The sequence below is a fragment of the Cornus florida genome, unplaced genomic scaffold (genome assembly GCF_030987335.1).
Source record: "Cornus florida cultivar Cherokee Brave unplaced genomic scaffold, ASM3098733v1 CherokeeBrave_3.0.0_Hap2_Chr08, whole genome shotgun sequence".
NCBI lineage: Eukaryota > Viridiplantae > Streptophyta > Magnoliopsida > Cornales > Cornaceae > Cornus > Cornus florida.
In genome coordinates, this window is record NW_026775578.1 from 19596566 (window position 1) to 19668654 (window position 72089).

Below are 72089 nucleotides of genomic sequence, written 5' to 3' on the forward strand. Positions count from 1 at the left end.
ACTTCATACCTCAATATCAAGGCCGGGCCCCTCTACCTTCTTGCCGGTTATTTGATCAAGGCGGTCTTCCTCTCCGGCGAAACGAAGTGTTAAACCAAGTTCTTAAGCCTCTCCAAGCTAGCTACACCTCCACAGCACTTTGTCAACTTCCAAAAGGGCTCTCCAAGAAATGAAGCTAGTCTTTTCACCTGTCCTTTTGGATCTCTTTCTTAAGCTTTCCTTCCAAAATTGTAAAACATGATCACAAAATATAGATTCTACAGTTGGACATGGGTTTGAGGATTGTCTCTGATCATAATTTCATCGTCAGTCCCCTTTGCCAGCATCCGGAAAATAAGTTAATGTAACCGAGCACCAACCAGGCCCCCCGGTTAGAGATTCTAGCCTCCGTGGAGGCTCCGAGCCTGACTGAATTGCACTCAGCTTTGAGTTCATAATATTTAATTTATACTTTTAGTCTAAAATAATTGCATCTTACTAGTTTCTACTATAACTTAATTAATTACAAAATAGTAATTGTGCAATCTTTAAATTTCATACTTTAATTCAGCCGAGCTCAAAGTCTACTTTAACCGCTATACATTTGGGGAGACCTTTTTTCCTTCAAAATACCCAGGGTGACAAATGGTCGGTTCGGTTGGATTTGAGCAAGATTAAATATGAACCGGTCAAATATGGATTGTGACTTATATTCAATCCACTTGAAATGATTAAATAAAGATTAGGTGAAAATGGGCCGAGTCAACCCGTCATGACCCGCTAATTCGTTTTAGAAAAAAAATATTATTATTTTGAATAATCTCATTATTATAGTTTTGTTTTGTTTTGTTTTTATTTTTATTTTTATGGATAAAAGCTTCGAGAATATGAATGAATATTTGTAAATTTTCTAATTTATTTTGAAAATTCATTAAATTTATATTATTTTATTTTGTGACTTGACGTGCATGAATGTAAGATATTATATTATATTAATATTATATATATATATATATATATATATATATATTATGAAATCATTTGTTAAGCTTTTTATAGAATAAATAATTAAATGAATAAATCAGATACTTTGAAATATAGATGTAAACATAAGTTTCTTTTGAGCCGTAGTAGTACATACAAAAGAAATTGGATTACAGTAATTTGAGTCAAATAGAGATTGTGAAATTGAGTCTCTTATATAATAGGTAAAATATGGGTCAAAATGGGTGATCCATATTCAACCCTCTATAAAAATTGGTTAAATATGAGTCACCTATTTTGACTCATATTTTAAAATAATTCACCTATATTCATTTTATAATAGGCGAATATAGACAAATTAGTAAGTCATGACCCATTTTACCACGACTAAATAGCAAGTTATCACATGTAGTTTAACACTACGATTCACTAAAGATAATCTGCAACTTATAAGATGACAATTTTAGTCCATGTATCAGTTTTGCTTAGACGAGACTGTCATTGACACATGTAAAATCATATTTCAAGAATTTCATAAAAACATAAAATACATATGCGTTGAGTTTGGGAGTATTAATTAGTTGAAATTTACAAATCCAATCTAAAGCTACACTCATTTTGTGCTCTAAAACATAGCAATCAATTAATATTGAAGAACTTATGCATCATTTGGTGTGTAGGAATGAAATGGAATGGAATGCTTATTTTAACTATTCATTTATTTGGTATGCAACTTAAAGTGGAAATGGCCATTCCATTGGAATAAAAATTCATTCTTGAGAATGAAAATCTATTCCACAACTAAGCCTATAGAATGGTCATTCTATTGTCAAGTAATTTATTTTAAAAAATTGACTTCCCAAAACACCCTCATATTCCAAGTCTAAAAACCACCATTATCTTCCACCACCACCACTTCCGCCTTTTACCACCACCACCGACTTTTACCATCGCCCACCACTTTCCACCACCACCACCTTTCACCACCGCTACCGCCATCGTTTGCCGCAACCACCACCGCCGTCTTTCACCACCGCTACCACCACCACTGTCATTGCCTTTCACCACCTTCCACCACCACAGTCGCCGCCATCACCTTTCACCACTGCTACCACCTTCCACTACCACCACTGCTACCGCCTTTCATTACCACCACCACCTTTCACCACCGCCACAGCCACAACCCTACACCATCGCCGCCTTCCACCACCGCCACCACCACTTTTCACTGCCACCGCCGTCTTTAACAACCACCAACGCCGCCGCCATCACCTTCCACCACCACCATCGCTTTCTACCTCCTTCCATCACCACCGCTACCACCACCTTCCACCACCGCTTTCCACCACCGCCACCACCACCTTTCACCATTGCCACCACCACCACCTTCCGCCACCGCCACCACATTTCGCCATTGCCCACCACTTTCCACCGCCGCCACCACCTTCCACTACCGCCACCACCACCTTCCACCACTACCACCACCTTCCATCACCACCACCACCACTTTTCACCACCACATTCCACCACCACTATAGTCACACCACTATCTCCTTCCACCACAACCACCATACTACTGCCACCGCCTTCCACCAACACCACTGCCAGCTTCCACCACCACTGCTACCACCAATTTTCACCATTGCCACCACCGTCGTCTTCCAACACCACCACCTACACTACTACTGCTTTCCACCATCCACCACCGCCACTGCTACCATTTATTTTTAAAAAATTATTAAAGAATATTATTTTGTTAATTTAATTTAATTTAATTTATTTGTTACTAAGAGGGATATTTTGGAGAATTCAATTAGAAATTTATTTCATTCTAAATTTTAAATTGGTCCAACCAAACACTAGAATGGTTATTATCATTCCATTCCTACACATTTCATATTTACAACCAAACAATAGAATGAGAATGACTATTCCATTCCATTCGCATTCTCATTCCATTCCATTCCCACTTGCATTTCATTCCATTCCTGTACACTAAACGTAACATTATAGACCAGACAAAGTTTCCACGAGTTTAGATTGAAGTAATCAGATTCAAGCAAAGCTCCAATTAGCCGCCCAATTCAGAAGTACAATACCCTTGTATCCGTAACTTTTACGGGCTGTTTGACAAGTGTTTTGTTTTGTTTTAGGCCTGCTACAGTATCTCCTTTGAAGCCCAAAATATGTTTGGTTGGGCTTGTTGTGTTTGAAACAGTAGCAAAACATTTTCAAATTTGGGCCCAAAATATGAAACACCATTTTGGTGTTTTTTGTTGCTTCGGTTTTATTTGGGATAAAAAGCACTGTAGCGGAAGAAGCAAATCCTTCATTTAACACTACAAGAAATTAGGTTTTTAGTGACGGCCAAATTTGTCCCTAAAAACCCTAAGATCGTCCCTAATAATCAAATCTGACCGTCCCTAATAGTTGTGTCACAAATGATTTTTAGGGACTGTAAAAATTTTCCGTCCCTAATAAAATCAACCTTTAAAGATTGAAGGTATATATGTAATAGTAATAGTATATATGTAATGTGCTAGATTGGCAATATCATAATTAAAGACCATGGTCGATCTCAACATCATTTATTCAAATATTTTCTATTGGGAGCAGCAACAATATTAGAGTTGATATTTGATCTCAACATCACTACTGTTATAAAGCTCTAAACTTCATACCTCAATATCAAGGCCGAGCCCCTCTACCTTCTTGCCGGTTATTTGATCAAGGCGGTCTTCCTCTCCGGCGAAAAGAAGTGTTAAACCAAGTTCTTAAGCCTCTCCAAGCTAGCTACACCTCCACAGCACTTTGTCAACTTCCAAAAGGGCTCTCCAAGAAATGAAGCTAGTCTTTTCACCTGTCCTTTTGGATCTCTTTCTTAAGCTTTCCTTCCAAAATTGTAAAACATGATCACAAAATATAGATTCTACAGTTGGACATGGGTTTGAGGATTGTCTCTGATCATAATTTCATCGTCAGTCCCCTTTGCCAGCATCCCGGAAAAAAAGTTAAATGTAACCGAGCACCAACAAGGCCCCCCGGTTAGAGATTCCAGCCTCCGTGGAGGCTCCGAGCCTGACTGAATTGCACTCAGCTTTGAGTTCATAATATTTAATTTCTATTTTTAGTCTAAAATAATTGCATCTTATTAGTGTCTGCTATAACTTAATTAATTACAAAATAGTAATTGTGCAATCTTTAAATTTCATACTTTAACTCAGCCGAGCTCAAAGTCTACTTTAACCGCTACGAATTTGGGAAGACCTTTTTGCCTTCAAAAGTGATAAATGGTTGGTTTGGGTTGAATTTGAGCAACATCAAATATAGACGGATCGAATATGAGTTGTGACTCATATTTAATCGGTCAAATAAAAATTAGGTAAAAATAGATCGGGTCAACCCGTCATGACCCGCTAATTCGTTTTAAGAAAAAAATATTATTATTTTAAATAATCTCATTATTATAGTTTATTTTTTATTTTTAATGGATAACAGCTTCTAAGAATATGAATGAATATTTGTAAATTTTCTAATTTATTTTGAAAATTCTTTAAACTTACATTATTTTATTTTGTGACTTGACATGCATGAATGTAAAATATTATATATATATATATTATGAAGTCATTTGTTAAGCTTTTTATAGAATAAATAATTAAATGAATAAATCAGGTTGTCCTACGTTGAAATACAGATATAAACATAGGTTTTTTTTGAACTGTAGTATTACATACACGAGGAGTTCATAATGCAAAAAGAATTTTAAAGAGAGAATTTTAGAAGAAAAGAGGTGAATTTGAATCAAATAGAAATTGTGAAATTGAGTCTCTTATATAATAGGTGAAATATGGATCAAAATGGGTGGCCCATATTCAACCCTTTATAAAAATTGGTTAATTATGAGTCACTTATTTTGATCCATATTTTAAAATAATTCACTTATATTCATTTTAAAATGGACGAATATAAACGAATTGGTAAGTCATGACCCATTTTACCACATGAGCAAGTAGCAAATTATCACATGTAGTGTAACACTATGATTCACTAAAGATAATCTGCAACTTATAAGATGGCAACTTTAGTCCATGTATCAGTTTTGCTTGGATGAGACTGTCATTGACACATGTAAAAACAGATTTCAAGAATTCCATAAAAACATAAAATACATATATGTTGAGTTTGGGAGCATTAATTAGTTGAAATTTACAAATTCAATCTAAAGCTACACTCATTTTGTGCTCTCAAATATAGCAATTAATTAAATATATAAGAACTTACAGACCAGACAAAGTTTCCACGAGTTTAGATTGAAGTAATCAGATTCAAGCAAAGCTCCAATTAGCCGTCCAATTCAAAAGTACAACACCCTCGCATCCGTAACTTTAGTTGAACATTTTATCAAACAGAACACAAACAATATAAGAACAGAACGTCATAGAAAAAAGAAAAAGAAAAAGAAAAAACCCATCAGACTAGCGTGTAAACTCATAAACATAAGATCGTGAAGGTTCGTATATTGTACATATTTGTGAATATAAACTCATACATGGTTTGTCTTAGACTCATGAACACTTTTATAAATCTAGACTTGTATAGGTTCATGAATTTAAATTCATAAACAGGTTCATGAATATAGATTTGTGTAAGTTTATGAACAAGTTAAAACAATTTTTAACACGAATTCAAATCGAACTCGAATAAATTTTGTTATTAAACAAGCTATTGAAGTCCGAACTCAAATTTTTGAATTTGTCACATTCCAAACCAAACCCACGAAGAAACGGGTGGAACAAATTTAAGCTTAACTACTCTTAGTTCATTTGCAGCCCCTCCTACAAAGTATTGTTACTCTAACTCTTAAAAAATAAGATTTTAGAGTAAGGACAAAGTATGTGTAAACAAACAAATATATGTAACTATGTTTATATATATAAGTCTAAAATAATGATTGTTTATTGTGTTACATTTATTACTAATATTTTTATATATATATAAAAATTGTGATGAACTAAATAAAAAATTAAGATTTATATAGGGTGTATAAATTTTGGACTAAATTAATCATGAAATATTCCCACCATATCATAGTAGTTCTATTTATAAGCGGTGTAATTACTTTGTCATTATAATTGTACTATTACCTTATACTTGGAAATTCTAAATTTTAATATTACATATTTATTAAAGATTTATGTTTTAATAATAAATATTTGTTAAATATGAATTTGATATTTTCACTATCAGTACCAATTAGCCTAAACCCTCAGCCATACGCACCTGACATATATGTATACAAACTAATGATATTAAATATACTTATCTAATCAACTCTTCCTGCAGGCAAATCATGCCTCCAGGATCAGAAAATAAAGTTATTACCTATAACGTCAACCGAATCAAATATATATCATAAATAAAGATCGATCATGAACTAATTGCCATGCCAAAAGAAATGCAATTCATCTCTCTGTGTATATAGTGATCAGAGATGCCTATAAATTGACCTTTCAGCAAACGCATACATATGATCCATCTCTTTGACTCTCATCCCCAAAAGCAAAACTATACAATCCGATCCTGTTCATGGCATCTCATCAATTATGGTTGATATAACGTATATATGGTTGGTGATATGGCATGAACAGCGATCAGTTTGTAAAAAAAAATTCTCCGTACATATATATTTGAGAATCGTCATTATTTGGTGTAATAGGAAAAGAGTAATGATATTCAGACAATACACTTTATTTGTAATCTTCTCTCTTTCTAAGATTCTGCAATGGTGATGAAAATGATGCAGCGAAATTCAAATCCGCGTCAAACTCAAATTACTGTAATCCAATTTGATTCATGGTAGCACAATTAATGTTTTATATTATATATGTGTAACTGAAAATATGCAATGAACAATGACGTGTTTGCAGGAAATTTTGGCGATGAAGATGATTTTCCAGATGAAGGATCTTACTGTGCTACTCAGCCTCTTCAAATAATACGTTACCAATTTCCATGGCCTCGTCTGTGTTTGGAACAAGCCTTAGAACATGTACTGCTTCAAATCATTGTATTTATACGATCAGTTGATTCAAATATATATCATTCAAATGCTTGCTCAATTAATTTCATAAAGAATAACTACCATTTTTTTTAATATAAATTATATAAAATTACACAAAATAACGTCTGTCCTTTCAGCCTCGGATTGGTATGATTAAAATGAAATTTCTCAAATAGAATGGAGGATCTTCAAAATTTCGTAAACAAATTCTATATTAAATGTACAATAATTAATCAGCTATCCCATTCAAATAACTTAATTATTCAGGGAAAAAAAATAATTAACTTCATTAATTTTCTCATCTATAATTGGATTATGAAGAATTTATCACTTGCCAACAAGACCTTGCCTAATTGATTTCCATGCACATAAAGCAATATAAAATAGAAAAGTTTAAACACAAAAATCATTTTATTTATAAAGAATTAGTACACAATATATAGCAGAACAGTACACACCTCACCTTAATTACAATTATACAACACATGAATCTTCAATCTTTACACACACTACACACCATAAGAATCACACACTTCCTACAAAATTGTTTCAGTAACTCCTTTGGGAGTCCAGACCTTACCTCTTCATCTATACACTTAGCCATAAATAATCTATACAAAAAACGGAACCACGTTTAAAGCACACAAGCTTCACACACCCGGCGCCCTCACTCCACAAGATCCGCAACCCAATCGATATCCGGATAATCCGAATCCGACTGGTCCCAACCCGAATCCTTCGGCCTCTCCTCCTCTTCCTCCCTTATTTTCAGACTCCTCAGGCGGCTCAGGAATTCACAACTCCAATCACTGCCACCAGTTGGAGGGTCAGCCACCGGAGCCGGAGGTGTCCCCACAGCCGAAGTTGACGCTCCTTCTCCACCCTCCAACCCGATTAAATTTGTGACGGGAACGGGTCGGACAACATAGTGAGACTTGTACTTAGTCTCACCCCGGAGCTCCTCCGGTGAGTGGGCGAAGAAGCAGACCTTCCGTTGGCAGAACTTGCCAGCATTGCACAGGCGCGTCCGGTACTTCCCCGGGTGCAGCCAGTACTCGAAAACTCCGTGTGCATATGGACACGCGTCCCCCTTCATGCACTCACCGTTCTTGAAGTCCGGGCAGGCGATGGCGGCGTAGTTGTACCTCCGTGGATCACGCCGCCGCGCCTTCTCCCCGTTGTGTGCAAAGGGGCAGAGTGTCCAGTCATGGCTTCGAGTTCTGGAGCAGGGCTTGATCTTGTAACAGTACATTCGGAAATCGTTCGTTTCATAGACGGATTCGTCGAATATACCCGTTAGCTGGGCCGGGAAGATGCCGGTGAATGGACCTTGCAGAGGGAGTTCACCAAACACACCTTGGCTAGAAAAGCTAAACATTTTGATTGGAAAGATTTAAAATTTCTTCAATCAACAGAAAATAATTAAGAAAGAATCTGCATGCAAATGCAGGCCTTCTAGGGTTTTGAATATATTGAAAAATATTCAGCTTTTTATGTGAAAAAAATGTTTATATTTACAGCAACTTTAATAGAGATTTAAGTGATTATGAATGCGGGAATGTTTTAAGATATACGGAAATAAACAACATAGAAATGTATCCAACACTAATTAATTAATTAATTAATTAATATTGCATGCATGCCGATATATATATATATATATATATATATATATATATATTTGTGAGGTGAGCTTGAAAATTATAGAAAAAGAGAGGTGACTGAGACTGAGATGATCAAGAGTGAAGAGAAGAAAGTCGCAGAAAGAAAGAAAGAGAAAATCAATTAATTTTATGAAACAGTAAAGAGCAGTCTATGAGAAGATGGTGTGTAACGGCCATGGGGAGGGTATGCTTATTTATAGTTTCATGAACTAACTCTACTTGAGTTAGAATCTAACCATGGTTAGTTACTTTTGAGGTCCTTCTTCATCTTAACAGTGACGGACGTTTGGTGGGTACAAAGAAGGCGCAGAGCTATGGTGGTCTGGTTAAAAAGGGAGCAATCACATACTCTGATCAGGTCCTAATTACTCTATGTCAGAAAGCTTTTATCCATTTTGAAAAATGGTTACTTATTACATACGGAACTTATGCTAAGAATGTTCGGACGGATGAATTTAGACAATTAATTTGGTTTCAGGACATTAATTAATATGGCATTTAATTAAAATTCTTTAATTCACTGTACATTGTTTATATTAGATGAGTTAGTGTAGATGACTCGTTCAGTGTTGCCTCCAATTAATTTGGAATAACATGTTTTGATTTTAACTTGAACCTTTTTAAAGTTCTATTTTATAACTTTTTTAAAGCTTAACAATGCATTAATTTTGTGGGTAGTTTCTATTTTGCGTAAACCTAAAAGGATTAGACTCAACCCACAATGGATTCCGTTTAACAATTTTTTTTGAACAGTGCTTAGATGCAAACCGATCTTTCTAACCGAAGCAATGAGCCGAGAGAGTTAATTTCATTGCATCTTGTGGATTTTAACTGCCTCGGCTAGTACTTTGGTTAGAAACAGTTTCATATACGAGTACACACAATTTTGGTTTATTTGAAGAGTAAATATAATTAAATCAATTTTTTAAAAATATAAACTGAATTACACCAGTAGAACTGGCTAATTGAACCAATTTAAACTTAAAAAAAAATGATTTAGATTAATTTATTGTTAAAGAATTAGTCTCATTTTAGTTGTCGAATTATTTAGTGGACCTCAAAAGCCTAAATAAATCGAAAACTAAAATGATACTAATTCTTTTAAGTTTTTTGATACAAGACGTTTGTAACTATATCCGAGTGTAAGGACTTCAAGAATTTCCGACTGCAGAGAAGCATTGCTCCCCACCCTGACGGACGTTAAATTCTAGGGTGTTCTAAACAAACGGCATCTCTTATCACCTAATGTAATCCCAACCCATGCCCTAAATTTGGGGGTAATTGCATGGTCTCCCACACGTGTAGGGAAAAAAAAGAAATAGGGCATAAATGATGACATAAGAGGTGAGGACCATTGCTTACACGTGTGGAGGGCGTGTGTCTGCAGCATGCAAAAGGGTATGGGTGAGTCACTTGGGTCTTTGGCCCATTAGAGAGAGAGAGAGAGAGAGAGAGAGATGGGCTAAAATTTAGCAAGCGTTTCAATTTGGGTTGGTGACAAAATGCCAAAGCTCCTAAAACAAACTTGTCTTCTACTACATGAAGTTGGTTTGGCACGTGTGACTTATTTACACAAAAGTTGAGAAGGTTGTCACGTGTGATTGTCTTATAAAAGTCGAGAAACACCCCAACAAACAAAATGGACTTATGTGCTAAAAGTTAACCTCCACCGACCCCTTCAATCAATACCCAAATGGGTTGGATTAGTATAGAATCCCTAGACATATTTACACACATAATATGCCTAGAGATTCTACACTAATCCAACCCATATATTGTTATGAATTGCAATTATGGAATAACAATGATAAATCCATTTGTCCTTGTAAATGGAAATCAAGTGTGTGCCAGCATGTAATCATTGTGATTTTATTGAAAGGGTCTGTGGAGGTTAACTTTTAGCTAGGGTGATAATTTGCGTTAGCGTATCGTGTTTGTGTTGATACGATTATGATACGAACACGATATGATTATTACATATATAATACGACACGACACGCGTAATCTATTTAATAAATAGATCAAAACTTAATATGATACGAAAAGACACGTTTAAGTCATTTTTAACATGAACATGACAGATATTTTTATTTTACACGTTTAGCTAAATGAATTATTTTATACACGAACACGACACGTTTAGTTAATCGGGTTATTCATGTCGTAATCGTGTTTATAGGGTCAAACACGAACACGACACGTTTGGTTAGTAGTTCAATCTGAACCAAAATCTTTTTATCTCGTGTTGTATTGTCAAATATTATCACCGCTGTTCGTGATGAATATGGTATATCGTTGTATAGAATAATTTTTCACGAGTTTATCAGGCATATTTGTAAATATAATGTATGTCCGATAATTTAATAATTAAGCACAATGTGTGGGGTTAGACACGTAATTTGCTTTTGGACTCAAATTTACATCCTCAAGTTTGTTAGCTAACCCTTTACCAATTTTTTTTTCCCCCAGAATTAACCCTTTACCATTTCACTAAATAATGAGTGTTCAGTTGTTTTTTAATCACGTAGAGAGAAAAAGGAAAAAGGAAAAAGGAAAAAGGGCAAAAATTAAATCTCATGACGTGGTAAAATAATAATCATAGTGTAGAATATTAAAGACACCATCTCAATAAAACTCGAGCAGAGCTAGATCAAGAATAAATTTGTCTTACCAGGCTAATAAGGCATGAGGTGATTGAATTTTGTGTACTTTGAACTTGAAAGAATCATTTAAAAAATGTTACATTTGGGAGTATCGAATCGGTGCCTTGAGTCCAATCAGTTTTTTGAAGTAGGATTCGCCATAATTATCGTAAATAGCAGCAATTTCTTCTTGAGTGCTTTTTTTGTCATCTTAATAGCATCATATGACACTAACATTCCTGTAAAAAAAAATCCATTTATTTTGTTAGTAAATCGATGTCTTTGTGACTTACCAAAAAAAATAGAAGAAGAAGACAAGTAAATTATTTCAATTGCCAACATAGAAGTAATAGCATTTCTAGCATTAAAGGGTGTTATTTGCCAACAAGTATTTGAAAGTAATTTTGGAGGAATTATTAATGCCCTAATATATGAAAGGAAAAAAATTAATGCCCTAATACATAAATTGTATATAAAAACAAGATTCACCTTCAAATTATTTTCATGGAAGATAACCACTTTATTCTAAATTAACTAATTCTTTTTTACATTCTTACCTATATTAAGAGTCGTCGAAAAAAATGAAAAGAGATTCGACTTTGCCTGCATCATTTGAAGGAAGGGCTTCGTTTTCCGATTGCTTTTTACCCTTGTTTTGATGAGCTCGAACAAGGTTGGGGGAAGAAAATTTTAGTCAAGTGGGACTAAAAAATAAGGTTACTAAGCGAGAGGTTAAGGGCGAAACGAGAGACTTGAAACTAGGGTTATTAAGCGAAAGTCTAAGGGCGAAATGAAAGGTTGAAGGCAAGAAATATTTATAAGCATGTGTAAGAATGACTCGAAAGACAATATTGCATATTTTTCGGTGGAAATCTTGTGATGTGGAAGAGAAAGAAGCAAACAGTTGTCGCATGGTCTGTCATGAAAAAAACCCCGAGAATGTTAGTGTAGGCTTGAAGATAAGGTTATTAAGAGATCCATGTGGAAGGCGAGCCAAGGGGTGGAATATAGGGTTTTAAGAGCCGATGTCTGAGGTGAAAGATTAGGTTTTAAGAGTTGATGTTTATGGAAGATAGGGTTTTAAGAGCAAATATCTTAGGTGGAAGATAGGATTTTAAGAGTTGATATTTGCTAGCTTGTCAGTTTATACAACCGCGTTTGAAGAGCTAACGTCCACTAGCGTGTCAGCTTTGCGCTACACAAGCACTCACGGTTTTCAAAACGCATTTAATTACATAAGAGATGGCATTTCCCTTATGAGCGTTAACAACTTCTTTCACATGTAATGTGGGGATATCACATGCACTCATTTTTGTCTCCCTATAGATTTAAATCCCTCAATCTTCTATTTTATAAAGTTATGTTATAATCTTAGATGTTTAACCTAATCTTTTAATTCATTGGCAAACGATTTTGAAAATTTTGGTGTTAAAGTGGTCACCTGTGTTGAATGGGCACGTGAACTGATTATTTTGACAAAAATAACCTTACTTATGCAGCAAATACCCTCAACTTCTCATTTGTAAAATCAATTTAGAGGGTGCAGTGGACATGCACATATATTTTGGTCAATACAACTAACCCATGTGTCGCACCTGACTACTTTAACACCAAAATTTTTAAGATTCATTTTAGGGGTAATTCACAACTTTTGGTAAATAATAGATGTTTGTTGCCCAAAAAATAGTAATGGAGGTATTTTACAAAATTTTAATAATATAGGGGGGTTTAATGTAATATGACCTAATTATTTTTAAACTCCATCCTAGTAGTTGTTGTTGTTGTCTTTATTTTTTAATTTTTATTTTTTTTAAACCTTGGCAAGAAAATCACACACCCACTACAACTATACCTTCTTTTGGACAATTGTAACGGGTGGCTGCTTACCCATTTACTCAAGAACTCAAGTTATTGGATAATGTTGCATACTCACCTATTTATACCCATGTCACTCGGGTGGGCGCTTGCCTATTTACTCAAAAACTCAAGTTGTTGGATAGTACTACATACTCACATATTTATACCCATGTCACTTCCTATCCGGATCCGATGTGGGACAAGTCTCCCCTTGTAACATTTTCCCACACCTGAACCCATGCGACGCCCTCGTTGTGGTCGAGCCATCCTGCCTACCTGGGGTGAAGACCCGGACGCCCTCCGAGCTGGGCGCTTGGCATGACACCGAATCAATGATTAGGTTTGACTTTGATACCAACTGTAACAGGTGGGTGCTTGCCCATTTATCCAAAAGTTCAAACTATTAAATAGTACTGCATACCCACCCATTTATATATATGTTATTTCCTATTCAGATCCGATGTGAGACAAGTCTACTCTTGTAACAACAATCCTTTCACCGAAGGAATGACTAATCACTAAACTCATATTTCTTTATATTTTGTTTATAGGTAGAATATTAGATCTTAATATTGGAAACAAAATAGAAAATCTCTATACCGTCTCCTTGGCTCTTCAGACCCAAATAAAAAAAGATTGCCAAATTTAAAGTAACGAAAGTTTTTGGGGGTGATCAACAAATTTATTTTATTTTAATAGCTATAAAATATACGTAATTATGAATTTCAAACTTCCTATTTGTTCCATCTAGTTGCTTGCTTTCCAAATTGTGAAAGTTATTTGTCGGGGGAAAAAGATTATACGACTAAACATTGTAAACCTATATAAATTAATACATGATCTTTATTTGGACAATATCCATAGAAAGGAAAGAAATAAAAAAGAAAAAAAGATTGATGATATAAATAATTTGGTTCATAAGATAATTGGAAATCCTCCAATTAATAAAGAATCTAAAAGCTAGATTGGGATTAATATCTGGATTAATCAATGTCCGAGAGAGAGCCCACTTATCAATGATTTATATATAGAACTCTGATAAAAAAAAGAAAAAGGAAAAAAAAAAAAAAGACTATAGGTCAATTGGTGGTCCAATTCCAAATATAAAACTTAATGTTCAAGTTTCGTTATAACATACTTACTATAAAAAAAGACCAAAATCTTATAATATCTTTTTTAGATTTATAAATAATCCACAAAGTTTCTAAAATAATTACTAAACCGTTTAGGTAGTTACCAAAAATGAACAAATCCTTGTCTGGTTAACCCAATAAGGGCACTTTTGGCATTACAAAAAATCCAAATTCTTCCAGTATATATATAAACATGCACATTGTCATTCAGACACATGTTTTGGTTCTTGATATTACATTACTTTCTTCTCCACCCCATAAATTAGTGTGTGTGTAAACACACACAGAGACATACATATATCTACATATATATATATATATATATATATATCTAGAGACAGATCGAGGGGGAGAGAGATGAGCAGAGAGACGATGATGGAGTCCGGTAGGAGGTGTTCACAGTGCGGTCACAATGGACATAATTCAAGAACATGCCAGGAAAAAGGCTACTCCGTGAAGCTTTTTGGTGTGAGTCTTCCAACAGCAAAACAAGACGATGAGTTGATAAGGAAGACCAAAAGCACTGGGAATTTGATTACATGCAACGCAGACCACAGTGCAGCCGAAGCAGGGTACTCCTCTGATTGCCTCATTCGTTCCCAGAAAGTCAAAGCAGCCCATCAAAGTTCAACTAAAAAAGGTGATTGATTATCATTCATTTAATTTAATTTTTTTAATGTAATTTTTTTTTTTTGTTTAATTTAATTTTTGTTTTTGTGTGTTTTTAAAGGGTTTCCATGGACAGAAGAGGAGCATCAAAGTTTTCTACTTGGACTAGAAAGACTTGGAAAAGGAGATTGGAAAGGGATTTCAAAAAGCTATGTACCAAGCAGGACCCCAACTCAGATTGCAAGCCATGCACAGAAGTACTTTTTGAGAATTTCTGCAACTGATGGGAAGAAGCGAAGGCTAAGCCTCTTTGATATGCCCTTCAAAGAACCAGTAATTAATTAACCCCTCTTTTTAAAATTAAGTTACTACATTCACACACTAACACACACACACACATATGTGTAGGTATCCTATATGTTTAACTAACACTTCAAATTTTACAGGATTATCCTCCTCCCGGGTCCACTTTTTTGCCCTCTACTACAATTCCTCAAATTTCACAACAGGTAAAACATACTTATGATACTAATATGGCCTCTGTTTTGTAAAAAACAGAACATTCTTTTTTCCTAGAAAAAGAAATTTTGTGGGTATGTTTAGGATCCAACCAAACAGACCCTTACTAATTGTTTGTTGTACAATATAGTGCCTTTCCAGCAACTTTCTCACCTGAAAAGCACTTCACAGTTTCAGGTTGCAAACCCCATGGAAGCATCCAAAATTTTACCCATGCCTGCAGCTTATGGAGTTACTGATTACATGGTGAGAAAATACCTGAATTCCCAGTCTTATTTCCTCTCTCTCTCTCTCTCTCTCTCTCTCTCTCTATATATATATATATATATATATATATGCTGATTTTCTCATGGTTTATACAGGTGGGAGCCCCAAAAAACATGTCATATGTTCCAACGAACAAGTTTTCGTACCAGGGTTATGTGTATTTCCCTACAAACAATGGTAATTGTGCACCTTATAAGCCTCAAATGGTGGCACAGCGTTTCCCAGGTGGACCATCTCAGACAGAAACTGGCACTTCGTCCACTAAATTCGATGGTCTCGAGCTGACCTTATGAGCAATTTGATTATCATCCAATTGCTTCTTAACTTTGGAAATTACATGTAACCAAGTAATTACATACCGTCTTTTAATTTGACATTTTCTTTTTTCTTTTTTATTTTTATTTTTATGTATTGACCAGCAGTAGATTATGAGAAAATTTGTGAAAAGTCTCTCTATGTGGGAAAAATTATAAATACGGCATATTAAAGCCCTGTTGTTGTAATTACTTCATGTGTCGAATGGATTCGTTTTTCTTTATTTTGTATTCTTTTTGACCAAGTAATGTTTTTTCCGATGGCTTGGAACGAATAACATATATTCACACCTCGTATGAGCCTCCAAAAAATTCTAGGGCAAAGTGACTGGCCCAATTCACCGGGCTTTTGCTCAACCTAAGCCCGGTAATGAAGGGGTCTAATCCAGACCATAAAGCAACCTCAGAGGAAGCCCACAATTATAGCAAAAATATTAGGTATCCAAAAAGGCCCAAAATTAAACCGATAGCAGGAACAATTTGCAGGCCACATTGCAGTCCAGTCCATCTAGGGCAGTCGTGGTCCATGAGGTAGGACCATTAACGAGTCCCACTTCGAGTCTTCGAAGCCTATATTTTGTCTTTGTACGTGTGTGTGTGTGTGTGTGTGTTTTCTTTATTTTATCTTCCCAAATAACTCACCGACTTAATCTTTTAATTTGGGTGTTGGCAGTTGGGGAGGTATATTAAGTGCCATTATTAATATGATTGTTATTGGTATCTTGCTCTCACCTACCCAAACGAGTTTCACTTATATTTCTCACACTATAATATCACAAGAGAATTGTTATATTGGATGATCAGTTCTTTTTAAGTGTTCAAATCAATAATAAACACATCAGGCGATAATAATATCGATTCGGAATTTTTATCAATTCCAAAATCAGATTGCAAAGTCAGCATGGTGTCACGGGCTTAGAGTTTCAGCACCACTCTAGCTGCTCCCGTGCGGCACCAAGACGCTGCTTTCACTCTCGCAAGTACTTGGTCAGCCTAACTCCCGTGCACACCTTAGCCAACACACTCCCCTCGTGCGCTTACTAGTGTTGTAGTTGCCCTTGCCCTCTCCTCACTTGGCTTGCACACTCACACACACTAAGGCACTTAAGTTGGCAAGGAAAGAACACTTCTATTACTTCAAAGAATGCTTTGTACAAGGCTAACACTCAAGCTCTCTACAAGGCTCTCAAGACTCACTCTAGGACTTGTTCCCTGCAAAATGAAGTCCTACCTCTATTTATAGGCATCCCCATCCCTAATGGACGGCTAGGATGCATTCTAACCAACGGTGGAGATTGATTATCTAGAATCTTCTCCCACCTTCTTCACACTTCCATACTTATCTACTAGTATCTACAACATTCTAGAATTCTCCATACTACTCCACACAACTCTGGAGAACTCTAGAACCTTCCACACACTTCTACACATTTCTACACATATCTAGAATCTTCCACATAACTCTAGACTATTCCGGAAGACTCTAGAAACTCCACTTGCCATGCAGTTGCCATGCAGCGTCCTCCTCAGCGTCTGCATGTCGCCTGCGTGGCACAACCTCCATAGGCGGGGCGTGACATTCTCCCCCACCCATTTCCGTGACGCCCTCGCCACGGTTTCTTCAACTGACCCAGCCTCTCGCAGGTCATCAGCACTTGCGCATATGTCCTTGGCCCAAACGTACGAGCGCCCTTCGGGAGATGTGAAGTCCTCACGAGCTCCATCATGTTGACTGCCACCTCTGGACTCTCCTTCCTGCCCACGAGCGGCACCATACATGCGGCCTTGCCTTCCTCGCCTCCAAGTATCATCAACGCACCAAGGCATGGTAGTGGCGCGGCGTTGTTCCTGTCCATGAACTCCAGCCCCAGCACCATGTCGTGGTCGTCCATCTCCGCAACTTGGAAGTCAGCCTTGCCCTTCCATCCTTGCATGCATAGCTCCACCTCCTTGCACACTCTACTCACGCTTGCCTCCTCGGAGTTGACGGCCTTGATCCAGCCCTCCGTCTTGCGCATCTCCATGCCAAGTCGTTGCGCCTCCTCCGGGGTAATGAAGTTGTGTGTAGCACCCGTGTCTACCAACGCTTGCACGGCTTTGCCACCAACCTGCGCATCCACATAGCGCACCCCAGCTACCTTCTTTGCCTTGCCCTTCTTCTTGGTGTCATGCGCCATGCTACTCAGCATCTGCATAGCCCCCATGCACCTATCTTCATCGCTGCCAGCATCGTCCACCCTGCCCTTGCCCTTATCCTTCACAAGGGCGCTCATGGTCTTCTTGTTGGGGCAGTGTCGCAATATGTGCGGCCCTTCGCACAAGTAGCACTTCGGCTCCCACTTGCCCTTATCGCGGCGCTCCCCTTTGCCACTAGCCTTAGACCTCTCTCCATGGTCCTTGCCTTTATCATGGCGTGGGCGTCTCTCCTCATCGCTGTGCTCATCATCACTTGACTTGGGCGAGCCCCTTTTCTTGAAACGACGGTCTCCCCCACCTTTACCGTGGTCCCTCCTGGGAGACGTGGCCCTCTTGTCATCGTGCCTAAAGTCTTCAAGGCGCTCCGCTATAGCCATTGCGGATGCCAAGTCTCTAGGCTCCCTCCTTCTCAGCTCTGTGGCTACCCAAGACTGCAACCCATCAATGAACAAGCATACGCGTTGCCGCTCCGGCATCTCTGGGATCTCCAGCATCAAGTTGGAGTACTCCTTCACATACTCCCTTATGCTGCCCTTCTGCTTCAAGCGCCTTAGGTTGATCATGGCCAGGTCCTCAACGCACTCAGGGTAGAACTGCCTCTTGAGCTGCCTCTTGAACTCCTCCCATGTGTCAACTGCTCTTGCGCCTCTACCAGTGAAGCGCTGCCTCCACCATAGAGCGGCGGTGTCTGTGAGGTACATAGTGCCTGTCTGCACCTTCTCCTCATCATCCTCGATCTCCATGCACTCGAAGTACCGCTCCATGTGCCAAAAGAAGTTGTCAATCTGGCGCGCATTCCTTGCCCCATCGTACTCCTTGGGCTCCGGCGCCTTCTTCTTCCTTGGCTTCACCACGACCTCGCGCGCCTGGGAGAACTCCTTCTTGCACTCGGCAATCTCCACGCGCAAGTCGTCTACCAAATCATGCAAGTCCCTTTCTTTCTCTTGCACCTTGTTGGCGATGCCATCAATCAGCTCGTAGAGCTCCGCCATCCTTCTCTCGAGCCTATTAAACTTGGTCTCCGTGTAGACCAAGTGTGTGGCAAGCTTCTCCTCCAAGCTCTGCTCTAAGATGTGGACTTGGTGGTCTCCTCCGCTAGCCATGTCTACTCCAACAAAGCTCCCTTGACGAACCTGCTCTGATACCAACTGTCACGGGCTTAGAGTTTCAGCACCACTCTAGCTGCTCCCGTGCGGCACCAAGACGTTGCTTTCACTCTCGCAAGTACTTGGTCAGCCTAACTCCCGTGCACACCTTAGCCAACACACTCCCCTCGTGCGCTTACTAGTGTTGTAGTTGCCCTTGCCCTCTCCTCACTTGGCTTGCACACTCACACACACTAAGGCACTTAAGTTGGCAAGGAAAGAACACTTCTATTACTTCAAAGAATGCTTTGTACAAGGCTAACACTCAAGCTCTCTACAAGGCTCTCAAGACTCACTCTAGGACTTGTTCCCTGCAAAATGAAGTCCTACCTCTATTTATAGGCATCCCCATCCCTAATGGACGGCTAGGATGCATTCTAACCAACGGTGGAGATTGATTATTTAGAATCTTCTCCCACCTTCTTCACACTTCCATACTTATCTACTAGTATCTACAACATTCTAGAATTCTCCATACTACTCCACACAACTCTGGAGAACTCTAGAACCTTCCACACACTTCTACACATTTCTACACATATCTAGAATCTTCCACATAACTCTAGACTATTCCGGAAGACTCTAGAAACTCCACTTGCCATGCAGTTGCCATGCAGCGTCCTCCTCAGCGTCTGCGTGTCGCCTGCGTGGCACAACCTCCATAGGCGGGGCGTGACAATGGGCTGCCCTGATCTCTAATCCTGCTGTCTTAGCTTAGTTTGGTGGAAGACAACAATTCCTAGTTTGCCATGGAACACAATAACACATCACAATCTCTAGAACCAGCTAGAGCATCAAGTTGGCTTACATAATCAGAGCATCATCTAGAACCTTGTTTGAAATGGCACCTAGAAACGATCACCATGAGTTTTTGTTATGGATAGATGTTAAACGAAATTTCTGTGTCTCCGATGAATGTAAAATATTTTTCAAAAAATATTTATTTTTAATTTTTGGTGTTTGTTGTCATAAAATATTTATGAAGAAAAAATATATTAAAACTTAATAAAATTAATTTACTTATCAATTTTGGACAAATATTTTTATGCATAGCGTCCAATAGAATCGACTTAAACTTTTGCCCAATACTGAAAAATAAAAATAAAAAATATATATATTTTATCTGAAAAGAAAAATAGAAAAAAATTTTACGCCAAAACAAAGAAGCCGAAATGTATGTAATTTTTGTTAACTGCTACTAATGTATAGCCCTAACATGAAACGTAATACTGAAGTAGCAAAAATATTAACCTTTACTTTGTAAAAAACAGGATTGTAGCTATAGATAATGGACAATCACCCCTGACAAGAGGACATTTAATTACACATACCTCCCCTTTAGTTTGATTTTGTTACAATTACTTCCCGGGTGTTTTGAAATATTGCAATTACACCCTTCGGAGAGACTAACATTAAAGTCTGTTACGTGAGATTACCTTTTTGCCCTTATTATTATGTAAACTGAAAAGATTTAAAGACATTTTCGACGTCTAAATCTTCAAATGAGGCCATGTCAAGAATTGTTTCAAAAGTGCAAATTAGAGCGGAATAATCGTAATATCCCAAAACACACCAGTGACAAATGTAACATACTCAAAGCGTAATTTACCCTAATTAGAATGGTATATTACAAATTTACAACATAATGCTTTTGTACTTATCGAATATATAAATATTGTAATTGTAACCAAACCCAAAATTTTCATGTATTAAGTTTCTTGAAAAAACACGAGTTGTGTGGTCTAAGGTCAAGTGGGTGTTTCTTGCCAATGAAAATACAAATAAATAAAATCCTAGAAATGGCAAGAAACCCACAAGAATAATAGTCCATTTTTTAAGTCCAATTTTATTTTTTTAAAAAATCAAGTTCCCAATGAAGACATCTTCAATATAAAAAATTGACCAAACCAGCTCACAGCACTACTACCATGCAGTATGAATGCGAAGCAATATAGGCAACCTGCTGTACAAACTTGTGGTATTAGCCGGAGTTTAGTAGACAGGCAAGAATATACTTCCGTGCCAAATTGATTTAAAAAAATAAAAAATTAAAAAAGGAAGAAAAAAAGGAGAATTTAACTTATCAAAACACTTATATTTAATTTTTTCCCGGTGTCGGTGGCCGAAGAAAAGCATCAAATATGACAAATTTCTCCACATTTTACCATCTAACAGCTAGTTTGCAATAGCTGTTAAACGAATAAAGCATCATCTTTTACTACTTCTGGGCAAGAAACGATGTAAGAAAACAGAGAAATAACAAAAATACTACCAGAGTAACAACTGATGGTTTGTACCAAAAGAATTGAATTTTAGATTGGGTTTAAAGCAATTGATACAATAAACATTCCAAGGGGTTAGGGGGTGTGTGTAGACCCTCTGATTAAAAGAGGATGGAAATTAAAATGCTATTACAAACCCCTTAACAAGCCGCACTCGGAACCAACTAAGTGGAGCAGCAGCTAGTCTTCTGGCCAACAGGTTGCCCCCGTATCTGCACTGTTGGTGGCCTTCCGTTGTTCATAGATGGTTGGCTTGCCATCCTGCAGTTATCGGAAAAATTAATTATCCAGGGAAGCAATTTGAACGTCAAAAATACTCAATAAACTAAGCAGGTATAGAAAATCCAGAGGAAAAATGTATGTATATGTATACATTTTTCCTAGTATATATGTGTGTGCGCGTGCGCGCGCGTGACGATAACGTGAGGAAAACGATTAAGATGAATTCGGCAAGTGCACAGAAGACCACTTTAGTGTAACAATTAAAGCAGTAACATAATCTACGTTGAGGGCAATGCTGGGGAAGGGGAAAACAAAAACCAACATAGGTAGAGTTAGTAAGAAAATATACAATAACTTGTCATTCGCTAAAGCTATGGCCTTGAAAAGAGCTGAATGGATAAACACGAATCATGAAATTGACCCAAAGCAGTTGGCAAAAAGCTTTGTAGTTATTGTTGAAGAAGAGTTGGAAATTTTCAATAAAATATATAATTCTAGATAGAATGGAACAGTATAATAGTTGCAGCTGATTCCCAAAACAGCTTGAATAACATCAATAATAATAATGCAGAAGAATCATTATAGAATAGAGAAATACAATCTGTAAAAATTTTCATAGAGAATAAAGTAGCTCATTGGACTCTTCATCACTTCAATATAAGGATTAAATACATATCTTTAAATTTTAAAAAATGTCACCGCCGCATCATCCAGGATGGAGATTCGGTATAGAAATTGTGTCCGAGTAACATGGTACCAACTCAATTTAACCAGCATAAATGAACAGTAACCCTGTTTTGACCTTGCTAGACAAAGCATTTAAGCAGTACACCTTTGCTCTCGTATTATTACAATACAAAACAAAACAAAATAAAATATATAAAGAAAGTACCTATTCTTAATGTCAGCAGTCATGGCCATGAAAGCCTGCTCCACATTAGTAGCATCTTTTGCACTTGTCTCCAAGAACGGAATGCCAATTTCATCAGCAAATGCCTTCAAACAGCAAAGAAGCGCATCCCTTATTTTAGTTTTCACTAATTTGCTCCAAGAAAATGCAAGAGATGCAAGACAAACAAGGAAATATAGATTTCACCTTGGCTGTTTCATACGACACAACTTTGTTAGCAGTGAGGTCACACTTGTTTCCAACCAAAAGCTTGTTCACATTCTCGCTTGCATAACGATCAATTTCATTCAGCCATTGTTTGACATTGTTGAAGCTCTCTTGGTCTGTTACATCGTAAACTATCTGCCAAAAAATGCCAGCAACACAAGTATAAAAAAAATTACTACACCCGAAAAATTCAATGGTTCTGCATGAAATGACAAAAATATAAAAATAAGACAATGCACAAAAAAGTTGGAAATTTGAAAAGCTTACTATAATGCCATGTGCCCCACGGTAGTAACTACTAGTTATTGTCCTGAAACGTTCTTGCCCCGCGGTGTCCCACTGCATGTTCCAGAAAATCAAAAGGCAGGGAGAGTGTAAGCTCTACTTCCATAATTGCTAGAAACAATAACTTAAAATATGGCATACAACAATCAAGAACATTAGAGGGATGTGCCTTGGGAACCTACTTCTAACCCAGGACGATAATATAGTGATCATCATCCAGTGTCCATGATGAAGACCCATCAATAAAAGTGACGCATGCAAAAGATATTCCAAACAAATATAAAATCCTATCGAAAGTTTAAAGCAACGCCTTGAACTGACAGGGATGGTAGTGACCGTACATTCATCAAACATCTTAGATGAATGAAGAATACAAAAAAATAGTGGGTGCACAACTGAACCAAACACTCAAACATCACCCCGTAGGCGCAGGCCCATATTAATAAAATTAAGAAATGAAGTGAAAACTATCTATCAGGACATAAACCTCTAGACAATAAAAAATTTAGACCTTTAGTTAGTAACTTATAGTATTCCTTGGCCCATCATGAAAATATATTCCAAGGTTAGTGACCTAAAAGAGAAAACCTTACAATTTGAAGTTTAATGGTCTTTCCCTCTTGCTCCACAGTGCGAATTTTCTGCACAGTGAAAAATAAAAATACAATCAGAACTATTCATTATGCCAAATAAACAATTACTGTAACTAATATACAAGATGCTTACGAAATCAACCCCAATCGTGCTAATATAACTGTCCAGATACGAATCATCCTGTATCAAAGAGATGAAGAAAATTATAGCCTTTGAAGAACTCAGCTTCAATAACAAATAAATAAACAATAATTTCAATCTATAAATAGGAAGAAAAAAAAAATACACAATAATTTCAATCTATTGCATCATCATCACTCAAGTAAAAGGCGATCAATCACTTCAGACTATCTAAACAGATCCATGTCCTAAACATTATGTAACGAAGTGGAGAAGGCCCAAAAAAGATAGGTGCTCATCCATTCTAAATTTTCCCATTGCATACAAGACAAGATACAAAACAGAAAGGCCAGTATAGGTGAGAAAACAAATCCAAACTTCACCATTTATGCATCAAAAGATAGTCTGGGTTGCAATTTTTGGGAGCCCATACTCATTTGGCTTTCACCATTCCTAGCTTATTCATTTTCAATTCTATACCACTTCCACAACATTACCAAGACAAAAAAAAAAAAAAAAACCCTCTAATAATTACCAAATAAATAAAAAGAAGTAGAAAAATAAATATAGCCAACCATCTTTAACATATTGCTTCACCTCTGTTTGTATCCGCCAAATGAGCCTAATTCTCTTCCCAAAACAACAAATGAAACTAGATAAACAAATTCCACAGTTTATGTGATACACTTATGCTTTTTCTTTTTTCTTTTTTCACCTAAAACAACAGTGCAAAGGAAATGGAAAGAAACAAAAGATATAAGAACATACTCCCAACACAATAAGGCCAAATAGTTGTAAAAGAGTTCAAATTCTCTTTCATATGTCTAAATCCCAATGGAGAGAGAGAGAGAGAGAGAGAGAGAGAGAGAGCATCCTAATATTGAATAAATAATTTTTGAATGTTTTACAGATCTATCATACGGTCATACCCTGTGAGGCAAGCCCCTACTAAGGTATCCCATTTGACATCAAACTCAAATAACCTAAAAATATGCAAGACAATAAAAATAAATAAAATAGAGAGAGAGTAGCATTCTAACAGCTTACAGCAAATCTCAGAAGAAGGCATGATTTGCCAACCCCAGAATCTCCGATTAGCAAAAGCTTGAATAAGTAGTCACTGCAAGACAACATGAAATATAGAGTCAATTAGTGCTTTTAATCTGAGTTGTAAAATATAAAGATTAATAGTCATAACGTAACTAAGCATTTCAATGTCAGTTCAGAAAAATAATATTTATGGTCTGTCTTTGAGCAAAACATTGGATATTTTTCTCCAAAAATATTTTGTGAATTGAAGCAAAGAGTTGAAGGTAAACAGATAAAACATAACATTTGCCAAACCTTGTGAACAGGACCAGAAAGTATTCTATCAAATATTCCATCAAAATTTTAAATGGAGCAGGATCGCTAGCTAGCATTAAATGCATTACGCTGTTAAAAGAGAACTTCTATGATTTATCAGGTAAGGCAACATACAAATTGAAGTGTTTTAAGTTTCTGCCCCAAAAATTTGTATGAAGCATGCAAGGTGACAAATTTCAAAATTGATTTCCCACATCTACAGCCCCTTTTGAGTGAACAATGGAATTGTCCCACAATTGTGGTTAGACTTCAAATATTCTCTCATCCAAATTAAATCACCATTAAAAATGAAGAGAGTCAATGTTTACAGATTAAATTTCCAATATCACAGCCTGTAGCACCAGGTCTTTGCTGATGAAATAATTAACCATACCAAATATATTTCAAATATATTTTATATCGGAATTTTTAAATAGTTGGATATTCTTAAGAAGCATAAATTTCTTTAGGCAAACTTCATACAAATCGTTGTATGGAAAAGTATACATCGGATCTTACTGACCTGGAATATAAAGCTCAAGTTGTAATTCCATTTCTATTTATTTATTTTGGGGTAAGTAAGACACCCACACCCACAATTGCCCCTTAAGGATACTTGAACCCTCAATCTTCCACTTGGAAAGTAGAGGAAATACCATTTGACCTAAACTCTTGGTGATTCCAATTCTAATTCTTCTATTCTATGGTGGCATATTGCAATAAATAACAAAATGTGGTCAATGGGACCTCGCCCACTCTTACCACTGTCATTGTGCACCCAAAATATGCCATAATATTGTTGCCATACATAATTCAAGGTCTGTGAACCAACTCAAAATGATGGAAATCACTCTCCAAAAACCTCTTTCTTGGTGTCTCCTTTTGTCCCACCACATAATATCTAGCACCCAAACTCATAGTAAAGTATTGGTAACTAATTTTGGGCTACACTAGATTTAATTCAAAATGAATATTCCAAATCCATTACCAGAGCCAAAAAAAGAAGTGAATTGAGCCCTTGGGAATCACAAAACCCACCGAAAATCCAATTTTACAGATACTGCAAGACACCGAAGCACTTTACTTGGATGAACGGAAAATTAATATGCTCTGGTTGTAAAAAGCTTGTTTTTATGTTTAGCCTCAGACTATCAGTGCGCACTTCTTTAAGAATCAAGGGATATCCTATAATATCAGTCATTGTTATATAATTTGATAATCACAAAAAACATAAATTTGATCGCATTCAACAAAATACAAATAAAGCTAAACCATAGCTATCATTCAGAAAACAAAACTCAATGGATCTGGAACCAGAACATCAGGATCTGGATAAGCCAACCAGGTCGATAATTCCAACCCAAAATAAGCAAAATTCTACAATTAAACCATTCAATAAATAACGTTTACCATCGCTTATATCAAAACTAACCCAAATCTAATCAAAATTATACCTGAAACTTGACTAATTTAACATATAACAAGAAAAATAATTCGATTGGACAAACCCTAAATTTTTCTTATAGAGCTTCATCGGACTTACTATTCGGTATTCATGACTGTGTTGCCGAAGCGAGCTGATCCGACGGTGAAGGAGACAGAGAATTCCCCTTCCAACGGCCGGAATTCGACCGGGAAATAGGATCGTCGCCTAAAGATTTACAGCGGAAAGGTACGGGACGAAAAGGGGGATTTTTGTTTTTTTGAACGGAAATACGGAATAAATTGAACCGAAATGTTCGGAGAGTTTATATATCCATATAAAATACTATTATTTAATATCGAACGAGGCAGGAACACTGGTGGAGTTGACTGGTTTCACCTGAGGGGGAAAGTAGTTTGACGAAAATAACCCCTGGTGTTCATCAAAATTACTTAGACTAACTTATGAATTATCGAAGGGAAAAAAATTGTGAAGTAGGAAACACAAGAAAAAATAATAATACAGTAATAAATATGAAGCATGGAAAGGAAACGTACCAATATAAGATATGGGTATGACAGATATGAACATTATCATCATTTTTGTCTTTATTTAATATTAATGTTGGTTAAATTATTATTATTATTTTTTTAATATATTCTATCATGAGGCATATATAATCTATTACATTTAATTTTTTCTAAAATTTTCTCTTATTACTTCATTTTATATTAATTTAGATCGATCTTTTGTCTCTTATCTAACCCTCTTCACAAGTGCATCTATAGATCCACGTTGAGTATGCTCATGCCATTTAAGTGTAATCTTCCTTATTTTCTTGGTAATAGATGATACATTTAATTTCTTCCCAACCTTTTGATTATTAGTCTATAACTTTCATAATTTTTCTTAATATCTATCTTAGCATTTGCAATTTTGCCACATGAGTATGCTCATACCATTTAAGGTTGGTCAACTGGTATACACGAGAGAATTAGTAAATTATAAAATTCAAAATAAAATTGATGTTGAACAAGTATTAATAAGATCAAGGGTTACAGCTTAACGTTACTTCGTTCACTTTTTAAAGTAAGAAAAACGAGAGTTTGGGTCCTTGATAAAGTAGGTGTGAGTTTTTGATAAAATAAAAAAATCTTATTGAAAATAAGAGAATTAAAAATTTTAAGAAAATAAAAAATTAATATATACCTATGTTGCCCCTGAATATATAGGAAAAAATCTCCTCCTATAAACAGTATTATGTTTGGTCAAGTTTGGAATGCTTCTTACAAAAAAATTGAAAAGGGCATTAATTCGGGTTCTGCATATAAAATTATAAACAAATTACACTTAGGTAAGTACATATTAATAAATTTTGTGCATAAGTGTAAATGTTTGTGCATATGTAGTTAAAGGGAGCCCCAATTGTCTAAACATTATTTTGTAGCTATCAAACCATATTTTGGTGAAAAAATACGCGTTAAAATTCTACCCTATTTGTGATTAGCATAATCATTATTGCAGTAGTTAATGTTAGATTCTTTGGCGGCCACTTGCCAAACACCTGTCAAGAGCATCTTATTCATAAATATCAACCATTGATCCTTGTATTAATTACACTATTCTGCTGCTATAAGTAGTTGGTGGTTTTGCAAGTTGAAGCTTGGTAGGTTAGACTTAAATTAAAAATGATATTCTAAACTATATACTATGTATTACAAAAAATGATAGCCAAAAAAAAAAAATGGAAAGAACTAAACAACAAAAGAAGAAAATAAAGAGCATCATGAAGATTTCATCTCTGAACGTGAACTTTTGTCATCTCGAACTTGGTTTGATAGATTCAAATCCACCATCCCAGTACCTGCTAAAAGCCCTAATTGAGTCCCGTCCGTATCAGTTTCCCCTTCAAGTCCCAGTCCTTCATTTTTTGAAGCAATTGGATCTCTTTGCTTTGAAACATCAACATCTGTTTGAATAAAAAAAACAGAGACTTCAATCACTTTGCATTGAAAATTTGAAACTTCAAATGCTTTACATTATTTTCTTATGCATTTGTGTGCTTGCAAGTAGAGAGGGATAATAGGAACTTTGGAGTCTCATCACAAGCCATGTTACAAAGGGAGTCTTCTATTCCATCGAATTCGAATGAGAAGTGAAATGAGCCTCGCCTATCAGCTTATGCTTTTGACTCGAACTGTTAGTATTATTTTTGAAAAATTAACTTATTTTTTACTATGGTGGTGGTGAGCTTCGTAGGTAACGTCACAATCAACCAATTTTCCAATAAATTTGCTTGGGAATGGCGCTAAGGATTCAAATTCTCACCAAATCCTAAAAGGGAAACGACTTGATGGTTAAAAACTTTTTCTGGCTACTGATAAAAAAATTAATCTCCATCAAGCTGAGAACTGTAAAGAATGTCAATGAATCACATGATGAAACTTACATAGAGAAAGAACATTTTGAGTGATGTGAAAATTGTAAAGATCGCTTGGAAGTGTTTCTAATAAAAGTAATGCTCCAAATACAGATGGATATTTTGTACGCCTTCAACCAATAATCTCCTATAAGAACTCTTGTACGTATTAAAATAAGAAAAAGTCTCTCTCCTTCTGAACCTTTATCGAGATAACCTCTCAACAATTGTCATATCAGTCGATATATTATATAATGGAACTTTTATTTGCTCATCAAAACTTATATGATTTGATATCATTTCTAGAGATGAAATGAGGAGAGATGAGGAACACATAATTACCTGAATTAGAAAAGAACCAAAGAGTAAAAACACATAGAAAGATCACAAAAGGAATGAGATGAACAGCATTCTCTGCAAATCTAAGACGAGCTTTTTCTTTCTTAGCCACGTCTGAGAGTGGTTCAAACGAAGGCAGTTTGTTGGCCTCCAAGGACAGTGCTCGCAGAGCCCGCGAGACCATGGACGAGGGTGATGACAAATAATGGTTCTTGAAATAATCATGATTCGTGCTTGCAGATCTATGCATCTTTCTCTCTTCCTTGGTAAAGATCCAATAATTAGAAGAGAAAGATCATTACAACAAAATTTCAGTGATTTTGAAAATATTAGATTAAACAGAGAGAGAATAGAAATCTCGGGAAGCCGAATTCGATGAGAACGGCTTGGATTTGGGTAGAATCAGTTTCTCTTTTTCTATGTTTTGACTAGGCTTGTGCATGGTTTCCAATTGTATTTCTTTCCCACTTCATATATATATATATATATATATATATATAGAGTATGATGCACAGTCTCAGTCCGAGTCATCACATGCAACTAAAATTATGTGAGTATTCATAAATTAAAAAGCAGACATGATCGAATTCTAAAAATTTAGGCTTTGTTCTTACCTACTTACGAAAAAACTGGCCTATTACATATCAAAACACTCCCCAAAATCTTTTGACATATCCATAACAAAATGAAATAAATCCAAGACACAAAACATATAAAGATACCAAAAATAGAACAAAAACTAAGAGGACACACCCAAAAAAAAAAGGAGAGGCAAACACAAAACAGAGGAGCTAGACTCCCATTTATTTGATCCAAATCCACACCAAAAAAAAAACGACAACATAGCAATAGTACTAATAAAGGAGGTGGAGACATCAATTTAGTTGATCTTTAGAGTGTTCATGAAGTGTTTTCCATCTCCAATATCATTTCCGGAGATAAAATTCAGAAAATCTGTGAAGCTGCTCCCCTTGTAGCCTTTGGGATGTTCTTCATCCACAAGTTCTTTGGCGCTCTCTATCTTCTCATCCATGGCCAGGCCATGGAGACTGGCGATGGAGATTCTGAACCTTTCGGAGTTAAGGGTAGCCCTATGAAACACACCTTTGTACAATCCATTGCTTAGCACTTCAACTTGGTCACCCACATGCACCTGCAGTATGCCCTTAGCTTCCGGGACTAGCCTCCACGAGCCGTCCCTAGGGTCCATGACTTCCAGCCCCGGGGAGCTCTGGAGGACAATGGTTATGCAGCTGTAGTCCGAATGAGGCGGAATTCCGAGTGCTAGCTCCGGATTAGGGCACGGTGGGTAGCCGTTGACAGCCAAAGCTTGAATGCCATCCTCCATCTTGTTGCTTATGTATTTGGTACCTAGGCCAAGGCTCTCGGTGATGGCTTCCATGATCTCCATGGCTAGTTTCCTCACTTCCACAGCATATTTTCCCAACTTTTCTCTGTATCATGCAACAATTTAAATACATAAACTTGTTAATCAAAGACTCTGCTAAATTTGAGAAAAATAGACAACCATATCACTGTTTCTTTGTTAATAGATTGAACTCCAAACTTGAATTTTGTTGTGGAGTTCATTTATTTATATTTATACAAGTCTTGTACGGATCAGATTGATTTTTTTCAAAAGCTCTCATCTGCAATTTTTATAAAACTGTTGAAATCGAATTGATTATGATTCTATGTTTAAACCGAATGGAATTTCTATACAAGACAAAATGAGGCATGACATCATAAATAGGGTTATTTTTGTTTATCAACTTACACTAAAAAAAAATATTAGAAAAATTTAATGTGTGTTACATATGGTACGTTTGTCGATTACAATGCTTTATTCAATAATAATAATAATAAATTCAGTAATATATATAATATATAGGAATATACTTTGTCCATATGAATCCTACAAAATTCAAAGACGATACAGAGTCTAGATTCGGCAAGTCCATGAATAGCCTGTTTGATGATGTTTTTGCTTGCTGTTTGTACCCCCCCTCTCTTTTTTATTCTTTTTATATATAATAAAATCTAGCATACCCTTAAAAAAAAAAAAAAAACGTACCTATAATCTGTTGGATTGTTAGGCCATAACTCAACCCAATTTTTCAAGGGATGTGCATAGAGTTTGAGAAACACCCTCCAAAACTGGGCATTGTCCTCACCATCCTTAATGCTCGTCCCATACCTAACTGGCTTCTTCACGTCATTCGACATCAACTTCATCTTCTCCTCCCTAGGCAACTTGAAAAATTTAGAGGCCAACGAAAGAGCTCCATCCAGTGTTGATTGGTCTATTCCATGATTTATAATCTGGTACATATAAATAAAAATTAGCACACGTGAATGAATATATATATATATATGAAGTCATTTAATTCTTATCATTATTTTGTACAAAGTGACTATTACAAACAAACGACTTACATGAAAAAAGCCATTGCTACGACATGTATTTCTAATGTCGTTGACAACAGTAGATCTTGATGCAGGATCCTTTCCCAACCCGGCCAAGTCGATGATGGGGACATGTGCAATATCCGGATATAAACTAGGCCTATTTGAACTCGAGATTTTGTCACACTTGAGGACGTATGACAGACCCTTCTCTTGTGCTGTTTCACTAGTGTGGAAAGAGCTTGAACTCTTATCACCCTCCATTGTATATATATAAACCCTAGCTAGTTAGCTACTAAGACTCACCAAATATATGGAAAGCAGAGAAAAGAAGAGAGAATGAATTGATAGAAATGTAGAGACATTGCATGGGTATTTATAGGGGTCTCAAAGATGGGATGAGCTCGCACAAAAACCACTGTAAAATCCATAATGGTAAACTTGTCCAGGGACCATTTTGTAAATATATAAAAATTGCTTATCTCAGAATGCAGCTGATTTTACAACGGTGGATTCACTAAGCTTTACCAATTCAACTTTAAAAAAACGGTGGATTCACTAGATTCCAAATTCAACTTTTTATTTTATGTGACGTCTCATACTGGTACTTTTTAAATTTAAATAATTTTGTTTTGGGTTTTTCTTTTTTCTTTTTTCTTTTTTCATCACTTGTATAACTATTCTAAAGAAAACATATTATATTTCAATATTAAAAATTAAAAATTAAATCATCTGCAAATATTTTGCCATCATTTTGATAGGAAATTTTGTGATTGCATTCATAAATGAACAAATCTTAATTTTCAATTGGTTAATTATATTTAAACGAAGTTAATTAATGGATACAAAAACAGATTCATAGATTGAATTGCTAAACGGTTTTGGACACAGAGGGAACTATAGGAGAAGGGGCTTGTACCAAACCCGCCCCTAGTTTTAGTATATACTTTATTATATATAATGTCACATATGAAGCCTTATCTTTGGTGCGCCATAATACCTGAGGATTGTTACTGAACATCATTCGAGTGACTCCAAATTTATGTTTGCTAATAATAGATTTGGGAGAGTCTTAAATCGACCCAAAAAAAAATGATGTCGATCCTCAAACAGTATTTGTTTTGACACTGGCAAATACGTGGCCAGGAGGGCTTCACGAAGGTTAATGGACCTCTTTAAGTCTTATCTATAGGGAACATACTTAAAATTCACAAGTGAAAATATCAATTATTTTTAGTGGTACGTGGGTCCTACTGTTTGTACACATCTCTTGAATTGTTTCTTTCATTTGTGATATGGGTTCGTTTCATTCGGTGCCATGGCGACATGTACTGATGAGCACCGGTGGCAAATGACAATTCGTCTTCATGTACTGATGAGCACCGGTGGCAAATGACAATTCGTCTTCGTTCATGATAATCGTGTCGTGTCGATGTAAGATAGAAATGATAAATTATGACACGACACAATAACACAATACGAATATAATATGAGTTAAAAGAATTTAGGTTAAATATAAATGAGTTTAAGTCATAAAATAATCGACATGATTAATCTGTTAACTTAATCGTGTCGAGTTATCGTTAAGGGGTTCAACCCGTGTAACCCGTTTATGATCCATTTAACTCAACATGTTATAATCGTGAATATGACTTATATATATATTACCTCTTTAAACTCAATTACTATGAATAGTTAAGTTATTTCAACATAAATTTTATCTATACATTATGATTTTTCTTTTTATTTTGAATATTTGGGTTAATTATGACAAATTTTTTCTATTATTTTGTATTTGATTAAATATTAAATGTCTCGTTTTGATAAATAGGTCATTAAACGGGTTAACACGTTTAATTACCTGTTTAATAAACGGGTTGAGTTAGTGTTGATGAATCCTGATACGATTATTAAATGGGTTGTGTTCGGATTTACCTATTTAGTATAATACTCTTATATCGACACGACACGAACACAATCCACGAATACAAATTGCCACCTCCAATGTAAGGGTATTCTATTAAACAGTTCAATTCGAACACTATCCGTTTAATAATCGTTTCAGGAACCTTCAACACTAACTCGACCTGTCGTATAACCCGTTTAATGACCTATTTAATAAAATTAAATATTTTATTATTTAAATTATTAATAATACTCTATCAAACATTAAATACTAGAAAAATATAAGTTTAAATCCAATCAAATTACTAAATAATTTCTAATTTACAAAAGAATAAATTATAAGATACAAGTTTAGATAATTATTTTAGAATTTAAATAAAAATTTGTTTATGACACGTATAGTTAAACGGGTATAAATGGGTAGAGGCGGAGCAAGGATTTTAAAATAGGGGGGCTAAAGAAAAAATTCAAGCAGAGAATTTACTGGGAAAAAAAAAAATTTCAAAGTAGAGAAGATGAAAACACCAACAACAATACCACACCAAATAGTCCCTTGGTTTTCTTTAATTTTCTAGTTCTAATTTGTTTGTAGGCTTGTTTTTTGGGTTGGACCATTTATCATTTATGTTTTTATTATAGATTGGGCAACTTAGGCTGGACTATGGCTAATGGAAATAATAGTACTAATTATTATTATTATTATTATTTTAGACCTGGGCTACCAGGTTAGCCCATAGGGAGCTTCGCCCCCGCAAACGGGTTACACAGGTTAAACCCCTCAACTTAAACACGACACAATTAACCAAATGGGTTAATCGTGTCGACTTATTTATGACCCGAACCCGTTTAAGGTCAACCCATACCCGTTTAACTCTTATCGTGTTTGAGTCGTGTTGGCAAGTCGTGTAAAACTTTGTCACCCTTACTGATGAGATAATGAGTTTTATTTTAGGGCAAATTACATAAAATTCCTCTCACACTTTTATTTTTTGGCACAAAACTCCTTACAAACAATTTCATCAAAAACCCTTTAGAAGTATATAATTGTTGCAAACTGATATTATAATGATAAAACCAACGGGCCAGTGGCTTAGCGGTATCAGCCTCTTATTTCCCAAAGTGAGGTCAGGGGTTCAAGTCTCAGAAGAGATAAGTATGTGTGAGTACCAACTAGGAATATATATATATATTAATGATAAAAATGTCCCTTAATATAAATTTAAGAAAATTTAAATTTTCTTTAAAATGATTTTCAATTTAAGTTTTATTTTCTTTTTTAACTTTAAAATAGTAAAAATTTAATAAAATTTTAAAAATTGTTGCAAGGAATTTTTGTTTTCTTATAAACGCGCCATTAATTATTTTTTTTCAAAAATAAATTTTAATAACACTATGGTGGATGAGTTATTTGTATTAATTTTAATATTATATTAAAGGGCACCATTTACTTAAATTTAAATTAAGGGATATTTTCGTTATTATAATCTCACACGGTTTTTTAATGGTAATAACTAAAAAGTCCTTTTTACAATATTTTTACATTCTTGAGGGAGTTATATACCAAAAGTAAAAGAGAAGTATTATTTGCTCAAAAAGTAAACTTTAAGGGTGTTTTAGATACTTAACCCTTTATATTTTATATAAAAACATTCTTAACTATATATAGCTTGGAAGAATGCTATTGTTTATTTGGTTAATTTGATACAATTGTGTAAAATTTGAAAGGATGTTTATTAAGTTTATATTTTTTAAATGAATTTTTGAAACTTTAGTGGAAAGATTAAAGAAAAAAAAAATGATTAGGAATTTAAACGAGATGAAAATAGGTGCGAAGGTCGTTTGTTAAACGGTTTTGCGGGTATATGAGGTAAGCTCAATTTAAAGGGCCGTCGATTCCAAAAACTCAAATATTATTTTATAAAATATTTTGCAACAAATTAGTTATTTGTTTCGAAATAAATCACATCCCAAAAAATAATTATTATTATTATAAATCATTATTGTTACTGTTTCATATGAAATAAAAAATGCAAAAAAGACCAAAAGGACCTTAAATGTCCTTATTTTGTGTTCCCGAATTATTTACACCAATTTTTTTTTAATGATTAAATATTATATAAATTTTGATTACTGCACAATCACTACACTACTATTTTTGGACTTGTTGTCTAGATACACTATTAGCTGGAAAATAAAATTTTATTTTATCTTATTTAATACTGAGACGAATTCCTCAGTCCATCCTTTCTTAATCTTGATGAATCCTACATTGTTAAGGTGGCCTTACACAAAAGATTTGCAAATTTTATTTTACTCTATAGTGTGACTACTATCTTCAATCGAAGTTTTATTAATATGATTGTAGGTGCAAAATTTCTCTCTATTAAAAGAAATAAAAAGAAGAATATAACTCACTCAAAACAAGCAATTTTAATACTCAGAGAAAAGCGTAAATTACTCGATGGTTTTATTGGAGGTCTAGGCTTCTATTTATATGAAACAAGGTGGTGGAATTATGGTAGGACTCACTTTGCTTGTCCTCCAATTCATTCTATATACAACATTCTTTACAATTAGAATTATTTCCTTTTTACAATTCTTTCCATGCCAAATTTTCCTTACACCTTCTTTGTTGAATCCTTTGTCTAGTAGGACTGGTCCATCTTTAAATGAAGTTAGGCTGAATGTAGCTTGTCCAGATAACTCAGCCAATGGGCTGGAAGTTCAATATTAGCAACCCTGGGCTGTTGACGACTTTATTCGGGCTTGAATAGGGATGGATTCTTACAACCCATTAAGAAAATAAAAACAAAGCTTCAATTAGAGCCATGTGGATGACCTTCGTTGGAGGGGGATTTTTCCCTCCACACTTTACTCCCAATCCCTCTTTAATTGGACTACGGCTTTTAATTAAAAAGAAATTGAATTTGCACGGTTGCCGCTTTTGCAAGAGACGGTTCAAGGAGTGTCTATTGTTATTCTGACTCAAGAGCTTCCTTAAGATTTGTTTTTGCCTTCACTGCGCTCATTTCGTTCACTACGCTCTTCATCTCGTCGTATCACCAGGTTAGTTCTTCATCTTCTTTTCGATCTTGCATCATGAGCACTTCAACTACTCATGACCACGTAGAAATTGTAGATTCTGAATCCACGCCTTCATCTTCCCGTACTCTCGTTAGGGTTCCTCCCCCTAGGGTTTCTAATCCTCTTAAACCCGTGAATGACTCGGCCAATCAGTTAGATGATTCCTTAATTCAGGCTGAGACCTCCACCTTTGGGTCGAATAATATCTTCACTAAAGAAGAGAGAGAGGCAATTTTGTCTATTCGGCGCATCAAGTTCTCCATTGATTCGGTAATGGAAGAATTTGAAATCCCTGAAGGGGTGAAAATTGTTGAGTATCCGAACACGGCTGATTTCTATTCAGGAGAGGGCGTCGAAGAGAATGAGTTACTTCTCTCTGTTGGGCATCTTAATGCTCTTCGGTTCCCTCTTCACCCCTTCTACCATCTGGTTTTTAATAAGTTAGGTCTTGCCCCCTTTAAGTAAACCTTAACTTTCTTCGAATAGTCTCGGCACTCCTAGTCCGCCGGAGGCTGGAGAGTCTTGATTTGACTCTTGCTGATCTGTTGATCACTTATACCATTTCCAACCATGAGATCGAGCCTGGTCATTTCTACTTTACCTCATCTTTGCAACAGAGGATATGTACAGACCTTTCTTCCTCCGAGAAGAAGTGGAAGGAGAGGATGATACTTGTTAGTGGGAACTGGTTTGTATCCTAGTCGAGTAAACTCCCTAATCCTCGCAAATTCGGGAAGCTAGGTATAAAATATTCTTCCTTTCTTTACAAGAAGTGCTCTAGTTGTCTTCCATGTCAAGTTTTAACTTTTCGTTATACTTATGAATTTCTTGGCATTGATTCAGTTATATTCCCCTCCTCTGTAGCTAAAAATAGGCTCTCCTTTTTAAAGGGACAAGTCTGGAGCGAACCCCCATCTGTTGAGGAGTTGCTTACTTCGTCCAACCTCCAAGAAATCGCTTCCAGTGCCGCGGCTGTAGACCTTATGGATTTGGCACTTCCATCCTTTGACAGCTTCCCATTGACTGAGGAAGAAAAATAGAGAGTTAAAGCTCTGAAGCAGAAAGCTGCTAAAGCGCAGCCTTTGGCAGTCATCAGATCTGCTAAGCATGAACAGGAGGTTGATGAGCCTCTTCTAAAGAAGACAAGGCTGAATCCTCCTTCCACCAGCAAGGGCAAAAATGTCCCTGAGAACAGAGGGGAGAAGGCTGGGGAAACTGACCCGAATGAGGAAGCTCGGGCTTATGTCCAAGCCGAATCTGGAGAACCTTAGAGACCTGTTTTTTCAAGGGGATTCAATAGTTACTGACCCTTCTGCTGCTTTGGTAGTAGCCCAGGGGATGTGGCTACCTAAGGATGAAGAGATCATTGGGAACATGGGATTGGACCATCAACTATTATTTGCCCCAGTTCATGCTGTAAAGGTTTGAACTTTCCCTTATCTCGGATATTTGTTTAACTTTCCTTCAGCATTAATCTCACAATTACTATTTGTGTAGAATATGTACCACACCATAGCCCTGTGCGCCACTGCTGAGGCTCAGACCCTTTCACTTAAGAAACTGGAGAAGGACTTTGCCAACGCTGAGAAGAAGGCTTCAAATGCTACTCTGAATTATAAGATAGCTTCCGAGGCGAGGGACGTCTACAAGAACCGCTTGGCCGCTTCTGAAGCTAAGGTGGAGGCATTGGAGACTGAGGTCCAGCGTTTGAAAGATGCAATTGGCACCTGCGTCACTGCTGGGAAACAGATGCAAGGACGCTACACCACATTGGTATACTTATCCAGTGCAAAAGCTTTTTGGTTCGGCTTCAATAAGGGCTCAGGTGAAAAAATGAAGGATCCGGAAGCCTTTGATGCTGATATGAAAGTTTCTTCCCTTACGCTGAGGGTCCATAGGCCCAAGAAGCCGAGGTGTTATTTGCCGAGATGGTGAAGTCTCATCAAAAGGATCATCCAGCTCCAAGTTCTTCAATTCCACCAGCTTCAAGGCCTTTACTCCTCTCATAAACTGCTTCCAACCCGAATGTGGTTAATGCTTTCGACTCTGCTCCTTTTGATCCAAAAAGGAAGTAGGGTTGTGTAATTTCTTATTCTAAACTGATGAATGCTGAGACAATATATTTTTGCTCCTGGGCTGTAATGATTAAATTTATTTTGAGGTGATTTGCATGTCTGTGAGTGCTTTTAAGTTTCATTTTATCACTAGGTAGTAGTGTTTTCCCATCTTCAAGGAAGACTCATTGCTTGAGGGCTTCGTACTCCTTATGGTCTGAAGCAAAAATAGGAAAGATGATAAGAAAGGAATCCCTTTGATAGTTCGGTGAATATCCAAGAATGGTTTCCCCATCTAGCAATCTAACCGTCAAGGAACCCTTTTTGCCATTGATTCGTATGAAGTAGATATATCAATACTCATTTTTCTTGTATTATTTCAGTGTGGGACAAGTTACTTACTTGACTTAATAACTGTCTTAATCAGATTTATAGATCCCGAGGATAAAATGTCAAATAATACAGCAATCTCTATTTAGGTTTTTGCTAATTCATTTGTGTTTTATCCCAGTTTCTTGTACTCAGATTCTATATGCTTGAGGTACAGAGTTCCTTGTCTTGGAGGAATGTGTTAATGACTTTAAAATACCAATCTTTCAATGCAGCATTCATGCCATTGTGATCCGAGGATTTTGAAAAGAATTGGCTCAAGAAAGAAGGTTCCTTGATATGTTGATCTCTAACTTTCGCTTGAAGATCTATTTATCAAAGGGCACCTTTCTTGGCGACCAATGAGTATGAATTGCTGTAATACCCCTAATTTTAAAAGGATAGTCCGGGCATTTTTAATTATTGTTTATTGTATCTTCTTTGATTATTTGCTTATGTGCCTAGTTGTATTATTTCTTTTTATTTTCTTTAATTGAATTAAGTGTTCTATTTATTTGTTTTATTTATTGTATTTAATTGAAATATTATTTTATTGAATTAGTTACTTTTATTATTATATGCTTATGTAGTGATTTAAATAAATAATTGTTTTTGATTAAATGTTATGTTCCGTGATTTGGTTTTATGTGTATTAGTTATAGGGTTTTATTTTTCTTTTAATTAATCGCGTGTGGGATTTAGCCGACTTATTGTTGGTTTAGAATTAGAATTAGGTTTGTACTGAAACCTATAAATACAACATTATACGTCTGTATAGGGTTACAAACAAACCCTACTCATGGGCAGAGAGTTTTGAGAGGAAAAACATGGAGAAAGAGTTGGGGGGTTTTGCCACAAGCAAAGACTGAACCAAGGAGGGATAATTGACGTATGCTCATGGGTTGAACCAGGAGCAACAGAGGTCGATGAAAGCAATTAGGATCGCCGAAGTTACTAGAGCAGATGGTGGTTTAAGGTTTCAAAATTGAAACTGAAGGCAAGTTCCTATTCTAATGCATTCCCTTAAACCTGTGTTCTGTGCATGCCTAGGTAGACTCCAGGGTTTAAATTAGTGTTAAAACATATCTTTTATGCATGCTTGAACTGTATTTAAATGCTTTAAATTAAATTGGGTTGGGGTTGATTGAAGTTTCTAATGGAATCTTACTGCCACTGGTTTAAAGCTTTGTTTAACTTATGTCATTGATGCATAACAATGTCTTATAATTAATTTGGGACATTGATTGAACCATAGAACAAGTAATAAAAACATTACAGAGGCTTTGAACATCGCCGGAGGCGAAGAAGACGAAGGAAAATCGGACGACGGCTCTTAAGGGATAAAGAGCCGGCTCCCAAAAGGAGGGAGCCAGCTCCCTCAAGGCAAGAGCCAGCTCCCACGTGGAGGGAGCCGGTACCTATGTGTTGGGAGCAGGTTCTCAACTTGTAAGAGCCTGCTCTCGCCCTGAAACGCACCAAAACTGTTTTTAGGGTCTGTTTGGGTTGTCTGGGATTTTCTAAAGCTATTTAAATTACACTGAATGATGTAAATAACTGCTATGGACTTATAAAAATATTGGGAAGCATTATTACATTATTGTATTAGAGAATGGAGCAACATGAAGTTACTGAAAAGCCTGCATGTTAAATATTATTTTGTTAATTTATTTGCTTACCGAAACTTAGCAAATCTTTTGTATATGATTTAATAATGTTTAATCATATTTCAATAGTGTTGTAAGTATAGTGGATTATCTGCAATTAACTATGCTTGGATTGATTTAAATTGATAATTAATTTCCTATAAACTGTATCAATTTATGGACTGTTTGGAAGATTTAATTGCTTAGTTGTATCTTAGCAATTTACAAGATTGGAACATGACTTTTAGGTCTTATAATGAATGCCTAACATGGTCATATATGTATTAAACTTTATTTATGCATATTTTGGAGTATGGTTGATGAATATTTATTACTGTTTTCTCAATTATGCTATTTACAGGATTGTATGCACCGGTATGGGACGATGGAATACTAGGGATGAATTAGTTCAAACACTAAGTCTTACCTATTCTGGATTGAGGTATGGATTAACCATGAATGTTAAGTCCTACTTATATTAGTGTCAGGTCAATAAACAATTGAATGACATATTTTGGTTTCTGGATGGATTTTTATACATATGTCAGACCACTATACCAGATGGATGATATTTTGTATTAGGCTTATACAGACTTTATATATATATGATTATGGTGTCATGATATGAACTTAAGTCTCAGGATAATGGTTAGGGTGCATATATCGCCTAAGATAGATAACTAGACATAGGTACTGTTCCCTAGTAGGTCTAGGTACACATGACCACGTTATGTGTGATTTGCATGGTATCTCTACTCAGGCTGAGACGGACCTATTGGGCTAGTGAGCGTCCTATAGTGTGTATGTATACGTATATGGACTACTTTAGTTATTATTGAGCTATCTAGGATATATCTGCGTATCGGGTTTCTATGTGATTGTAGTAGGATAAAACTTGCATGTGGGCCTGACCCATTCTCTTATTTTCAGGTGTTCGTTAGTTCCAGGGTTAGAGTTTGATCGTGTTGAGTAGATACAGTCACTCATTCTTCCGACTACGTAAGACTGCTTTCCATGTTTAGCTTTGGATTTTGTTTCAGTTGTTTCCTTTTCAGTTTTGGATTTTATTAGGGGTCCACTAGATGGATTCCCGAGTTGTTTAATTAATAGAGGTTTTGGAGTATTGAATTTTAATAATATTATTTTGAGGATTTTTAATTTAGAATTCTTTCAGCTTATTATTTTATTCTTATTTCACTTTTGTATTCTGTGATATTAATTGTTTGGTATCCCTCGGATCTATGCTCGGACTTGATCACTCGTAGCTCTAGAATCGAGGGGTATCACAGTTGGTATCAGAGCACTCCAGGTTCAGTGTCTCTAGGATTCTATCATATAAGACTTCCGCGTAGCGTATTCTCTTATGTAGAGCTTAAGTTTAGGATTCGTAGTATTCCTTTACGGATCAGTTTAAATCGTATTGATGTCTGTCTTTCTATGTTAATAAAATGGTTAACGCTAGAACTAGATGGAACAATCAGCGACGAAGGGAAGCGGCCCGTAGGCAGCAAGATCTCCTACAACGTCAGCAAATTAAGAAAGAGCAGATGCCTAGGTTTTAAGATGATGATGGTTAGTTCTACGAGGAGCAGGAGGAAGTTCAGCAGACTCAGGATCAAGGAGGAGATCCAAAGTATCCTCCTTATATCAATGACCTTATTGCTCGGGCTATAGAAGCAGGTGTGATAACTGCACTTCGAAATCAACCATAGGTTCAGCAGGCACCTGTACCAGCACCAGTGGTTTAGACTGGTCCTTGGGAAAAGGCTAGGAGTTCTTTCACAAAAGGGGAACTCACCTGAGTTCACAGGCTCCACCAATGCGAAAACAACTGATCAATGGAAGAAGGATATTGAGCGACATCTTCGATTGGTTCAGTGCATGGAGGTTCAAAAGCAGATGTTTGCTACATTCAAGCTGGTCGGAAATGCACTACAATGGTGGGAGTCAGTTACCACCACAGAGGAGAGGATTTCATTGACCTATGATCAGTTCAGTGCTCACTTTGATGAGAAGTACTTTCCTTATGTAGTCAAGGCAACTATGAAAACAAAGTTCCTTAATCTGCAACAGGGGAGCATGACAGCGGCAAAGTATGAGCAGCAGTTCACGCGCTTATCTCTTTTTGCTCCAGATGAGGTGGACACAGAGGAAAAGAATCGTAATAGTTTCGTTAAGGAACTCATGTGGTCTATTAAGTGATCTATTACCGGTTGTCCAGTCTATACTACTTATGCTCAGGTGGTAGACGCCGCTCTACGGCAGTATTAGTCAATAGTGGACTTCAGACAAGCTAAGGGTGAGAAGCGAGGTGATAGAGACTCTACTAATCAGTCAGCTGAAAAATGAAATGGCAATAGATACCGACAGAATGACAAGGGCAAAGTCCAGGGACAACAGTATTGGAAGAAGCACAAGGGTGGTTCAGATGCTCATAGGGATGGGGCACCTATTTAGAGGCAGCAGAATGGGGGACCACAGGCAAGACAAGGTCAGCCATAGGCTAACCGACAGAGGAGGCCATTTGGCACTTTTCAGGGTAGTTGCTACACTTGTGGAGAATATGGTTATACTTCCAAGCAGTGTCCTAAGGCAGGACAAGGACAGGGACAGCATGTGCAGTAGGGACAGATGGCACCGGTACCTTTATTCGCTCCACAGGTTCCACGGATTCAGGGACAAACATATCCGGCTTTACCAGCACTGCCACAGCCTCAGGGACAGGCACCGCAACAGTTGCATTATGGCAAGGTGTACAACCCCATGCCACAGGATATTCAGGCACCTCAGGCTGTTGAAGGTATGTTTCCTGTTGGGGCATGTTTTATTTGATACAGGTGCTACATACTCATTTGTATCTAGATCTTTTGTTGTTTTATCTAGGATAACGACGCGGGTATGCAGAAGACCTCAGGGTATTTCAACACCTTTAGGCAATACAGCCATTTTACATGAGAGTGATGGGCCTGTGACACTAGATATTGGTAGACTCAGATTTCTAACCAATCTATTGGTCCTGGACATGCACACTTATGATGTGATATTTGGGATGGATTGGTTATCGCACTACCATACCCAAGTTAATTGTTATGATAGGTCTGTTGTGTTCACCATATCTGGTCAGGATATATACGTCATTACTATGCCACGGTCTAACGAGGTCACTAGCATTTATTTGTTCCATATGGAGGAGGATTTGGGGGAGGGGATTACTGTGTCATTGGATAGCATACCAATTGTACAGGACTTTTCGGATGTTTTTCAGGAGATTCTAGGGTTGCCACCTAGTCGCGAGATAAACTTTGTGATTGACTTGGCACCAGGCACTACGCCTATTGCTAGGGCACCATACAAGATGGCACCAGTGAAAATGAGAGAGCTAAGAGATCAGATTCAATAATTACTCAGCCAGGGTTTTTTTCGGAGGAGTACTTCACCCTGGGGAGCACCAGTTCTGTTTGTGAAAAAGAAGGATGGTTCGCTTTGCCTGTGTATAGATGACAGGGAATTGAACAAGGTTACTATTCATAATAAGTATCATTTGCCCAGAATTGATGATCTTTTTTATTAATTAAAGGGAGCTACATACTTCTCTAAGATTGATTTGCGTTCTGGATATCATCAATTTCGGGTTCGGGAGCAGGATGTTACGAAGGAAGTGTTTCTCACTAGATATGGTTCTTATGAGTTTCGTGTCATTCTGTTCGGGTTAACTAACGCACTAGCAGTCTTCATGGATTTAATGAACAGAGTTTTCAGGGCTTAATTAGATCAGTATGTCATTGTCTTCATTGATGACATTTTGATTTATTCAAAGTCAGAGGACGATTATGTTAGACATCTTCGTATAGTGTTGCAGATGCTTCGTGAACACCAGTTTTATGCCAAGTTCGAGAAGTGTGAATTTTGGCAGCGGAAAGTGAAGTTTCTAGGTCACGTGGTGTTAGAAAGAGGAATAGCTGTAGACCCAACCAAGGTTTCAGCAATGGTTGAGTGGGGACAGCCTACTTCACCTACCGAGATTCGGAGTTTCCTCGGATTGGCAGGATATTATCGTAGGTTCATCCAGGGGTTCTCAAAGATAACGGAACCACTCACTCATCTGACTAAAAAAGGTGTACGGTTCGTGTGGGATGAACATTGTCATAAAACTTTCGATGAGCTAAAGCGCAAGTTGACTTCTGCACCGGTTTTGTCTACTCTACAGAGCGGGATTGAGTATCTTGTCTACATAGATGCTTCTTTACAAGGTCTTGGATGTGTTTTGATGCGGGAAGAGCGACCGATTTCATATGGGTCGAAAGCTTAAGCCTCATAAGTTTAATTATCCAACACATGATTTGGAATTGGCAGCTGTGGTCTTTACTTTATACATTTAGAGGCATTATCTGTTGGGAGAATCCTTCAGATTATTTAGTGATTACAAGAGTCTGTAGTATTTATTCACTCAGCATAAGCTGAATATGAGACAACGTCGATGTTTAGAGTTTGTGAAAGACTATCATTTCTCTATACTGTACCATCTAGGGAAAGTAAATATAGTGAGAGATGCACTCAGTCGCCGACCCACTGCTAGTATTTCTGCTCTTTTCACTACTGAGTGGAATGCTTTGAAGATGATGGATGAGTTGTTGGATGCTTTTATGGCTTGCATGATAGTTACACCTTCTATCATTCACAAAGTTTTAAGGGCGCAACTCACGGATCAGCAATACATTGACAAAATTGCAGAGATAACTTCTGGAGAGGTCCCATTTTACTATGTTGGGACTGATGGAGGTTTGAGGTACGAGGGACGTTTAGTGGTACATTCTGTTGATGATTTGAGGAAGGATGTGATGATTGAGACTAACTACTCTGAGTTTTCTGTTCATCCAGGAGGAGCCAAGATGTATTAGGATATGAAGTGGCAGTTTTGGTGGGCATGTATGAAAAATGACATTGCTATTTTTGTTTCTTGATATAGTACTTGTTAGATGGTCAAGATTGATCATCAGCGGCCGCCAGGAGCTCTACAGCCACTACCTATGCCGGAGTGGAAATGGAAGAGTATTTCTATGGATTTTGTGGAGGGATTGCCTAATTCCTTTAAGGATCACAATTCTATTTGGGTCATCGTGGATAGGTTGATTAAATCAGCTCATTTCTTGCCTATTCGCACTGATTTCATTTCGGAGCAGTTGGCGAGACTTTATATTATAGAGATTGTGAAGTTGCATGGCATTCCGTTGTCTATTATATTGGATAGGGATTCGAGCTTTGTGTCATGATTTTGGAAGAGTTTTCAGCAAGCTTTGGGTACAGTGTTACATCTTAGCACTGCTTATCATCCTCAGACTGATGGACAGACTGAGAGAGTTAATCAGATCATGGAGGATATGCTTCATTCGTGCGTTCTTGATTTCAAGGGCCATTGGGAGGATTATTTGCCACTAGTCGAATTTGCGTATAACAATAGTTTCTAGAAGACTATTGGTATGGCACCGTTTGAGGCATTGTACGGCCGACCATGTCGATCTCCTGTTTGTTGTATAGAGGTTGGAGAGAGCAGATTTTTGGGTCCTGAGTTCATTAAGGATATTTCTGAAAAGATTGCTTTTATTTGGGACCGCATGTGCATCGCCAGAGTTGGTAGAAGAGTTATGCCGATTGTCGCTCTCGTGCTTTGGAGTTTCAGGTTGGGGATCAGGTTCTACTTAAAGTATCTCCTATGAAATGAGTAATGCATTTTGGGAAAAAAAGGGAAGTTGTCCCCATGGTTTGTTGGTCCATTCATGATTACGGATCACGTTGGAGCTGTCGCTTATCGGTTAGCACTTCCAGATAATTTGAATCGCGTACACAATGTGTTCCATGTTGCGAAAATTTCTGCAAGATAAGGATAGGTATTAGCATATCAATGTTGGGGATATTGAGTTGCAGCCAGATGCAACATATTTGGAGCCACCTTGTCGTATTGTTGACCGTCGGGATCAAATTCTTCGTAATAAGGTTATCCCTTTAGTGCGTATTCAGTGGAGTCACCACAATAAGGCTGAGTCTACTTGATAACGGGAGGATGTCATTCGTTCACAATTTCCTGAAATATTAGAAGAAGGTAAGAGCGAAATCCGAGGACGGAATTCCTTTTATTAGGGGGGAAGAATGTAATACCCTTAATTTTAAAAGGATAGTCTCGACAGTTTTAATTATTGTTTATTGCATCTTCTTTGATTATTTGCTTATGTGCCTAGTTGTATTATTTCTTTTTATTTTCTTTAATTGAATTACGTGTTTTATATATTTATTTTATTTATTGTATTTAATTGAAATATTATTTAATTAAATTAGTTTCTTTTATTATTATATACTTATGTGGTAATTTAAATAAATAATTGTTTTTGATTAAATTTTATATTCCATGATTTGGTTTTATGTATATTAGTTGTAGGGTTTTATTTTTCTTTTAATTAATCGCGTGTGGGATTTAGCCGACTTATAGTTGGTTTAGAATTAGAATTAGGTTTGTAGTGAAGCCTATAAGTACAACATTATACGTCTGTATAGAGTTACAAACAAACCCTACTCACGAGCAGAGAGTTTAGAGAGGAAAAAAGGGAGAAAAAGTTGGGGGTTTTTGCCACGAGCAAAGACTGAACCAAGGAGGGATAATTAACGTATGCTCGTGGATTGAACCAGGAGCAACAGAGGTCGGTGAAAGCAATTAGGATTGCCGGAGTTACTAGAGCAGATGGTGATTTAAGGTTTCAAAACTGAAACTGAAGGCAAGTTCCTATTCTAACTCCTTCCCTTAAACCCGTGTTCTGTGCATGCCTAGGTAGACTCCAGGGTTTAAATTAATGTTAAAATATATCTTTTATGCATGTTTGAACTGTATTTAAATGCTTTGAATTAAATTAGGTTGGGGTTGATTGAAGTTTCTAATGGAATTTTACTGTCGTTGGTTTAAAGCTTTGTTTAACTTATGTCGTTGATGCATAACAATGTCTTATAATTAATTTGGGACATTGATTGAACCCTAGAACAAGTAATAAAAACATTACAGAGGCTTTGAACATCGCCGGAGGCGAAGAAGATGAAGGAAAATCGGACGACAGCTCTTAAGGGAGAGAGAGTCGGCTCCCAAAAGGGGGGAGCCATTTCCCTCAAGGCAAGAACCGGCTCCCACATGGAGGGAGCCGGCTCCCAAGAGTGGGGAGCCGGCTCCTATGTGTTGGGAGCATTATTACATTATTGTATTAGAGAATGGAGCAACTTGAAGTTACAGAAAAGCCTGCATGTTGAATATTGTTTTGTTGATTTATTTGCTTACTGAAACTTAGCATATCTTTTGTATATGATTTAATAATATTTAATCACATTTCAATAGTGTTGTAAGTATAGTGGATTATCTGCAATTAACTATGCTTGGATTGGATTAAATTGATAATTAATTTGTTGTAAACTATATCAATTTATGGATTGTTTGGAAGATTTAATTGCTTAGTTGTATCTTAGCAATTTATAGGATTGGAACATCATTTTTAGGTCTTATAATGTGTAATACCCCTAAATTTTCTAAGGTTTTATTTCTTTATTTTATTTCAGTTTAATTATCTACATGGCTATGTGAATTATTATTTATTTATTATCTACGTGGTTATGTGAACTGTTATTTATTTATTTTTATTTATCTTCATGGCTATTTGAATTGGTTGTGTATTTATTTTAGGATTTTATTTGTTGGTCATTTCAATGTTATGTATTTAACGTTTGTTTTATTTTATTTTTATTTACTTGGCTATTGGAATTGTTGTGGAGTGTTTAATTATTTAGTTGAAATTATTTAGTTAATTGTATTTTTTTTTCATTGATGTTATTTTTATTTATTTTTATTTTTTATTTTTAGTTAGTTGTATGGATGGGTGATATATATATATATAATATATATACAATACTTTAATATAGATATATATATAAAGTATTGTGTGTATATATATATATTTAATTAATGTGATATATATATATATATATATATATAGGGAACTATATTTCGCACAGTAGTTAGTTGTTAGGCTGCTAGTTATTGTGTTATTATGTTAATTATTATATAACATATATATTATATTATATATAATATAACAACTGATGTGTTACAAGGTTAGTATTTAAGTGGGTTCTTTTGCCAAATGTGGCTTTGAGTGGGTGGGCTAGTTGTTTTAGGTCTGTTATGTTGTTGTATTAGAATTAGGTTTTATATTTTATTTATATATATATAGTTAAGTGATGGGTTTGTAAAAGGGGAATGAAGCAGAAAAGGAAAAAAAAAAAAAGAAGAAGCTGAACAGAGCGGCGGCGAGAAAGTGAGGAAGAAAGAGAGGAGGAAGAGAGAAAAAAAGGGAAATCGGAGTGCAATCTGAAATTATAAAAAGGCAAGTCCTTGTTCTATTTGTTCTCTTTGACTATATGTTTAATTCATCTCTAGAATGATGCTAGGATTTAATTACAATTATAAATTTATAAATTTTCATGCCAAAAAGACTAAGTATGATATATATATATATATATATATATATATATATTCATGAGCACAATTGTTAGTTTTCTAAGATTAAATATATATGGGCATGATTTAAATTATTTTTGTGGTTCTTGCGAATTGCTGACGGACTCATGGCTGGTAGTGTTTATGTGGGTTTTGCGAATTGTTGTGGCATCACAAAAAGAGTTGTTCTGATTGGGTTGAAAATAATAATAATAATAATAATGGTATAATGGGTGATCTGTGTATTGGGCATCTACATAGGCGGTTTGTATTGATTATTACCATGTAATTATTTATTTATTTATTATTATGCTATGGTAATTGCTAGGCTTTGAGTTCATTATAAGTTAATTAATATGGTTTAATTACATAATAACTAATGTAAGGATATGGTGTAATATAATTAAATTTGTTTAAGTTGCAAGTTATTTATTTAATATTTATTGATGGTTACCTTGTCATAGAAATTAAAGTAGATGATATTTTGATGTAAATCGTATATGCGACGATACATGGCCTTACTTGCATGTTAAAGTACTGATATGCTATTTTTTTTAAAAAAAAAATATCTCGTATTGTTATATTTATTTCTATAGCTGTTATTATGACAATTGATCTTGTACGAGTTAACGTAAATAATTTTACTTGCATTATAAGTTAAATTGCATGATAAATATAGAAGCTTGTACCATCACATAAAATTCTCAGATAAATTCTAATATTAATGTAGGTGATTCTTTTTAAGTATACATAATTGTATATACGTGTATAATGGAAGACCATTGTCAGTATATGGTCTTAGCAGCACCATTTTTAGGATATGGCTTGCTGATACATTTATGGGCTGGCTAATAAGTCTAGACCTATACGTTTTGTCATACCATTGTCAGGATATGGTTATGACCTTAAATTGTACCATTGTCAGGATATGGCTACAGTTATTTAAATATATTTTAATTGAGTACCATGATACGAGCTTGAGATATCGGGATCGATGGTTAGGGTTGCCGTATATTGCCAAGTGAGATGGGTAACTGGATATAGGAAGAAGTGTGCCCTGGTAGAAGAGGTACTCGTGACCACCTTGTGTGCACTTGCATGAGACCTACTATCCGGTTGAGGCTGTTTTATGATCCAGTGAATTTCTATAGTGTGTATACTTATGTACATTGACCTACGTAGTTATTGCATGAGTTGGATTAGGATGTATTGTTTATTGGGTCTCTATTTGGGATGTAGTAGAAAGGGCTTGTTTGTGGGTTTTGACCCACCTTTGTTGTTATCTTTACAGGTCATCGACAGTTCCAGACGTAGAGTCAGTTTGTGCAGAACAAAGGCCAGTCTTCATCACTCTTCTAGTGTCATCAACGTAGGACTCTACATTATGTTTTATTTATTTACGAATTGGACATGCACTATTTATTTAGCAGTTTGGGATTTTTTTAAGGGGTCCACATGGTATGGATTCTCAAGTTGTTCTCTCGAAATTTATTTTTAGTATGGGATTTTATTGGAGATTATTATGTCAGAGGATTGGTTTTTAATTATTAATTTAGATTTCCCTTTCAGCGTGAATTATTTAATTATTTATTTTTCCTCTTGTATTCTGTGTTTGCTTATTATTGATTGGCTGATATCCCCTGATTTTGTGCGCGGACTTGATCAACCCGTATTCCGAAATTAGGGGGTATCACATAATGAATGCCTAATATGGTCATATATGTATTAAACTTTATTTATGCATATTTTGGAGTATGGTTGATGAGTATTTATTATTGTTTTATCAATTATGCTATTTGGAGGATTGTATGCACCGGTATGGGACGGTGGCATACTAGGGATGGATTAGTTCAAATACTAAGTCCTACCTATTCTGGATTGAGGTATGGATTAACCATGAAGGTTAAGTTACTCATATTGGTGTTAGGTCAATAAACAATTGAATGACATACTTTGGTTTCTGGATGGATTTTTATACATATGTCAGGCTACTATACCAGATGGATGATATTTTGTATTAGGCTTATACGGACTTTATATATTTATAATTATGGTGCCATGATATGAGCTTGATTCTCATGATCATGGTTAGGGTGCGTATATCACCTAGGATGGATAACTGGACATAGTTGTTATTCCCTGGTAGGTTTAGGTACATATGACCATGTTATGTGCGATTTGCATGGTATCTCTACTCAGGCTGAAACAGACCTATTGGGCTAATGAGCATCCTATAGTGTGTATGTATACATATATGGACTATTTTAGTTATTGTTGAGCTATCTAGGATGTATCTGCGTATCGGGTTTCTGTATAGATTGTAGTAGGATAGAACTTGCACGTGGGCCTGACCCACTCTCTTATTTTCAGGTGTTCGTCAGTTTCAGGGTTAGAGCTTTATCATGCTGAGCAGATACGGTCACTCATTCCTTCGACTACGTAGGACTGCTTTCCATGTTTAGCTTTGGATTTTGTTTCAGTTGTTTCCTTTTCAATTTGAGATTTTATTAGGGGTCCACTAGATGGATTCCCAAGTTGTTTAATTATTGGAGGTTTTGTAATATTGGATTTTAATAATATTATTTTAAGGATTTTTAATTTAGAATTCTTTTAGTTTATTATTTTATTCTTATTTCACTTTTGTATTCTCTGCTTATTTACATATTAATTGTTTGGTATCACTCGGATCTATACTCGGATTTGATCATCCGTGACTCTAGAATTGAGAGGTATCACAATTACACCCTATATTGAACCCATGTCTTCTATCTGCTTTCGATATGGGACAAAACTTTTCATGGGTTATATGTCATTGGGCCAAGTAAGAAAGGCATGTAGGTGTGTTACCATAGAGAACTTTTGCCCCTAGTTGGGCTCAAACTTTATTGACGTTGCCTCGGACTTGAATCGTCCGAGGTGGTATACTCTTTGGCTATGAGCCTGAGAAAAACTGTATTGGGCCGGACTCTTGAGGTCCGAAATGATGTATTCCTCGGCTATGAGCTTGAGAGAAATTATATTGTGCCGGACTCTTAAGGTCCGAGGTGATGTATTCCTCGGCTGCAAGCCTGAGAAGAATTGTATTGTGCTGGACTCTTGAGGTCCGAGGTGATGTATTCCTTGGCTGCAAGCCTGAGAGGAATTGTATTGTGTCGGACTCTTAAGGTCCGAAGCGATGTATTCCTCGGTTATGAGCCTGAGAGGAATTGTATTGTGCCGGACTCTTGAGGTCCAAAGCGATGTATTCCTCGGCTATGAGCCTGAGAGGAATTGTATTATGCCGAACTCTTGAGGTCTGAGGTGATATATTCCTCGGCTGCAAGCCTGAGAGGAATTGTATTGTGTCGAACTCTTAATATCCGAAGCGATGTATTCCTCGGCTGCAAGCCTGAGAGGAAATGTATTGTGCCTGACTCTTGAGGTCCGAAGCCTAAGCTGGAAAAGTTACCAAGTATGCAAGACAGGCCGAAGATCCAGAAATGATCTAAAGCCAAGAAAAATAGTAACTGTGACTGAGAAGTCTCCCATATATCTGTTTACGAGACTATCTTCCACAGAGACTCTCTTCGTGGCAACCAGATGTGGTGTGCCACCTCTATATTAACTATACACCTTTATTCGATGTGGGACAAAGAATAGAATTTATAATATGGTCCAGAAAGGTGAGTTTTAAAAAGAATTATTGCAAAGAATGCCCGTTAGTACCAAGGCTTTGGACACAATTTGGGCTGGGCCGTTACTGTTACCAGCGGGCTCTCTTTGCAATGCACTCAAATACTTTAATATTTCCCTATATAAAGGAATGCATAGAGGTATTTTTTATCGGTGTGGGACCACAGTATAATATACACTTGTATTTTGTGTGCAAAAAATGAGAAAAAACATTGCAAAGAATGTCGAGAAAAAACATTACAAAGAATATCCTTTGGATCTATGGTCTAAGTAATGCCTGAATTTCCAATGGGCATTCGTTGCAATTTACACTTATTCTACAGTATGTCCTTATGTAAAAGGACTTGTAGAATAATAGTTGACCGATGTAGAACAAAAGTACAACCAAAAATTGAAAAATATAGTGTTGTTTTGTTTAATCTCTTTCTGTTGTCGTAAAATCAGTAGTAGGGTATATGCATTGCCCCCTATGACGACAAAGAAAGTAGCAACAAGTAACATCCCACATCACTAAAGTTTAGAGAGAAAAAGAGCAAAGAAGTGTATCGATCAAGAAACTTTTATTATGTGGGCCTATAAAAAGCCATGTCTGTAGAAAAAACAGATATATACTGTTTGTAAAAGAAAAGTAAATGGACTTTATTGTCTAATGATAGTACTTTTTTAGGTGTATTGCATTCCATGGATGCGCAATTGGACGCCTATCAGCTTCAGCCAACCGGTAAGCTCCTTTCCCTACCACTTCTGTGACTCTATAAGGTCCAGTCCAATTGGGTTGTAACTTTTTAACATGGGCTGTCTCTTGCTTCAGCACCCAATCACCTTCCACAAAACCTCTGAACCTGACTCGCTTATTGTAACTGTTATGCAACTGTTGTTGGTATGAAGCGAGCCTAATTACTGCAGAATCCCTTTTTTCTTCCAAGAGATCGAGGATATGCTCGAGCTGCTGATCATTGTTCCCTTCGAGCACCAATTTGGTTCGAAGAGCAGGAACTGTTGACTTCGTAAAGATGACAGCTACAGACCCATAGGCCATGGCAAAAGGACTTTTGCCTGTCGGCCTTCGTGGGGTGGTTCGATATGCCCAAAGTACTTGAGGTAGATTCTCGTACCACTTTAATTTGAGTTTCTCCAACTTTTTCTTTAGGCAGCTAAAAATGGTTCGATTAGTTATTTCAGCCTGCCAATTCCCCTGCGAATGGCTAACTGCGGCCAACTTCTATCTGATCCCATGTTCGGCCAAGAATTTTCTTATGTTTCTGTTATCCAAGTTCGGACCATTATCCATCATGATAACCTTTGGCATCCCAAATTGGCAGATTATGTTGTTCCATAGAAAACTCTTTACTTGCTCGTGGGTCACACTTGAATAAGCCTCTGCCTCCACCCATTTTGTGAAGTAATCCGTGGTTAGCAACACGTATTCCTTTTGTTCCACAATTTTGGGTAATGGACCAACCATATCAATCTCCCATTGTGCGAATGGCCATGGATTCGCCATTGCGTGCAAGTCTTTCGCAGACTGGTGTTTCATTGGACCATGTCGCTGACATTTGTTGTATCTTTGGGCATACTCTTCAACATTCCGAGCTAAATATGGCCAGAAATAATCTTGAGTTAGGACCTTATGTGCTAAGGATCTGCCACTGGAATGGTTGCCACAGTCCTCATCATGGATTTGCTTCAATATTACGAGAGCCTCAGTGGGGCTTAAACATTTTAGGTAAGGACTTGAGAATGACTTCAGATACAATTGATTATTGATGATAGAATATTTGGCTGCGGCGATTCTAAGTTTTCTTTCCTCGGCTTTCTAGTTCAGAAAAGTTCCATGCTTGAGGTAAGCTTCCAGCGAATCCATCCAGCGTGGTTCTCGTGGGATATCTGGGATCACCATTATCTCTTACCGAGGGCTTATGTCAAGTTCGTCCAGGATGTCAATTGGAACTTTCCGGACCAAATCTTTTTTTGAAGAAGATGTTGCTGCTGCCAGCTGATCTGCTTCAGAGTTCTCATCACGAAGTACTTGGTGGAATTCTATTTGATCGAATCCTTGTGTAGCACTCTCCACAACCTCTTTATATGCTTTCATTGTTTCTTCTTTGGGCTGATATTTGCCTATCACTTGATTCACAATAAGTTGGGAGTCACTAAAAACCTTTAGACACCTTACCTGAAGCTGGTTTGCCAACTGGAGCCCTGAGAGCAAGGCCTCGTACTCGACTTCATTGTTAGTAGCAGGGAAAGTTAGACAGATTGACTGCTGCAGCTTAGTGCCTTCAGGGGTTGTGATAATGACTCTGGCTCCGGCACTAGTTAGGTTCGAGGAACCATCTACCCGAAGCTTCCATTATGGTTCAGGAGGGTTTAGCTCTTCAAGTTTATCTTCATACTTAAGGAAGAAGTCAGCCAATGCCTGTCCTTTGTGTGACACCTTTGGCTCATAAGATATATCGAATGAACTGAGTTCAATGGCCCACTTAGTTATTCTCCCAGATAAGTCTGACTTGGAAAGAATAACTCACATGGGGTAGTTGGTTAGGACTATGATGCTATGTGACTCAAAATAGTGTCGAAACTTCCTCTTTGCATACACTAATGCTAGTATGATCTTCTCAGCTTTGCTGGACTATGTTTCAGCATCTGTTATTGTCTTACTTATGTAGAAGACTGGATATTAATTATTCCCCTCTTCTCTAATCAGTACAGCACTTGTGACTATGCCGGAGATTGTTAAATACATAATAAGAGTCTCACCAGGCTTTGGAGCAAACAGAATTGGAGGTTCAGCCATTTAACACTTTAACTGATTAAGAGCAACTTGCTGCTAGGGTCCCTATATATCCTTATTCTTGGATCTTATTGCATCAAAGAACGGTTTGCACTTATCCGACAACCGGGAGATGAAGCGGCTAAGAACTACAATTCAGCCAGTCAGAACCTGTACTTCCCTGCGAGTTTTTGGTTCTTGATTTCGTATTAGGGCCTGAGCCTGAGCTGGACTTACCTCGATTCCCCTCTTGTTGACAATATGGCCAAGGACTGCCCTGAACAAACTGCAAAGGAGCACTTTGAAGGGTTCAACTTCATATTATACTTTCTCAAAGTGTCAAAGACTTCTTGGAGGTGCTTAGGATGTTCCTCTTTCTTCACACTTTTAACCACCATGTCATCGATGTAGGCCTCGACCGTCTTCCCCAACATCTCGTCGAAGATCTTGTTAACAAGGCATTGGTAAGTTGCCCCAGCATTCTTAAGTCTGAAGGGCATGACTTTGTAACAGTAGGTGTCTTTCTCTGTTATGAAGACAGTTTTCTCTTCATCTTCTGGATTCATAAGAATTTGGTTATAGCCGGAATACGCATCGAGGAATGTAAGTCTTTTAAAACTAGTGGTAACGTCAACCATTTGATCTACTTTGGGTTGTGGAAAGCTGTCTTTAGGGCAAGCTTTGTTGAGATTGGTAAAATCTATGCACACCCTCCATTTTCCATTCTTCTTATGAACTATCACCACGTCAGAGAGCCATTGTGGATAGTGTACTTCTCGGATAAAGCCTGCCTGAAGCAATATGTTTACTTCTTCAGCAATAATTTGATTACGCTCAGAGGCGAACCTTCTGTGTCTTTGCTTGACTGGCCTGAATGTCGGATCCACCTTCAGGCTATGGCATGAGACTAAAGGATTGATTCCTACCATGTCTGAATGATCCTAAGCAAATGCGTCTGCATTCCGTCGAATGACATCAATTAATGCTTCCTTTTCTTCGGCGGTGGGGGAAGAGCCTATATAGGTGACTTTCTGGGGATCGCCAAGGATTACCTCAACAGCCTCGAGAGATTCCTCGGTAAGCTTTGTAGCTTCAGCTTCATCCCCCGCTTTTAAATACTTGGGCAAAGGGCTCTATAATTGCTATTTGGACATACTTCCAAGAGTCGTAATTGGTTAGGACTGCTTAACTATCCTCTTTGCCTCATTCTGTGTCAACATATAGCATTCTTTGGCAGCGACTTGATCTCCCTAAAGATTAATAACCTCCTTACCATCCGGAGACAAGCATCACATCACTTGATGAAGGGTAGATGGGACCCCGTTCATTCGATGGATCCAGCCTCTTCCTATAATAAGATTATAAGAAGGATGGATCTCTGTTAGAACAAAGTTTTCATTCAATGTTCTTTTTGCCACAGTGACGAATAAGTTAATCACCCCAATGAGGTCTACCTTCGTGCAATCAAACCCCATCAAAGGACTGGAAGTGGGCCAAATTGATGATGACGGGATCTCCAGCTGCTCAAAGACCGCCTTTGTGATAATATTGGTGTTGCTACCTGGGTCTATCAGAACCCTTTTGATCACGCAGTTTGCCACCAGAAGGCTGATGACTAGTGGATCCTCATGGGGGAGTTGAACTCTAGATAAATCTGCATCGCCGAACTCAATACTAATACTGCTCGAGGTGATAGTGTTCACCGAAGACAACTTTCTTAGCTTATGGGCCGCCCTCAGCCTGGTTCTATATACTTCTTCCGATTCTTGGTCATCCTCTGATCTACTATGTATTGCATGGATGACCTTTACTTGATTGCCTTCTAATCTTCGAGGATTGACCTCTCGAGGCTTCAGGTACTCCTTTGTTGTGAGGTAGTCTGCTAGCTCACCCTTAATTATCTTATTCTCCACTTGCCGCCTAAGGGATCTGCAATCATTGGTTGTATGCCCATAATCTCTATGGTAGGCGCAGTGCTTGTTCTTGTCCCTCTATTCCAAGGTTGCTTCATTGGCTGAAGGACTGTGAATTTCATCTTGTTTTCTTGGAATAGCCGAGCCAAGATGGTGCAAAAAGGTGTGAACTTTTCCTCTGTCCTTTGCCTCTTCTCAGGTATCTGCTCCAAGGTTGGCTTTTCTGACTTTTTGAATTTGACACCCTTTCCCGAGGCTTATTCTCTACTGTGACGAATGTGGCATGTTGCACTCGGTGGGCTACATTCTCCTCAAGTCAGATGTAGATCTGTGCCCTAGCATTGAGAGTCTGTATATCCGGTAGGGAAAATTTAACTAGGGATGTATGGGACTTGGTTCCCTAAATCATTATAAGCTTGAACGTTTCTATTACAGTCGCAGGATGGCAATTTGCTATTTCTGAGACCCCCATGTTAAATCTGGACAAGAAATCATATAACATTTCTCCTTTCTTTTGCCTTATGATGAAGACGCTAGCGATTCTCTTCTTTTGCTTCTTGTTTCCGCAATACTGTGCTAGGAACATAGTGCACAAAGTTTCGTAGTCCGGGATAGATTTGTGTGGCCTGTTCCTGAACCATTCCAACGCAGCTCTTGTTAGGCTAGTCGGAAAAACCTTACACATGAACGGATCATTGTGATTGTTTGGAGCCATCTTTTGTGCATAGTGATCGAGGTGACAAGAAGGATCTCCCGTACCATCGAACGGGGTAAAGGAAGGCATAGTGAATTTCTTAGGTCTGTCAACAAGGTATATATCATCGGTGAATGGAGTCTTCACTAGAGAGTTCTTATGGTCTCTGGCCATCTCGGCGGGCATCTGAATCCTCAGGAGTCTTTTTTCGTCAAAGGCCTCTTGTACGCTTGCACCATCTGGAATGCCATTAGACCATACCGTAAGCTTACGGCTGGACTCGACCTATTCGTCCTGCGTGAGACGAGAAAGATTGTCCGAAGCAACTGCCTTGGACCTTGTCCTCTGCTCTTGCAAAACTTCATTGGGCCGAGCCTCATTAAGCCACGCCCCATTAACCTGAGGCTCGTTAACTGGAGGAGCGTTTTGGTTGAGGGGAGGTGCGGCCACATTAACTGGTGGCGGCTGTGGTTTCAACTGAGCCATCGTCGTTTGAAGGGTGTCATTTTGCTGTTGAAGCAATGCAATCTGGGCTACGCTGGCTTCGTTCGCCTGACGAAGCATTTTGAATTGGTGCAAGAATTCTTCTCGCATCTTTTGCATCAACTCCATCTGTTGATCAGCCCCTGTTACAGATCCTCCGTTCAACATTCCAGATCGTAGTAACAGAAATGATTTAAATAATAGTGGGAGTATATTTCTATACGATTCCCACAGACGGAGCCAAAGTGTAGGTGCAAAATTTCTCTCTATTAAAAGAAATAGAAAGACAAATACAACTCACTTCAAACAAACAATTTTAATACTCAAAGAAAAACGTATATTGCTTGATGGTTTTATTAGAGGTCTAAGCCTCTATTTATATGAAACAAGGTGGTGGAATTATTGTAGGACTCGCCTTACTTATCCTCCAACTCATTCCATATACAACATTCTTTACAATTAGAATTCTTTCCTTTTTACAATTCTTTCCATGCCAAACTTGTGATGTTTTTGATTTTCAGCATTTTTCAATTTTCCAAAAATTTCATCGCCGTGAGGGCATTTTTGTCTTTTCACGTTTTTCATATGGGATTTTAGTTGAGTCCATTTACGTTTCCTACATTTTGAATTCTGTGAGCTATGTATCATTTGTATGATGGTGTGTTACATGTATTTATGTGGTGTAAAATTAAAACAAAAAAAAAAAATGAGAAAGAAAAAAAAAGTGGCGAGACCCGCCACTTACTTTCATGAAATGGTCTACAGATCATTTTTGGCCTCAAATCCCTCTCACTCCCGTAGCTCTCTCTTCTTCCCTCTTCTTCTTGATTTTTCTTTTTGTTTTGAGTTCCAAACTTCAAATCAAGATTCTTCTCTCAATACTTGGAATTTTTGAGTGCCGTTTGCGACAAAACGGAGACCACGGGGAGCTCTACGCGTGTGTACCAGTAATTTCAGCTTTTGTGCAACCTAGGGAGTCCGAAAATCTTGACCCATTTTGTGGGTTTTTGCATTCTAAGATATAGGGGTTCCTAATCCACGTAATTTCTTGTTCCTTTGTGAATTTCCTTTGTTAATTGTTGCCTAATATGCTTATTTGTGTTGATTACCTCTAAAATGATTTATTTGACATGTTGAAGTTCATGAACATGTGTACAAGTTGGGTTATATGAGATGCATGCTTAAATGTATATTTCCTATAATTATTGTGTTGTCAACTTGTTACAATTGCTATATGAAAGCATGTTGTAATTTTCTTGAAATTTCTAGTAAAGTATGTTATATAGTTTAAGTCGAATAAATTATGGAATGGTGATTATTGATATAGTATGATGCATTTTGCATAAACATTAGGAATGAAATAAAGGGGAAAATTGATTTGAAATGAAAAAAGAGAATTTTGGCAAAGAAGCTTTGATTAAAGTATTTTATGAAAACCCAGTCACCGCGGAGTCACCAAAGGACCGGTAGGTTAATGTAACTTAGAGGGAACTAAGGAGATTGTCCTAGCGTGGTTGAGCTATCTGGGCGCTAAATGACGCTGCGGATGTACCAACGGTCAGGGATAGTAGCCAATCCTATTCTCGGCGCTAAGGGGGTACCAAAGGGGGTTACATTAACAGTTTGAAAGTGATGATTTTAAATGTGAAAAATAGGGAGCGACATCGGCATACATTGCATCTCCATTGCACCATATTATTTATGTTGAGATTGGAAACCATGTTGAAACTTCCCGACATTGTATGACCCCGATTTCCATGGTTCTATTCTTTATTTTGGATTCACCGGGACTCAAGAGGTGCGACTTAGGCACCACTTACTGACAAAATTGCTCGCCCTAGCATATTTAAATTTTTTTCAGGTCACGGCAAGGAGTTGGCGGATGATAATCCACCTCATGCTTGAGAGCACTTAGGAAGCATTTTGGATGTATTTTTGTAGAGCTTGAACTTATTTTGTAAAGATGTTGATTTAGGATGTATTACTTTTGCAACATGTAAAATATTTGGATTTTAGCATGTACATGGCCAGTGGGGTAATGTAAGTAAGTTTTACCATCATTTAATCCTTTAGTGTAAATTATGTTAACGTTGTAGTTGTTGTTATTGTGGATGTTGAAATGTATTTACGTATGTACGTGAGTGTAGTGGTATGGGTGATTGGCTTTCAAAGTTGGTATATCTCGGTGACAGTGAGGGAGGATGACCCAAACCAGTCGACGTAAAATCCCATACGTCGACCAAGTTGCGTGAACCAGTCGACGTGTAGCTTCCCACACGTCGACCGGTATCCTGACAGTAAACTTTTCACTGTGCACGTTCCAAAACAGTCGACGTGTAGCTTCCCATACATCGACCGGTATCTCAGCAGTGGGTTTTTCCACTGTTCATAACCCAAACCAGCTAACGTATAATGAATATACGTCAACCGATTCTTGTTTCATAAACATTCTTCTTTTAATTTTACTAATTACACTTTGGCACCTAATTGATGTTGTGAGTATTTACCTTATGGCCCCATCAAAGTACAATAAATATATTTTAACCACCGAAACGACTATATTGTCCCGGACCTTATTTTATTTATTACGTGATACAAGTAAATGACTATTATACCCTTTGAATCTTAAACTACTTGAATGGTAGCAAATTACCATCTTGCCCTTTTTGGACCATGATAATTGAATTTAACGTGAAAAGACCGTATTACCCTTGGACGATTCTGGGTCGGGTAAGGACCCGTTTAGTGATCATCCATGAGGATTTGGGTCGTTACAGAATGGTATCAGAGTGCCATGGTTCGAAAACCAGTAGGACGACGGGTAAAGGCCTACCTAGGATTGCATGGGGAAGTTAAATTGCGTTGTTTATGTGCCTATGTGTTAAAATTATTATTAATTGAGAAGCATGCTTATCTAGTTAATTGCTTATGTGTTTACAATTTTGGAAAGCATGCTTACTTGCATACTTGCCTATTTGTCTATGTGGTCACATATTTATGTGTTTAAAATAATGTGTGCTATTACCATGATGATGATTGAAAGCATGTTGGTCTCGATATGATGATAAGTATGAGAAGTATGTTAATGGTGTGCAAGTTTGTAGTATGCGAAATAATGATGAGAATAGAAGGGATAATTAATTTCATATAATAACTTAGTGAACTCTTTATTTAAACTAATGTGATAGGACATGGTCGTGTCGAGGTTTATGTTCTAGTTATTTTATATATATCTGTAAGTATGTCTTGTATGCATACCTATGTACTTTTATGCATGTGTACAGTCGAGCATGGGATGGTTGCTAGTACGGTGGGGTACTTGTCACGGCATTGAGGGTTGTGTAAGTTTTGACTTGAGTAGGCGAGGAGCTTAGATGCTTTAGGGTTGTTTGGGTGCCGGTTCTTGTCGAACTAATGGCGTGGGTTTCTAGCTCGTGGATTGAGCTTTTGGCGTGTAGTCATCCTGATCTTTAGTTGCATTTTATGCGATGCTTAGAGCACGACTGTAGAGCAGGTTCATATTTTATGACTAGGTGCCCTTATTATGTGTGAGTGTTCAAAGCTTTGAGTTGGGGTTGTATGATTGTGTTGTATTTGACCTTTTTCTTTCCATTTTTAGAGTCATGCCTCCGAAGAGACGTAGAGAAACAGATGATAATGGGGAGCAGGACGAGCTCGTTGATTGGGACCTTTTAGTTAAGAATTTGGTTGAGGCTGTGATAAACTTTGTACGTGCAGTAGTTATAGAAACTCAGAGGTCGATGGCACAGTCAGAGAGAACAGGGGTTAAGGACGGATCAGGAGATAAGAACTTGCGGAATCAGGTTAAGGAGGTGTGGATGTTGTCCGAGAGTCATGTACAAAAGAAGTTAAAGGGTGATTCTTCTCATTCTCCCGTTGTTGTTACGTCACCGCTGGAGACATCCCCTATGGTCGAGAAGGTATGTTATAGGTGTAAGCAGACATGTCATTTGAAAGTAGAGTGCCCTTGGGATCGGCCTAGTTCAGGAGTTTGTTTTATATGTGGTCAACCTGACCATAGGAAGAGAAATTGTCCCAAAAGAGGTGGAGTTCCAGTTGGAGGGATAGGTTCGGGGCAAAGACCGACTCGACCTTCAGTATCACAGATTGGTGTTCAGCTTGGAGGGTCACATGAATGGGAGACTCAGGGTCGTATAGTCAGTCCGGTTGTTTTTCCTGTTGAGTCACCAGAGAGACCTTCTGTAGTCAAAGGTATGTAATTGCATTTATTTCTAGCATTTTATTAGTGTTTTCTTTTGGTCGGTGTTCGGTCTAATGGTTAACGGGGATAGTGATGGTAATGACGATAATATTAGAACGGAGGGATTTGTTAATTCATCAAAAAGGTCATTTGGGATGTATGACTCGGGTGCCTAGTTAGATTTCAAGTATAGTTCCTTACTTTTGAAGGAGTGGTAGGTAGTGGAGGCTTGTTGTTTCCAAGGAATTGGAGGAGTTGTGTAGTTATTTTGGGAAGGGTGATCATGGGGTATTAGTACTTGAGGTTCCTATATTGTAGAGTAAATCAGTTTGGGGGTGACCTCAGTTTTCGGGAAGAAAGTGGTGATTGATTGCATTGTTGATGGTTTTAAGAAAACTGTGGGGTGTTGAGCAATTTGGATTTTTATGTGCATTTTTTTTTTTTTTTTTTTTTTTTGAGGATTTGTCGACATGGCATTGCCGTATGGATGTTCTTTTCAAGTGGTAAATAGTGACTTAGTGGTCTGATGGGATGATAGGTTTGAACTTTTATCTTAAATATGTGGCAGTGAAGATGTTATGGTGTGATGATTAGTGTTGAGGAGTAGAACAGTTAAAAGTGTGATTCGAATGTGACGTAGAGATTTTGAGTTATTTGTTGTATGTTGTCAAGTAGGTGATAGGATTGTACGTCAATTAAGGTGATTATGGACAGTTTAGTCCTTAGAGCCGGTGAGAGCGGTGTTGCCAAGTAGGCATTCTTTTTCTCTTGAAGAGTTAATGGGTTGTTGTGACGGAGGTCACGGGTTTAGGGTGTACGGTGATCGAGGCAGTGTCACCTGGGTTGGTAGGGCTGAAGTGGATTGTAAGGTGTCGTTTTATGGCGTGGAAGTTGTCAGTTGGGGAGTGAATGATTCTAGGAAGAATGGGATGCAGTGTCTGAAGGGCTGTAATTGTTTTTAGTATTGGTGTGTTGTGAGCATTGGTACTCTTATCCGATGGTTGTGTTGTGAGTTGCATCTTAAGTGCTCGATGAATGGGTGGTATGGATCTAATTGGTTTGGGTTAGCATGGGTGTTGTGGAGCATCGTATGCGAGGATTCTGTGTCGATTGTGTAGAATGGTCCGTGGGTGGTGATGTCACTTAGGTTGGTATTCATGGTCCCGTATGTGTTCCCAGTTGGTTCTCCTCCTTGTGTATAAGGAGTTCATTTCATCTCAGGTGAGATTGGGTGTCCATGGTTGGACGGTTGATGAATAGCGTGTGATAAGTTGACGGGTGCACTTAGGTGTGAGTCATCAGTCTCTTGTGGGAGCGGGGTTCGTTACCCTTTTCATTTGTCTTGGTCCTGGCAAGGACGTTGGTTGTCGTGAGTTTTGTTCTCCAATTAGGAGTTGTGCGCATCTGTGGGTGGACGGACCTATGTGTGTGGTTTGTTATGTTGTTAGGATTCAACGGTAGAAGCTCTGGTTGAAAGGGGTCGACTCACTCCCACGGAGGGAGGTGGAGTCTTTGGTTCCTGTAGTGCTCGTTTTGAGTATGGTTTTGACCGGTGGGGTGTGAGGCATGAGTTGTCAAATGGGGATTGTACGTTTTTAGTGTCAGGTACGGGTGGTGGCGGCAATGAATTTGTCATAATGAAAGGTTGAGGATGATTAGGCGATGTGATATAACATATGTATTCAGATACTTCTATAGGTGATTGATTCTAGCAATGTTTTGAGGACAGGTGTTAGTATTAATGAATGATATGCATTTAAATAATGATTATGGAATTCCATTGAGGATAATAGGAATGATTGATTTTAGGTTTTAGATATTAGGTATGAGATAGTTGTATTGTATGTTTTGACAAGGCCAGAATTGGATCGGATGATGTTATGGAATTGTTTACCTGGTATGGGTATTATGAGAAGATTAGAAAGCTTTGGTGTTGGTCGACGATTGAAAAATTTAATGCTGTGTTGTTTTTGTTTGTTATGGTTATGTGATTGAGATATGATTGGGATTCTGAAAATAGGTATATAACTGTATAATTATTGAGGTTATGTAGAGTGATAATTTGATAGTGAGTGGATCCCGTTATCGTTTGGCAGACTGTGTGATATTATATTTGAGGTCTGGACCTGAGGATAAGAACGGCGTCTGTGCTGAGATCAGATTGAGGATGAGGATGGCCTGGCCAACCATTTTTCTTGAATCAATCCCTCTTTAGCACGATGTCGAGTCAAAGGTTAATAATTGTTTCGAGTTGTCATAAATAGTGAGAGTACGATATCGCAGGTTGAGTTGGTGTGATAGTATGGATTCAAGTGCTTGTCTCGGGAGATGAGGTATGTTAGATGGCACCAAGTGTTCGATAAAAGGTTTGTGATACGATCATTGATTATTGAAGATCTTGTTTTGAAAATTTGTGTCATGGGCACTAGATAATACGTTTATTATTTTGTTGAATGTAATGATTGCCGAATGGTGCGGTTGGTGGTCGTTTGTACTGTTAGGTGATGATGTAGTTAAGTATTTGATAGCAAGTATTTGATTTGTCAGGGATGTGTATATTAGAGTTGAAATTGATTGAAAGATGGACTGGATTCCTTATTTGTGGTTTTGTGTATGTGTTCTTTAGAGGATGGGTTGTGATTGGATGTAGTCTTAATTGGTGATCGTTTTTCTTTTGGCTGAGAGCCTTTCGTGGTAGTGTTGAGTGGATCGATGTCCATTATGAGTCGGGTGTATAGTCTGGTCGGTCTTATGTTATGATAAGGTGAGAAATGAGTACCATTTTGGGTTTTGGTGACAGTGGTGTGTACTTGTCTGACGACGTCTGGTGTCAAAGGCAACAATGTCGTTGGGTTCATAGTCTCAGAATTTGTAAGGTGTTCTTGGAGAGTGTGTGGCTATTGGCCTTCTTCATAAGGATGGTAGATTTCGAGGACGAAATCTCTTTAAGGAGGGTAGATTGTGATGTTTCTGATTTTCAGCATTTTTTAATTTTCCAAAAATTTCATCGCCATGAGGGCATTTTTGTCTTTTCACGTTTTTCGTACGGGATTTTAGTTGAGTCCATTTGCGTTTCCTACATTTTGAATTATGTGAGCTATGTATCATTTGTATGATGGTGTGTTACATGTATTTATGTAGTATAGAATTAAAACAAAAGAAAAATGAGAAAAGAAAAGAAAAATGGCGGGACCCGCCACTTACTCTCATGAAATGGTCTAGAGATCATTTTTGGCCTCAAATCCCTCTCACTCCCGTAGCTCTCTCTTCTTCTCTCTTTTTCTTTTTGTTTTGAGTTCCAAACTTCAAATCAAGATTCCTCTCTCAATACTCGGAATTTTTGAGTGCCGTTTGCAACAAAACGGAGACCACGGGGAGCTCTACGCGTGTGTACCAGTAATTTCAGTTTTTGTGCAACCTAGGGAGTCCGAAAATCTTGACCCATTTTGTGGGTTTTTGCATTCTAAGATGTAGGGGTTCCTAATCCACGTAATTTCTTGTTCCTTTGTGAATTTTCTTTGTTAATTGTTGCATAATATGCTTATTTGTGTTGATTACCTCTAAAATGATTTATTTGACATGTTGAAGTTTATGAACATGTGTACAAGTTGGGTTATATGAGATGCATGCTTAAATGTATATTTCCTATAATTATTGTGTTGTCAACTTGTTACAATTGCTATATGAAAGCATGTTGTAATTTCCTTGAAATTTCTAGTAAAGTATGTTATATGGTTTAAGTCGAATAAATTGTGGAATGGTGATTATTGATATAGCATGATGAATTTTGCATAAACATTGGGAATGAAATAAAGGGGAAATTTGATTTGAAATGAAAAAGGGAAATTTTGGGAAAGAAACTTTAATTAAAGTATTTTATGAAAACCCGGTCGCCGCGGAGTCACCAAAGGGCCGGTAGGTTAATATAACCTAGAGGGAACTAGGGAGATTGCTCTAGTATGGTTGAGCTATCTGGCCCCAAATGACGTTACGGAGGTACCAACGGTCAATGACAGTAGCCAATCCTTCTCTCGGCGCTGAGGGGGTACCAAAGGGGGTTACATTAATAGTTTGAAAGTGATGATTTTAAATGTGAAAAATGGGGAGCGACATCAGCATGCATTGCATCCCCATTGCATCATATTATTTATGTTGAGATTGGAAACCATATTGTAATTTCCCGACATTGTATGACCCCGATTTTCATGGTTTTATTCTTTGTTTTGGATTCACGGGGACTCAAGAGGTGCGTCTTAGGCGCCACTTACTGAGCAAATTGCTCACCCCATCATATTTAAAAATTTTCCAGGTCACGGCAAAGAGTTGGCGGATGATAATCCACCTCATGCTTGAGAGCATTTAGGAAGCATTTTGGATGTATTTTTGTAGAGCTTGAACTTATTTTGTAAAGATATTGATTTAAGATGTATTACTTTTGCAACATGTAAAATATTTGGATTTTAGCATGTACATGGCCAGTGGGGTAATGTAAGTAAGTTTTACCATCATTTAATCATTTATGCTCCGTTCGGTAGGAAGGAAAAAAGAGGGGTGGAAGGAAAATAGGAAGGAATGAACAAATTTCCTTCATTCAATAGAGATGATACAAGGAAAGAAATAATAATAGGAAGGATGAGTTACTCCTTCATAAATTTTCATCCGCCCAAATATGGGCGGAAGATATGAGAGAAACAAGTAAGCCTATTATAGAAGTTTTAAATTACTACGTCACCCTTTATAAATATTTTATAAATCCCATAAATAAAGTAAGGGATGGGTTTAATGGCAAAAATAACTTAAAATTTTATCTTTTCTTTTGTCCTACCAATCAAATTAAATTGTCAATTTTTTCCATTCTTTTCCATCCAACTGAACAAAAAGAGGGAAACGCTTAATCTCTTCCTTGGAGATGTCTCAGTTATCCTTTCTTCTCTCCCTTCTATTCAATTATTTTCTTTCCTACCGAACGGAGCATTAGTGTATTTTGGTTTAACGTTGTAGTTGTTGTTATTGTGGATGTTGAAATGTATTTACGTATGTACGTGAATGTAGTGGTGTGGGTAATTGGCTTTTGTATCTCGGTGACAGTGAGGGAGGATGACCCAAACCAGTCGACGTAAAATCCCATACGTCGATCGAGTTGCGTGAACCAGTCGACGTGTAGCTCCCCACACGTCGACCGGTATCCTGACAGTAAACTTTTCACTGTCCACGTTCCAAACTAGTCGATGTGTAGCTTCCCACACGTCGACCGGTATCTCGGCAGTGGGTTTTTCCACTGTTCATAACCCAAACCAGCTAACATATAATGAATATACGTCGACCTGTTCTTGTTCCATAAATATTCTTCTTTTAATTTTCCTAATTACACTTTGGCACCCAATTAATGTTGTGAGTATTTACCTTATGACCCCATCAAAGTACAATAAATATATTCTAACCACCAAAAAGACTATATTGTCCTGGACCTTATTTTTTATTTATTACGTGATACAAGTAAATGACTATTATACCCTTTGAATCTTAAACTACTTGAATGGTAGCAAATTACCATCTTGCCCTTTTTGGACCATGATAATTGAATTTAACGTCAAAGGACCGTATTACCCTTGGATGATTTCGAGTCGGGTAAGGACCCATTTAATGATCCGGATCCATGAGGATTTGGGTCGTTACAAAACTTTCCTTGCACAGAACTTGTCTTATTTGTTGAATCTTTTGTCTAGCAGGACTGGTCCGTCTTTAAATGAAGTTGGGCTGAATGTAGCTTGGTCCAGATGACTCAGCCAATGGGCCCGAAGCTCAACATTAGCGACCCTAAGATGTTGACGTCTTTATCCGGTCTTGACCAGGGTTGGATTCTTGCAATCCATTAAGAAAATAAAAACAAAGCTTCAATTATAGACACGTGAATGACCTTCATTGAAGAGGGATTTTTCCCTCCACAATGATCCTTAGATTTTAAGCCAAATTAACGTCCAGAAAATTAAGAATATGAACTTTATTGGTAATTTTTTAATGATTGGAAGATACCCTTATTTATTTATTTTTAACATGGTACGCATAAAAGACATCCACTAATAGGCTACCAAATAGTTACGGCATATTGACTTTACTGATATAATAATGCTGGAAATTTTACAATTGTATGTCAACATTATTTTGATTTTCTTTTTCTTTTTTCTTTTTTTTTTTTCCTGAATATTTTCTTTTTCTTTTTCCCAACAAGGCAATTAGTTTTCTTTTCTTTTCTTCTTATTTTTATTTAACATTACAAATGTGCATAACTTTTTAGACTCGGTTTGTTTTGAGTTTTTTTTGTGTTTTCTAATGTCTGGTAGGCGTAAAACATTTACGAAGAAAAAAATATATTAAAACTTAACAATAATAACTTACTTATCAATTTTTAATAAGCTATTTATACACCCCACCCAATGGACTTAACTTCTATTTTAACTGAAAAAAATATATATTTTCTAAAAAAAATATTTTACGATATTTAGACATTTCAATGCTATTGATGTTAAAGGATTTTTCCTACACTATGTCGGAATCACTTAACAATTTAAGAATAAAGATTATAACCATCAAACTTCTAGTTTGGATGATATAATCTCTTCGGAAAAATTGAGAATTCAAGCCCCATTAAGAAGATGTTATGAGCAAATATATAAACCTCGAGTTTGGGTATAATTTTTCATAGTTATTATGTATTACGTATTTATTTTGAGTTGAATAGAAAAAAAATAAAATAAAATAAAATTGTACATATTAGGCAAAGCCTACTACAACAAGGACATGCCAATTGCTAAAGTCATGATTTCGACATGGAGGCGTTTACCTGCCTGCCAAACAAAGTTTGCCTTCAACCACCCTCTACCAATTTTTATAAAAATCATTTTTTTCTTCCATGGAGATAATCCCATAATCAACGATGGATCATCAACCCGTTTTACATATTCAGAATCAAACAATGTAAATAAATCGATCAGAACCTCTGGTTCAGTTGACCAAAGTTTATTTCTATTGTCTTGACTAACTGCAGTCCACCTAATGGGCGGTTTGATTGGACTAGACGGTGCTCAGATGGCCCCTAGAGTGCAGCAATTCCTTTAAATATATATACAAACACACACATACACACACGCAAGTTTTTGCCCACAATAACCCTACCTTTCTTTGAATTACAAAAATATGATCGTATAATGTACTCTGAGATACAGTTGAACAAAAAAAATTGTTTTTTTATTATAAAGTTAGGTCATCTAATCATAAGTCACCTTCAAATATATATATCATAAAATTAAGATACAAACACACACACCTCTCTGTAATTCATTCATGCCATCTCATCTTAAATGGCAAAGCTGCTGATCCTGGTTCATGTTCTTGTCATCCTCGGTTTTGCATTGACATGCACAGCACAAACAATGTACACCGTAGGTGATAACTCCGGCTGGGACATAAGCACTGATCTTGATACATGGGCCACCGGCAAGAAATTCGTCGTTGGTGATGTTCTTTGTAAGTACTTTAATCTGTTTCATGTACTATATTCACACTACATTTTAAAACCATATAAAATTAAAGAATAACGTCTTGAAATTGAAATCAAAGAATAACTAGTTCAAATTGAGATGTGAACTAATGTTTCTTTTTATTCCAATTAGAGTTAATTGTGTTGAAAATAGTGGCCTAGTTACACACACAACACTATACTATTTGGAAGAGAATAGAAATGGAGGAAAATACTTTTTATTTCACTTAATTAATTCATTTGACTAGAGTACATGAATATATAGGCCTCACATATGTATGTGTAACCATTACTTTTAAATGTTCATAACTCTCCTATCTCCCACTAATATAATCTTCAATATGCATAATTCCCACTAACATAGTATTTGTTAGGCTTAACTCTCATGACTCTTTATTTTACATAACCTTAACTCCCACTAAGACAATTTACTACCCACTAACATGCTAAATTAACAAATGCATCATGGATACAAAAATACTTGAAAATACTAAATACTAAAATCAAGTTTATTTTCAACACCCCCTTTAAACTTGATTTTGTAACTTGAAAAACCTTCTTATTAATCTTGGGGGCTTAATCAAAAGTTCGATAGTTGATCTTCAATTCCACCTCCTTCAATAGCTTCAATCTTCTTGGCCATTTCCATTGATGTGTAGGGCTTGTGAAACTTCTTCAAATGCTTGTTTGATGTCTTCACATAATCATATATCATCCTTTTTATACAAGCACACCATCGATCTTTTTTCTTCTTAAATTTTTTATAAATCTTCAACTTCACATATACTTCTTCTTTAGAGTCAAAAAATAATTCCATATTCACCCAACCTGTATCAATTACAAAATTCTCCAAACTATTTTTTAAAAAATAATATGAGAATTTCTTATCATCCTGGGCTTCAATCTCATACTTCTTTGGAACAACTTTCTGTAAGAGAAGTTCATCATTCTCCACAAAATAAGCATTATTTGATGAATATGAAGAAATAATAATTTCATCAAATAAGTCAAATATAACTTCTTTCAAGGTGGAATTTGTAACCATACCTGAAGATGTTAATTCACCAACTTGAACTTTTGCCTCTTCTTTAGCACTTCCTTCTTCTAAATCTTCTATTTTCACTTCATCCTCCTTCACTTTTTCAATCTCTTCTTTAACACCTTTTCTTACCTCTTCCTTATTCACCATTTCAAATTCTCCTTCAACTTTTGAATCTCCAAAATCTTCAACTTCTTTTGCACGATACACCTCTTCATTCTCCACAACTTTGTCTTCAAGACTTTCATAATCA

The 72089-nt window shown here is 36.9% G+C and overlaps 6 protein-coding genes across 6 annotated transcripts in view; 2 read left to right on the forward strand and 4 right to left on the reverse strand.

Moving 5' to 3' along the window:
* Window positions 1-7694: 7694 nt before the first annotated feature.
* On the reverse strand, window positions 7695-8405 carry LOC132269826 (zinc finger CCCH domain-containing protein 54). Its single transcript, XM_059771061.1, has one exon. It carries the CDS (start codon window positions 8403-8405, stop codon window positions 7695-7697), a length of 711 nt encoding a protein of 236 aa, XP_059627044.1.
* A 6293-nt stretch (window positions 8406-14698) lies between these two features.
* Window positions 14699-16011, forward strand: LOC132269827 (probable transcription factor At5g61620). Its single transcript, XM_059771062.1, has 5 exons — window positions 14699-14963; window positions 15054-15265; window positions 15379-15441; window positions 15593-15697; window positions 15868-16011. The coding sequence occupies exons 1-5, from the start codon at window positions 14699-14701 to the stop codon at window positions 16009-16011; spliced, it is 789 nt and encodes a 262-aa protein (XP_059627045.1).
* A 5603-nt stretch (window positions 16012-21614) lies between these two features.
* Window positions 21615-27090, reverse strand: LOC132270644 (GTP-binding protein YPTM2-like). The gene is made up of 8 exons (XM_059771825.1): window positions 26881-27090; window positions 25041-25113; window positions 24006-24053; window positions 23873-23920; window positions 23262-23333; window positions 22974-23129; window positions 22770-22873; window positions 21615-21916 (listed from the first exon to the last, which is right to left on the reverse strand). Exons 1-8 carry the CDS (start codon window positions 26892-26894, stop codon window positions 21820-21822), a joined length of 612 nt encoding a protein of 203 aa, XP_059627808.1. The 5' UTR covers window positions 26895-27090; the 3' UTR covers window positions 21615-21819.
* Window positions 27091-28544: 1454 nt separating this feature from the next.
* On the reverse strand, window positions 28545-29702 carry LOC132269828 (uncharacterized). The gene is made up of 2 exons (XM_059771064.1): window positions 29522-29702; window positions 28545-28729 (listed from the first exon to the last, which is right to left on the reverse strand). The coding sequence occupies exons 1-2, from the start codon at window positions 29700-29702 to the stop codon at window positions 28545-28547; spliced, it is 366 nt and encodes a 121-aa protein (XP_059627047.1).
* Window positions 29703-30050: 348 nt separating this feature from the next.
* On the reverse strand, window positions 30051-32188 carry LOC132268469 (flavanone 3-dioxygenase 3). The gene is made up of 3 exons (XM_059769310.1): window positions 31955-32188; window positions 31593-31840; window positions 30051-30972 (listed from the first exon to the last, which is right to left on the reverse strand). Exons 1-3 carry the CDS (start codon window positions 32186-32188, stop codon window positions 30399-30401), a joined length of 1056 nt encoding a protein of 351 aa, XP_059625293.1. The 3' UTR covers window positions 30051-30398.
* Window positions 32189-70607: 38419 nt separating this feature from the next.
* Window positions 70608-72089, forward strand: part of LOC132268470 (stellacyanin) — a 3054-nt gene continuing 1572 nt past the window's right edge. Inside the window, exon 1 of the mRNA XM_059769311.1 lies at window positions 70608-70784. Coding sequence (XP_059625294.1) covers window positions 70619-70784 — 166 coding nt within the window. The 5' untranslated portion in view covers window positions 70608-70618. The remainder of the gene's footprint in view (window positions 70785-72089) is intronic.

Bases quoted from the DNA above. Each gene is read 5' to 3' on its own strand.
- LOC132269828 (XM_059771064.1), bottom strand. From the start codon at position 29,702: ATGGTCTCGCGGGCTCTGCGAGCACTGTCCTTGGAGGCCAACAAACTG. The intron at 28,730-29,521 runs GTAATTATGTGT...TTATTCAAACAG, and splicing joins TTGGTTCTTTTCTAATTCAG to ATGTTGATGTTTCAAAGCAA.
- LOC132270644 (XM_059771825.1), bottom strand. The intron at 24,054-25,040 runs GTAAGCTGTTAG...TCTTTGATACAG, and splicing joins GCCTTCTTCTGAGATTTGCT to GATGATTCGTATCTGGACAG. The intron at 22,874-22,973 runs GTGAAATCTATA...TGCTGTTTGAAG, and splicing joins TGTCGTATGAAACAGCCAAG to GCATTTGCTGATGAAATTGG.
- LOC132269826 (XM_059771061.1), bottom strand. From the start codon at position 8,405: ATGTTTAGCTTTTCTAGCCAAGGTGTGTTTGGTGAACTCCCTCTGCAA.
- LOC132268469 (XM_059769310.1), bottom strand. From the start codon at position 32,188: ATGGAGGGTGATAAGAGTTCAAGCTCTTTCCACACTAGTGAAACAGCA. The intron at 31,841-31,954 runs GTAAGTCGTTTG...TATATGTACCAG, and splicing joins GTAGCAATGGCTTTTTTCAT to ATTATAAATCATGGAATAGA. The intron at 30,973-31,592 runs GTACGTTTTTTT...TGCATGATACAG, and splicing joins AACAATCCAACAGATTATAG to AGAAAAGTTGGGAAAATATG.
- LOC132269827 (XM_059771062.1), top strand. From the start codon at position 14,699: ATGGAGTCCGGTAGGAGGTGTTCACAGTGCGGTCACAATGGACATAAT. The intron at 14,964-15,053 runs GTGATTGATTAT...GTGTTTTTAAAG, and splicing joins TCAAAGTTCAACTAAAAAAG to GGTTTCCATGGACAGAAGAG. The intron at 15,442-15,592 runs GTAAAACATACT...GTGCCTTTCCAG, and splicing joins TTCCTCAAATTTCACAACAG to CAACTTTCTCACCTGAAAAG.